The 57,479-nt window shown below is 35.7% G+C and overlaps 4 protein-coding genes and 1 long non-coding RNA gene across 8 annotated transcripts; 4 read left to right on the top strand and 1 right to left on the bottom strand.

Moving 5' to 3' along the window:
- Positions 1–9,873: 9,873 nt before the first annotated feature.
- On the top strand, positions 9,874–16,389 carry LOC113712427 (sister chromatid cohesion protein SCC4-like). Its single transcript, XM_027235852.2, has 5 exons — positions 9,874–10,212; positions 12,440–12,591; positions 12,732–12,873; positions 13,156–13,272; positions 14,537–16,389. Exons 1-5 carry the CDS (start codon positions 10,000–10,002, stop codon positions 16,079–16,081), a joined length of 2,169 nt encoding a protein of 722 aa, XP_027091653.1. The 5' UTR covers positions 9,874–9,999; the 3' UTR covers positions 16,082–16,389.
- Positions 16,390–18,365: 1,976 nt separating this feature from the next.
- Positions 18,366–28,331, top strand: LOC113712416 (ABC transporter B family member 25, mitochondrial). 2 transcript variants are annotated; one of them, XR_003453292.2, is made up of 20 exons: positions 18,366–18,985; positions 19,076–19,300; positions 19,429–19,615; positions 19,780–19,841; positions 20,251–20,294; positions 20,529–20,631; positions 20,809–20,916; positions 21,526–21,609; positions 21,714–21,774; positions 22,419–22,564; positions 22,650–22,766; positions 24,028–24,113; positions 24,603–24,691; positions 25,111–25,166; positions 26,233–26,313; positions 26,435–26,500; positions 26,588–26,646; positions 26,996–27,060; positions 27,412–27,547; positions 27,897–28,331. XR_003453292.2 is itself a non-coding variant. In XM_027235837.2 (20 exons), exons 1-20 carry the CDS (start codon positions 18,701–18,703, stop codon positions 28,038–28,040), a joined length of 2,238 nt encoding a protein of 745 aa, XP_027091638.1. In that variant the 5' UTR covers positions 18,377–18,700; the 3' UTR covers positions 28,041–28,331. The 2 variants fall into 2 exon arrangements, 1 of the variants encoding a protein (XP_027091638.1); XM_027235837.2 differs by having other exon boundaries at positions 18,377–18,985; positions 26,588–26,680.
- Positions 28,332–29,760: 1,429 nt separating this feature from the next.
- On the top strand, positions 29,761–32,132 carry LOC140012945 (uncharacterized). Its single transcript, XR_011819959.1, has 2 exons — positions 29,761–30,166; positions 30,481–32,132. It is a non-coding gene; the product is annotated as an uncharacterized lncRNA (long non-coding RNA).
- A 252-nt stretch (positions 32,133–32,384) lies between these two features.
- LOC113696029 (protein FAR-RED IMPAIRED RESPONSE 1-like) lies at positions 32,385–35,359 on the bottom strand. Its single transcript, XM_027215324.2, has 3 exons — positions 33,104–35,359; positions 32,876–32,956; positions 32,385–32,441 (listed from the first exon to the last, which is right to left on the bottom strand). The coding sequence occupies exons 1-3, from the start codon at positions 35,357–35,359 to the stop codon at positions 32,385–32,387; spliced, it is 2,394 nt and encodes a 797-aa protein (XP_027071125.2).
- A 15,180-nt stretch (positions 35,360–50,539) lies between these two features.
- Positions 50,540–57,027, top strand: LOC113712386 (uncharacterized). 3 transcript variants are annotated; one of them, XM_027235803.2, is made up of 7 exons: positions 50,542–51,274; positions 52,697–52,873; positions 53,120–53,245; positions 53,824–54,027; positions 55,208–55,372; positions 56,123–56,568; positions 56,882–57,027. In XM_027235803.2, the coding sequence occupies exons 1-6, from the start codon at positions 51,002–51,004 to the stop codon at positions 56,519–56,521; spliced, it is 1,344 nt and encodes a 447-aa protein (XP_027091604.1). In that variant the 5' UTR covers positions 50,542–51,001; the 3' UTR covers positions 56,522–56,568; positions 56,882–57,027. The 3 variants fall into 3 exon arrangements, with proteins under 3 accessions (XP_027091618.1, XP_027091604.1, XP_027091588.1); XM_027235817.2 differs by lacking the exon at positions 56,882–57,027 and having other exon boundaries at positions 50,540–51,274; positions 52,708–52,873; positions 56,123–56,874; XM_027235787.2 differs by lacking the exon at positions 56,882–57,027 and having other exon boundaries at positions 50,544–51,274; positions 56,123–56,874.
- The last annotated feature ends 452 nt before the right edge of the window (positions 57,028–57,479 follow it).

The raw sequence follows: 57,479 nt of genomic DNA, 5'->3' as shown, positions 1-57,479 counted from the left end.
TGTGACATACATCCAAGTGTATATGCATAAAAAAAGGGTTATTATCACTTTACCCCCTTAACGTTTGGTGCTACTATCAATTTTCCCCTTAACGTTATCTTTTAATCACTTTACCCCCAAAACTAACGGTCAAATTTAACGGAGTTTGTTAATTGAAATGAAAAGATATGTTTAACCTTTAAAATTATTATCACTTTATCCCCATAAAATTTAGTCTCATTATCAATTTGCCCCATAGACTTAATTTTTAGGCAATTTATTCTACTGTTAAACCAACTTAACATGTTAAAAAATAGAAGAAAATACCCTCCTCTTTGCATAATAAAAATAATAAAAAATTTAGAGTGACTTTTCTCCTTTTTAGTATCAAGAAAAAAAGTCAAAATATTAATTTCTTTTTTCTTGACAATCTTATTAATATTGAAAAAAAAAATAGAAAGATGGAGAAGAGGAGGGGGAGAGAGAGAGCTCAATTCTTTTTTAAAAAATTACAAATAAGAAATAATTAAATTATTTTATTATTTTAAAATTATTTCACTTTTCTGTTTACGACCAAATTCCAATTCTAATCCCGACAACCTTAAAGTAATACGATAATATTAGAATTTTCTTTATTTTCTTTTTTTGCAAAATCTAATTTTTTGTCTCTTTCTTTCCTATCTCTTTTTCTTTTTCTAGTATTAATAAGTGTGAAAAAAAGAAATTTGAGAAAATTCTTTTATTTTTATGTTTTCAATCTCTTAAAGTGAAAAAAAAGAATAACCATTCCAACTTTTTTATTTTTAATTATATATAAAAAAGGGTAAATATATTTAAAATTTTTTGACCATACTAGTTAGATTAATGATGAGATAAAATGCCTAAAAAATAATGTTAGGAACTAAAGTGATTGTAGTACTATAATGCAAATGAATAAAGTGATAATAACAATGTAGTAATGCTATAAAATAAAAGGGTATTTTTGTCCAAAATTGCTTAACATATTGAGTTGAATTACTTATGAGAATAAAGTGACTAAAAGATAATGTTATGAGGTAAACTGATAATAGTGATATAGTTTAAGGGGGTAAAGTGATAATAACTCTATATTATAAGAGCTTAGTCATTTGAATACATTACCAGGAATCGTCCTTCTATTTATGTATATATGAGTACAATAAAATGTCTATAAATTAATAACATTGGGACCATACAAAATTTATTAATTTAAAGAGATATTAATTAATTGATAAATAAATGATTTATAAATTTATCAAAGGTATTTACAATTCAAAAAAACACTAATTTAATCAACTAAAGTTCTATTATATTTTATAAAATATGAATTATTCTATTAATAAAAAGAGGCTAAAAGTTTGGAGAATATAAAGCAATCTATATCTATTTGATTTGCAAATATAATTTAATTCTATTAATATTTTCCATATATGTACGTAATTGATACAGTTTTTCTGAGATAAAAAAGATTTAGAAATACTACATGATAACATGATAAATATCTATTTCATTTTATTAAATGCATACAATGAATCAGATTAACAATATTATGTATATAAATGATAAGAAAGTCTTCTTATAATAAACAAACGTAAAGTCTTCCTACGTCTCTTATTCTTAAACAATGACTTTCCATCTAAAAATATTCATAAATCAACCATGATTGATCAAATTATAAATCGTATAGTAAAGAGCAACCTACAAGTATTCAAAAATAATTACAGCAATAGATTTAAAAAAAAATAACAATAGACTCATGTTTTAGAAAAAATATGACATCTAATTTTAGTGATTTATTAATTTATGAAATGAATGGGATCAAAAGATTATATAAAGTTTTAAAAAAATTATTATCTTATTAGTTTATCAAAATTATTAATATAGGTCATTAACCCAAGTTGGGACTGAGAAAAATTATTATTGAATAAATATTATTAATTTATCGAGTATTAATTTATAGAGGTTTTATTGTATTTGAGCTCACGTTACTTTATTGAACAAGCTGTCCAATGAGGATTCTAAGAAGTAGACATAAACTGCATCATTGCCGAGTCTATGTTAATATATATATATATATATATATATATATATATATATATATATATACTGATCCTCAATTAAGAGGTCCAACGTTAAAAAAGAGCGTTCTTTTTCCATTTTTTGAAATCAACAAGGATACTTTGCATTTTTTAGGGTAAAACTAGACAGCTGTAACAAAACAAGGAGGCAAACACTAAAAACACACGGTTTCACATGCAAATTAAGATCGAATAAGTGGTACCACTTTACATTCTTCGTTGACCAGAAAATAAAGACATAATAAAACATTGCTGCTGTGACATGTTTTCTTTTTACCCCCATAAATCTCCAAGTATAGTCTTTCATCTCATCCTTCTGTTCTAGCTATAGCTTATTATTGAGCAAGTATAGATGTCGGGAAGTAAGATGCTAAGAAGATGAAGAGATAAAGATTATTCCGCTACCAAGAAGGATAACAACAGATACTGACTACATAAATAACTAGGAAATCTTTACACAAAAAGACCCAATCTTAACTGCTTCTAAGAAGAGGGGGCGGGGGGAGGGGTGGGGCAAGGATGGAGGAAGGGAAGGAAAGTCTGATTATAATACATGAACAACGTGTAGATAAAATAATGTTGCCTTGAATTAGCCATGATTGGAAGCAGTCTAAATAGTCATCAACTAGACGGATAAATCAATGGATAAGAAGAGATGGGATTAATATCAAATCCAGATCCATTGTCTTTGATAAGGCATCAATCCCCTGTGTACATCTTACACCCACAAGTTATAGTGGATATAGCGGGAGGCTCCTCGTGACTGCAGAACAACAGTACAAGAGCAAATCTAATTACTCCATAACCATAACTCTAGTAAGTAATTAAGCAAGAGGAATCCATCACATAATCCACCATTCCTCTCAAGTAGAAGAGAGCCATTAAAATCACAACTATAATCTAAGGCTACCATACATGCAGCCTAGAAAAATTACTACTTCATTCTCAATAAAGAATACCAGAGAGAGAGAGAGGCTTTTCTTTTTGTTTACCTTGTAAATTTCCCATCTACAGCCTTCTATCATCCTGTAAACTGTAACACACTGATTCTGGAATACTTCCATTAGTGTAAATCTACTTAGTCAACTGTAACAAAAACAAGGATACAAACACTAAACACACACGGATGCACATGCACATTAAGATCAAATTAGTGCTACCACTTTACATTGTTAGCTGATAAAGGGAAGAAAAAGACTAATTGCTGTGGTAAGATGTTGGTTTGTTTGGATAGAGTATTATTTGAAATATTATTTAGAATAATTATTGTAGCACTTTGTATGATGTAATGTATGTGAGATAAAAAGGTGGTTAGATCGGTAAAAAAGTGAATTGGAAAATGTGTTTATGATGCAAGCGAAATATTATTTGAAATAATGAGGTATTCAAACACACCCTGAAAATTAAGCGCGTCATATGACTAATATTAATTAGTCAAAATTTCACTACTTATTTGTTATCTAAGCAAGAATAATATCATAGAGTAAGAACATAATATAAGTGCCATTTTTGTCTCGAGAAATATACTTGTATTGTTTTTGTTGATGGAATGATACCAAACTACCTGTAGGATATAGGCATCTTTCCAATAATAAAGCCTAGTTAACTTGGTGTTAATTTTGTATGTTTTCAAATTTACCCTAATCTCTATTATTCGGTAACCCTTATCTTTATTATCCATTAATCCTTATCTCTATTATCAATCTATATTATCCATTAAACATCTTTTGTCACTTTTGTCACTTTTATTTTTATCCTCACAAAAACTAAATTTTATCCTAACTATCCAATTATACATAATCAACATAATTTATGTTGCAACTACCAAGAGGTTTAAATATCCAAATTTTTTATTATAAAAAAGGTTGAATTACCAAGATAACTACCAATTGATGCAACTACCAAGGTAACAATCAATTCATTAAAAATTTTCATAAAAATTAATTTATTCTTAAACTGCGTACGCATGAGTGTGCCTTTGGCACCAGTGATAATAATACCATATAAGTGGATAATGTACTGAGTAGAGTCGTATGCATAAGCCACAGTCAAAAATGGACTGCCACTGGTATTGCCTCTTCCCAAATGGGAATTTAGGTACCGTGGGAAAAGCAAAGGCATGATGTTGATTCAAAATCCACAAATCAAGAACTGTTAGCTCAACAACACTATCAGACACAGACAGGCGAACTAGAAATTTTTTTAAACAGATGGGCATGAAGCAAAATTTGGATCAATGGTTCGACAACAGTAGACATTTGTCCAACTCTTTTTCTTTTTTTTTTTTTTTGGAGGGATCCAACTCTTTCAATCCCATGGTCGATAAAGTCGATCACTATGAAAATTGGCATACGTTACGGGTCTCGAACCTTAATTAGTTTAAAGCGACCGCCCAGATGTCAACCTCTCATGCTTATTCCTAAACTCTTCTACAAAATCCCAAAGAACTAGCCAATATTATTATTTGGTAGCTCTCGCATGAAAAATGTTTATTTGTACTCTCAATTTTATTAATCACACTTTCACTATCATTTTAATTATATAATTTTATTTATTATATTATATGATAAAACAAATTATTGGAGTGGAAAGAACACAAAATTGATAATATTTTCCCTCTCACATTACTGGTCAGTAATATATGATAATTTAAAAGGAAGAAAAGGTCATTTTCTCTAGTTCTCTACTGTTGGGCTGTAGTGTTAGGCGTTTGGACTGTTATTTTTAGAAGTTTTTGTAAAAAAATGTACTGTAACAATTCGATGATGTATGTGAAATAAAAATATGATTGAGAAACGTTTTCACGGAAAGCGAAAAATCACGATTTTTTGGTAAAATTCAGTAAAAATTTTTCTTTTTTATTTTTTTTATTTGGACTTTTCAGTTTTTGATACCACGTTAATGAGTAACTAACTTCCTGCAAGCGCAGCCAACCTTGTAACTCAGGCTGCCCTTTTGAGTTTTGACACGTTTAGCGCTTTGAGACGTTTCGACTTTTAACCACTTCCCAAGTGGAATAACTTCAGTTTGCCTAATGACTGGACCATACCTGATCTTGTCGTGACAATGAAGACAAGCATGCCCAATTCCACAGTGAGAAATTGAGAATTCACATAGTACTAAAAGGACATAAAGATGTGTTAGGACAGATGAACCCACAACCCAACGCAGGATGTTTACCAACTACACGGTAAAGGTTAATTAGTTCGACAATTTTCTTTCCCATCGATCAAGGGCACTCCCCATTTTCTTGAATGCTCTTTACTTAATTTACGTGTACAGCATTTTTATTAATGTGAAGTGGTTCTTGTAGTTTTAGTACTGCTGATTCGGTCGGCCAACAAATACCAAATTAATTGGACTTTCCTGGCCTTTTCAAACTACTGAGTAAAGCAAGGAGCATCGTAACCAGAATTGTGTGATTTCAGTGTTGGATGGGAATAGTAAATCGAATCACACTAATTCGTGCTCAAATACAGGACCTGGGCTGTACATATTCCGTTGTGGGTGGATTTTGGTGGTGACAACATACTTGTTTAAACCCAACCGAAAAAATAAAAGGTCAGTAGTTAGTTTGATCGCAATTGTATGCCCTGGTTATTAATTATTTTTATGTGAAAAATTTCCACTTCCTGTAAAGAATTTTGAAGAAGAGTTGTCATGCTTGGCTTGCTTGTTTCCGTCGGAAAATATTGTCGTTTTCCGTGATCACATTTCCCTATTACCTTTTTCCCTCACATATATCAAATCGCTACAGTAATTTTTCCATGAAAAATGACGGAAAATGCAATCCAAACACAACCTTAGGTTCCGTTTGATAAAACTGAATCTGAATTCTGAAGTCTGAATTCTGAAATCTGAATACTGAAACAATTAATTTACTGAATTTTAAGCACTGAAAAAAATATATGAATGTCTGAATTTTAATGCTAAACCTATTTATGCTGTTTGATAAATATTTATAACTGAATGCTTAATAAGTTTAATTTGACAATTTTGCCCTTATATCCTTTCATTCAAAAAAGAAATAAAATCTATGATTTAATTAGTTTAAAATTGTTAGGTATGAAAATGACAATATTTATTTTTAAATCAAATTAATATAAAAGATGAAATATATTATATGAGGAGTATGGAAAAGATGTGAAAGTCATTAAAAAGGGAGAAAAGAAAAACTAAAAATCGTTAGATAGAGAATATTATGTTGTTTAATTAGATAAGAATTTTGAACATAATTAACAAACAAGGGTAGATTTGGTAGATAAGATAAGGTAATTGAAATAATTCTATTGATTCTTATCAGAATTAAGCATTCAGTTAGGATTCTTGTGCTGAAAAAAATACACATAGGTTCAGCACTGCTTAACAAGTTCAGCAAATAGATTTTTATTTATCAAACACTGAAAACATCTGAATGTCTGAAAAAATTCAGATTCAGCACTTTTTTATGTTATCAAACAGACCCATAGTGAGGACAAAATTTCCTCTTGCCGTAAAGGATTGTCCACGCTCTCTTCTTTCCATTGCCGCTTGCTACCTATAGATTAGCTTTTCCGTCAGCACCGAATATCCCAGCTGAAAATGAACCGAAGACCAAAACAGTTGGGGGTGGGTGGTGTTGGATCAGGTCGGCCCGCGAGTTGGCGGGTCTGATTGACATTTAGGTACTCTGAACAGCAGCACCTTAACGCGAGCACGGTTCAAAAAATTAAATTGGTCAACCCTTTTAATTCTAACACCATTCGCTAGTTTCATGAATCACCCCAACTCGATCCGAGCAATCTGTTTGCTTAACTTTTTTTAAAAAAAATTTACTCTCTTACCTTGATAGCATGGTGGACCTTTTTTAATAATAGAATTTCTATAAGAATATAGAAAATTACAACACGTTCATAGCTTTTTGTACGTGGTGCTTATAGAAGATTTTTGGGTTTTTTTATGTACGAAAAAAATCATGAACAAAAACAAAACTATGACACTTTCATAAATAAATATCTTATTTTTGCATAATATTTATGATTCCGTTCTCGTAATACAAATTTATAGTTTTGGTTACTTTTCTTTTTTATTTACTTTATACCTCTAATTTATTTATTAAATTATAAACTATACATTAGACACATCCGACGAATCAACTGGGTCAACCTGTGTTTGAACTGATTTGGACCTATTTGCTTGGCGGGTTATTTGGGATTGACCTAGTTTTAACATGAACTTATGAACAGTAAATCATACCCGTTAATTTCATGTTAAATTTGAATCATATTTATAGACCGTATTGAGAATTGCCACCCTTACAAAATAGTAGAGGAGTATCTCATTCGGGGCATAAAGGTCATGAATGGAAAGATTGTTGAAGAAAATAAAGGGAATTTTTCTGTTAAGATGGGGGGAAATTTTCTCGCCCCGTCCTGTCCTATTTCTATCTCTGCAGACACTCGCTCCCGTTGCCACCCTTAGGTGATTGTCAACACTTTTATGGTGAATTTATTTACCACCAACTCCCATTAGAAATTAAGTAAATTTATAAACTTAAAATATCCTTTGCCCCAAAATATAATCCGAAATATAATGAAACAAGACCTCGTCCTAACGTTGCTGTGGCGTTCAAGTTCGGTCACCCAGTAAGCAGGACGCCAAAGTTGTAGCGTTCTCTTTTTCCCTCGAGGACTCCAAAGTCCAAACATGGATCCTGAATCTTGTGATCGATGACCAGAAACGCTTTTGAAAATGGAGGCATTAATTTTAGGACGATTCCCAGGATCGACTGCCACTACCCTTGAACGGCATCAATTTTTGGTCAAAAAAGAACTTCGATACACTTTACATCCCGGTGTAGGAAATAGGAATGAAATATCCCCCACCAGAATTTAGAAATAATAATAATAACGATAATGAATTAAGCACCCCAATCCTCAGTCCAACCTACTGACCTGCAAGTGTTTCTTAGCCTGCAACTTGTCTAATTATTGTGATTCTACACTTAAAGAAAAGGACTACTTTTAATATACATGCCCCAAGTTTCTAAATTTCAGATGCTTATGATCAAGACTAAAAGTCTACAAGTTACAATTGAAAAATGTTAAGCTCTGCAATTGATAGGGATTGTTGAGAGGGCCTATGTTTTGCTGAGACAAAGTGTCTCTGTTTTAATAGACATAGAAGAACAGGCTCGCAATTAATTGATGGATTAAAAGAAAAAATCATCATGTCTGCAGAAAAAGTTGTATGGTTGACCCAGCATTTCCTTCTCGCTTAAAATGGTACTACTAGGAAAATGTAACTGAAACTCGGACAAAAGTGTCATGACCTTGTTTGTTTACTTGCTGGCAATATAGTCAGTCAGTCGGTACTTCTATTTTTCTAGTTGTGCCAATTTATAACTATCAAACAAATTCATTTAACTAAATTTACTCATATCTGTCCATGAATAGATGAGTATATGTATTTTAAATTTTTGCATATGAATATAAATGGGTTATCTAATAATATCCATTTATTATTAGGTAATCCATCAAACCCAATTAACCCATTTAAAATTATTTTCCCCCAAACCTCCTCTCTCTTTTTTTTTCAAAGTTTTCATTTTGTCATGATGTTAACTATTTTTGTTTCATTATTATTATTATTATTATTTATTGATTTTATCTTATCATTTTATTTTCTTTTAGTTTGCTAACTTGCTCATTTTTCAATATTACCAATTTATGACAAGTTTTAGCTTCTTTTCTTACTTTTTCAAAATGAAAATTTAAATTTATACGTGAAAAATTGCTAGAGGTTCAAAAGTTTTGGATTAAGTTTTTATATTAACTTTTATAGTACTTAGTTCAAATTTTTATATTCTTATTGTTTAATTATTAAATAGTATGTAATTTTGAGACATAGAGTATAGATGGGAAAAAATTGATAATTAGGTTTATTGAACATTATAAGTAAATATTTAAAACTAATGATGGGGTGCAAAAGATGGTATAAATTGATAACTTAATTTGCAAAAATGAATTTACAAAAAGTTAAAATAAATGGGTAATTGGGTTACCCAATTCATTTTTTAACTTATCCATTTATACCCATCTAATTAAATGGGTATAAATGGGTTGACTCGCTTCGCTTATACCCATTACTCATTTTATCCAACCCGAACCCGTTCAAATCACCCGTTTTGACACCTCTATGCCAATTGAGAACATTGAAACTTGGATTTCGTGATATAAGCATGTTTTTGACTAAAACCATGATTTGCATGTAAAAATATATGCTACATTAATTTCAACCCCTCAATGAGCTAATGAATCACTTTTTTAATGGGAATAAAAGTTTGTAATTGCCTTTTCAAGTACCGTAAAAACTACAAGAATAAACTACGTAGAAAATTCCTATATTATTTCAATCATCAATGTTTGGTTTTTCAAGTCGTAAATTGGCTCATTTAATAATAGAAAGCGTCAAATCTCAATTCTTCAATCTATGTTCTCAATTAAAATTTACAGATTTCACTGCAAAATTTGATGGGTCTAAATTCTAATGGTGAAAATGGACTGAATGATTAAAATGCGACATTTTTTATTATTAAGGGTAGTTTACCCAAGCTACAATTTGCTTACATGAAACGACCCCGTATTCCTTTTTAGTGAGGAGAAAATTGATACTCTCATATTTTCCTTTTTTCTTTTTTTTTTCTTTTTCCGTAACGGGGCACTGGTTCAGTAAGACCGTGGACTCAGTCCTTCTCCTCCCGGGGGTCTAAACATGCTAGTATCCAATTGCGAATTCGCAGCCCAAAATTTAGTACTAATACCAGTTAGCCCAACTGGTAAGTGGAGTAAATTCTTTCTCCTACTGAAGAAACCTCTGAATCTGATGGAGTGAGGTCGGAGGGAACTGCAAGCTCAACTATTTGGGCGTCGGAAATTTGGAGAAGATGGAAGCAGTAGCTGAAGGGCTGTGGGGATTAGCGGATCAGCACGAGAACCAGGGCGAAATGGGCAAGGCCATTAAGTGCTTGGAAGCCATATGTCAAAGTCAGGTCTCCTTTCTCCCCATAGTCGAAGTGAAGACTCGCCTCCGCGTCGCCACTCTCCTTCTCAAGCATTCCAACAACGTCAACCACGCCAAAGCCCATCTCGAACGCGCTGTCTGTACTCATCATCCCTCTCTTCCTTGCTTTTTATTCATAGTATTCGGGTGTGTTTATTATTATTATTATTATTTTATTATTCCGTTTGAATTAGCTGTTTTGAGGGTGTTTTTGAAATATTTTACTATAACAATGTAAGTGAAATTTTTTTACTGTAGATGAGATTGTTTTTGGTATTTTTGTGGTTATTTTGTTGTGTTTTTGGTATTTTTGAGGTTGTTTTTGTTTGTGTATTATGTAACATTGTATATGAAAAACTTGTTTTTCAAAAAATGACCAATCCAAATGCAATCATGTTGTTAATTTATTTGATAGATGTGCGTTCATGAAACTTTTAGTCTTTAGGATTCGGAATTAGGGAGGAGCAAGAGTGTGGGAGAGGGTTAGATGCTTTTACGCTTTCTAAGCGGAGTTAATGTTAGCAAAGGCTGGTCTAAGAGGTAAAACGACCTTTTAGCTTAGGCAATATGCCAAGCTTCGACTATCAGTATCAGTAGTGCTATTTGGATCTCATTTTATGTTAGAATTGAAAAATGAGGATAGAATTGAGGATTAATTATTGGATCAATATTGTGAATGTTTTGTCGGGGCGAGAATGCCATGTAACTTATAATGGCATATAAGGGTTAACATCCTGGTGACATCTATTGACGATTGTCTGATGGTCGTTCGATTGAGAGAGTTATTTCTGAGTTTTGTTATATGGTGATTTGTCTAGTCTTTTACGAATGATTCCTACCATAAAAACTTGCTTGATGCATTTTATTCTCTCACTAGTTTTTTTTTGCTTCTGCTTTATGCAATCTCTCCCACACCACTCCTAACAAACCCCTGAAAATGGAAATGTTTGTCTCGTCATGAGGTATGGTTTGAGGATGCACAACGTGGATGTGTTGTGATTTTGGATGGATCAAAAAAGAAAATTCTAATCCTATTTGGATGGATCAAAAAAGAAAATTCTAATCAATATAGGATTTTAAGACAGCAAGATTGTAAAGTTTAAGAATAGGTCTTTCATGTTACGGTCCATATTAGGAAATTTTTGTATTAACTAGAATCGGTCAAATCTTGCAGATAAATACTCCTATTTTTCTGCTGGCCCACTTTACTTGATTTTAATTTTTTGGGTTGGGAATGGGTCAAAACTAGAGAAATGTATAGCATCGGTGTGTTAGCGTTAGTGGATAAATGATTTTTCGCATAATGGATGTTAGGAGAATGGGGAAGATGTGATCAACATAAAATTCTTTCTGCCTATAGGGGTGTACAATAACGCGGGGCCATTATGATGACTTATCATCCTAGTCCTATTATTAGAGCATCTAGATCGATTACAAAATGGATATTGTGCAAAATTAACAGGCATGTAGAAATTTAATTGTACAATGCTGCCACGACGTGGACATACTTAAGAAGCAAATCTGTAGAATGCATACGATGAAAGTGTTAATTGTACGTCTCCTTTTCTAATATGGATTGCGAATGATAGTCATATTGAGACATTAGTACCTTATGTTTATGCTGACTGCAAGTTGATGGCCACCCATTATAAGGCGAATCAGTTGCATCACCCAGCTCTATACTGCTTTTCATCCATTAGTCATGAAATGCTCAACATGCATTACTTGTCACTTCCAACGATGATATCCTTGTCAACTCTTGCGATGCTTTATCTGCTATATCAGAGTGATATTTTAGCCTTCGCCTCTTATTTTAGTTGCAGTTGCAAAAACCAAACAATATGTGTTTTCCAGACTTGTCTACCTAGTGTTCAATATTGATACTTTTGTTCTCTATTACTGGTATGGTCTTCTCATTTTCTCCCAAATGGCGTACTGGTATGGTCTAAGAAAAGTCAAATCTATGTGAATTTTTCTGAGATTAGTTGCCTTTTAGAAAAATCCATGCTTCCCAGGCCTTTGAAGTACTAATCTTGTTGTCTCTTGCAAATTAACAACTTGCTTTCAGAATTGTATTGAAGCTGAGTCTTATTGATTCATGACGTTTTCCTTATGAGATACTGACATACTTGTTTTAATTAGCAAAATAAAGAGAATGTGTCACGTATAGGTTTTCTTTTCCTTTTTAATTTATGTGCAGCATTACAACTGAGTTTTGATAATTGACGCTCTAGTATATGATATGGAGAATTACTTTAGATGTACCTTTATTTTGCTGTGAATGTATCATAACTGCTTTGACCAACACACTTTACTTGTTGCAGCAACTGCTTCTAAAGTCTATCCCTTCATGCTTTGAGCTCAAGTGTAGAGCCTTTAGCTTATTGAGCCAGTGCTACCATCTTGTAGGAGCCATTCCTTCTCAAAAACAGATATTAAACAAGGGGTTAGAACTCACTGCAACATCTGGAGATGGGTATGTGCTCTTTTTGGTCTTGTATTGCCCCATGAAGATTGGTATCAAGCTGAGCTCATAAGCTTTTCTTATTTCACTTCTTGTGCTGTGACTGTGATTTTGGACTTATTATACTAATGGGTGAATTACTTCTATAAAAGGTTTACCGGAAGATTATGGTTCTGCAACTTTAATTCTCAAATAGCAAATGCTTTAATTATTGAGGGAGACTACAAAGGTTCAATTACTGCTTTGGAGCATGGATACATCTGTGCAACCAAAATGTGTTATCAAGAGTTGCAGGTTAGTCTCAGTTAACATGTACATCTGTACTTCCAATCCGACTCATAGTCACTCTTGCTAATGAGATTTTGTCCAGCATTTTTTGGCAGAATAAAAGAAGGGTATTTTTTCCTTTTAATCTGTATACATGTCTAAGTTGCATCTTTCCTCTTTGTTTATATGGAAACAACCTGTTGAAACCTCTTGGCATCCCCAGCTAGTCTGATTTCTTTCTTTATTAGCTAATGAGAAATAATATTCCATTTTACATTTTTGATCTCCTAAATGCTGTTGGTGGATCAGATGTTTTTTGCTACATCAATCTTGCATGTGCACCTTATGCAATGGAGTGATGTAAGTTTGGTGGAGGGAGCTGTCAAGAGGTGCAATATGTTATGGGAATCTTTTTCACCTGAAAAAGTAAGAATGAATCAGACTCTCCTTGTTCTCCCATTTTTCTTGGATATCTATTAGTAAGTTGTGATTATTTGCTTTCAGGGGTCTTTTCTTCTAGTTGTGTCTTTTGTTATAGCTGATTGTTGGTGATACAGGATCATATAACGGATGATGCTGTGGGAGTAGTTCTCTTACACACTAAATACTGATATTAGCATTACGGATTGTTGTCCTAATTATGTAGATTTATAGCTTGATAAGTAATAAAATTTTTGGCATTTAGACTAGTATGGTTAAAAGATTTGAAAGGACGAGTAACAAGCAAGGAACTACCCTTTGGAGCATGACTACATAATGGATAGGATCAGAATATTTATCTTGTCTCAGAGCATGGGAAGCTCTGTAGTTGACTCTTAACATGTTTTTCTTATTCTTCATATGAATAGATTTAGTATGTCAAGCCTTAGATATTGAGAGTATGGTTCAAAGGTGTTCCTGGGATCACGTGCTTCATTGTCGTCCCTTCCGCTGAAAAATTCTTTTTTGTTTTCTCCATACACTTCAAAAACATGAAATGAAAAATTTTGTGAGCATAGTCATCCTTATTAACTAAATGCTTATAAGGAGGGGAAGTCACTGATACAGTACCAAACCAGTGCTTGTCATGGACCAAAGATATCGCTAGGATTAGCCAGCCCCAGATGAATTTTTTTGAATTCTACTCTGCTTGATTTTTGTTATGATCAAATGCTGGTGTAGTTGAGGAATCGTCAACTAAAATTTGTAACCAATCATGCTTAAACAAGTAGAAAGAAAATGAGATGTGTAGATTATTGCTACGACACCATGATGTGTGAACTTGTAGTTAGGGCTTGAATGGCTCCATGTATAGTGCAATTTTCCTGATTATTTTCCACATTTTTCATCACCCAAGTACCTGAGATATTTCCCTTTATTTAGCTGAAAATAGTTCAGGTGCATGGACAGAGAATGCTCCTGCTGTAGATATAAATTCCCAGTGATATGCATGAATCTGGCCGACTTTTTCTCGAGGCTTTCTTTTTCCTGTTTGTCTCTATCTTATGTTTTATAGATACATACCACAATCGCCACTACTATTTTTGTACACAGATGGTCCTGGTTTATGGATGTGTCCGTGTACATTTGTTTCTATGCAATCACACTAGAACGTTTATATGTGGTACATTTATTCTGTTGTTATCTTAAAGACTGCACATTCAATGTCAATTGATGTTGCAATTTTGTTTTTTCTGCTGGGGTTCAAAAGGGACAACAGTGCCTTGGTTTACTCTTTTATAATGAGATGTTGCACATATTCTATCTACTCCGAGTCTGTGACTACAAGAGTGCTGCTCAACATGTGGACAGAGTGGATGCTGCAATGAAGTCTGACTTAGAGCGGACGCAACATATTCGGGAAATAAAGAAAGAGATTGATTCAGTAAATCTAAGTCTTTCTCGGCCTGACTTAGGGTACAGGGACAGATCTGCACTTTCTGAGAAACTGAGACGCCTAGAAGAGCAGCTTAGTAGTTTTACTGGAGTGAGTTCAACTGGCAAAGAATCTATAGAACCGGCTTATTTTGGAAATGTTAAACGTGCATTTGGGGATAAACTTGAGTTGGCACCTCCTCCTATTGATGGGGAGTGGCTACCGAAGGGTGCTATATATGCATTAGTTGATCTCAGTGTCGTTGTTTTCAGCCGTCCTAAAGGACTTTTTAGAGAGTGTGGAAAGAGGATTCAGTCGGGAATACAAACTATTCAAGAGGAATTAAAGAAACTGGGGATAGATGATGTGGTGAAGGAAGTGGATCTTCAACACTCTGCTATTTGGATGGCTGGCGTCTACTTGATGCTTTTAATGCAGTTCCTGGAAAATAAAGTAGCAGTGGATCTTACGCGGTCGGAATTTGTGGAAGCACAAATGGCATTGGTAGAAATGAGAAATTGGTACCTTCGTTTTCCAACAATTTTACAGGCTTGTCAGAGTATTATTGAGATGCTTAGAGGACAGTACGCTCATGCCATGGGATGCTATAACGAAGCTGCCTTCCATTTTGTCGAGGCTTCAAAAATGACAGAGAGCAAATCAATGAAAGCAATGTACCAAATTTATGCTGCAGTCGCTTATATTTGCATAGATGATGCTGAATCCTCTTCAAATGCACTTGATTTGATTGGCCCAGTATATAGCATAATGGATTCCTTTGTTGGAGTGCGGGAGAAAACTAGTGTCCTTTTTGCTTATGGGCTTCTTTTGATGAGGCAGGATAATCTACAAGAAGCGAGACTTCGGCTGGCATCTGGCTTGCAGATAACACACAATTTTATAGGAAGTCTGCAACTTGTCTCACAATATCTGACTGCCTTGGGAAACTTGGCTCTAGCTCTTCGTGATGCTGGACAAGCTCGAGAGATCTTGAGATCCTCTCTCACACTGGCAAAGAAGCTCTATGATATTCCAACTCAGATCTGGGTACTATCAAACTTAACATCTTTATACCAGCAGTTAGGAGAGGAAGGCAATGAAATGGAGAATCAGGAGTATCAGAAAAGGAAAGTAGAGGACTTGCAAAGAAGAATTGGTGAAGCATGCATGTCTCCTCATCATTTTGAACTAATTGACAAGGTAAAACTTGAAGCTCATCAACTCAGCGAGCTTGACATCAAGCGCGTCACTGCTGGCCGTTCAATGACTGTTGATCTTGACATTCCAGAATCAGTTGGCCTATACACTCGAGCTCCGATGCCTGCATCCAATAGGCTCATGGATCTGGACTTTGGGAGGCTTGGCAGGCATAAAAATTAGTTCCCCACGGTTGCGCTTGTAAATTCGTTCTCTCGCTATTTGCACAAAAAGAAGACAATTGGAAACATGAAAGATTAGGATGACACAGAAAGTTTATGTCTAGGTTTTTCTGCGTCCTCCTACCCTCTGTAATTATGCAAGTATTTTTGTGTGTCATGATATTAGTTTTAGCTGTAAAGCTTTTCCGTCTGACCAGAGGAGAAAGTTCTCGCATAGCTGCGTATGTTTGGATTGTATTTTTTTGGATTTTTTGTAGAAAAATTATTGTAATGCTTTAATATATGTGAGATAAAAAGGTGATTAGAAAATGTGTTTAAGGAAAATGTAACAATTGTCATGTTAAAAAATTGCTTTCCAAGCAAGGGACATCTTGAAATTGTCATCTTACTTGAGTTTCTGTGAGCTGATCCAGCCATCTCTTCTGGATTCAGTTTTTCTGAAAATAAGAGCTTGCCACCACTTCTTAAATACGGGCAAGGTTCTCTTTTTTTTTTTTTTTTTTCTTTTGTCGGAGTGGGGACAATGTTTTCAGCCACCTAATGACGAGATTTACTGGCAACTTTTGACGGCATAAACATCAGTTTTTTTTTTTTTTTTTTTTTTAAAAAAGGGGTTGCCGCAAGGTTTTATGTTAGCAGGAAACTTGAACAATGGGTAATCCAAGAGAAACACTACTGGTTATTCATGTATGATGGATTCTGTATTTCGTTTGCGGGGTTAAAAGAGATGTGGAATGAAGAAACAGAGAAGTAAACCAAAAACGAACCCAACCGGTATGGATGGGGCGTAGCTTTACCGAGGAGGACCGTAGAACTTTAAAGAGCAGATGACTGATACGGTCCCTCAATTATTTTATTTAAAGCAAAATAGCCCCTAAACTTTTCTTTTTATCCAGTTTAGTCCCTTGACTATATTTATGTGTTCAACCTTTGTAATCCACTTGACAACCTCGTAATTAAAGCTCGCAGCTCCCTTATTTGTTGCGGCTGGCAAGAAGTTGGTTATTGTCGTTAGATTCGTGCAAAGAAGCTCCAAAATTTTTTGCTTCTGTATATGATTCAAATTCATTGATAATTTCTTGACAAATATATGCTTCTTTTTACATTATACTATATATATACATGGAGAGCCATGGGTTATGGTGTAAATTTTTTTTATAGATTTTTTTAACGGATGCTCAATGATTGGACATACATTAACACATCTAAAATTAACCTAATATATCATGTATATACACATACTAATAATTATTATATTTTTTTTTTTGCATTTATATACTTTTCTAATTTAATTTTATCTACCCTCCCTTGTATTTGTTTACTTTGTTTAATTAATCTTACATTTAAAAAAAATGACACTTAAAATATATTTTAACGAGTATCTAATGAGCACCAATTAGATCCTGTTTTATATGTCTAATTTTACTTATACAAAAACTTAATTTACGTTTCTAATTTAATCACAGAACTATCCATAAATCCATATTGACGACTATCACGAGTACAATTAAATTTCATCATATCTATCTACAAATGCATGTTGCCTGCTTAACTATCTATAAACATTATAACCATCAAGTTGTTTTGAAATTCTATTCTAAAAACTATTAAAAAATCTAAATGATTTTTTTTTTTGTTGATGAAATTTCTATACTAAAATTTTTTAGGTAACAAATGATTTGACCTAATATTGTGCACATTTCGAGTGTGTCCTCAACACTAATTTTAATAACCGTTATAGCTGGATCTCCTATTTTACCCCAGTATTCACCTGTCATTAGTGCCAAAAAAAAAAGGGGATAGCTCGGCTTTCATGGACCAAATTGGCCATGCAAATATAGTTGAAGGACTAAATCGGCTAAGAGTAGAGTTTAGGGACTATCTTGACTTTACAAAAATAGCTGAGGGACTCTTTTGGTAATTTGCTCAACTTTAAACGGTGCACTTGCCTTTTTCTTCTTCTTCTTTTTTTTTTTTGAATTTATCTTTATGCACGGCAATTTACCCAAAAGAAAAAAAAGGGGTCTCCGTTTGTTCGTGCCTTCTTCTCTGAAATTAGGAATAACTCGCTTAATTTACGGTAATCATGTGCCTATATGGTACAATGTATCTGGACACTACGACTTGGCGCCAATTTATGCGTAGTACTCCATTTGAGTTACCATCGTAGCGTAGGAGGACAAAAAGAAAAAGAACAATAAACATTGATAAATTTGTAGAAGAAGAAAGGCATTCACTTCTTCGGAAAGTGTTTTGTTTTAGCTTTATTAGTACGCTATTTTCTTTTTTTGGCAAACAAAAAAAAAACGCCTATTTTCTATCAAACAAGGTCCACATAATTTATTTTAAGTTTCTTCAAATTTCTCCTCGAGCCTGAAACCGAAAGCGGTGACTGGCTTCTCTCGTCTTTGGTTTCTCTTCCGTGTCAACTGTTTCTTGTCAGAAGACGCCAAAAAAAACCGACCCGCCATCTCCTCCAAAAGTATCTCACAAAGGACTTTTGTCGAACACATAAGGCTCAATCGAGCCCTTGCTTTCAGCCAATGCATTAACAAACTAGTATACAAGAAATAAGAAAAACAGCATCGATCTCAAAGAAAAAAAAAAAAGAAGAAGATAAATGCAAGGTACGATCGCTTCCCGGTGCTTTAGGGCTGGCGAGCTCTTATTCACTAGAGCACAGACCTTAATCAATTGCGGACCTTCACGTTATTCCTGCCAAAATGGAATTAGCTCTATTCGCATGGCAACTGGCTCAAGAATCCCCCGAAATAGCTTAATTTTCGCTAGGCAGTTGTCCGTAAAATTCAGTCCGTGGAACTCTTCCAGAACTTCCCCCTATTTTTTCAAGAACCTCAAAGGCTTTATAGCAGATGTCCCTGCAAAACCTTCCCCCCAGAGCCATGTAAGGTTTCTGATTCCCTCTGCTGCTTCTTCTAGTGAAATGTTGTACTGTTATTTATGTTAACTGGGATTGTTTTGTAATGGACAATAGGGGTCAATGCCAAATGGGTATGGAGCTGAGATGTTTTCGACGAAAAGTGGGGATGATGCCCAAGGGAAAAAGCCTACGTTGGCAAAGCAAGTGGGAGCGGTGTCAGCAGACCAAGTTCCGGATGCCAAAATCCTGCAGACTCTAGCAAAGTACCTATGGATGAAGGACAATTATGAATTCCAGCTGCGGGTCGTTGCCGCATTAGGTTTCTTGGTTGGTGCCAAGGTAAGGGGAAAAAGTGCACGATTCGTTAGATGTCAAGTAACAAAATTACAACCTGTTCTAAGCTTTATTTGTTTGGAGATCAAAGGTTGAGAATTTCTGTTTGTTGTGGCTTTTTTTCGCTTATTCAGGTGTTGAATGTTCAAGTACCATTCTTGTTCAAGTTTGCTGTTGACTGGTTAACGATAGCAACAGGCAATGCTGGTGCTCTTGCTGGGTTTAATGCTGCTAATTCAACTATGTTAGCACTTTTTGTGAGCCCTGCTGCTGTTTTGGTAGGCTATGGGATAGCACGAGCTGGGGCGTCTGCTTTCAACGGTACTTCACTATGATGTAATTGCTGATGCTTGTCTTCATACGTATTGATGAGAGTTTTGGATTGTCTTTTCTCTTTCATGAAAGATTAAACTTTTACCATAACGTGTTGTAAATATTGGAATTTGGGTTCTTAATTTTCTTTCTGGCATGTTCTTTTTCTCCAGAATTGCGAACTGCAGTTTTCTCTAAGGTGGCATTGCGAACCATTCGATCTGTTTCCAGGAGGGTAATAACTAATGACACTTCTTCTTCTTATTCCCCTCCCCCCAGCCCCAAAAAAAAACCCACAAAAACCTCCCAAAAAAATATTTTTTCCCTTTTGTGCTTTTCAGTGAGAGAGCTATGGATTTTTTTGTTAGTTAGTGCCACTTCTAAGGAATTCAGCAGCATTAATTGGAAATTTTTTCTTTTACTTCTAATCTACTTCTCTTCCTTGTTTTGCTACATTTCATTTGAGAAATGGATGTTGTAATCAGTCTTTTCAACTTCTAATTTCTCAGTAGGTCATAGTTGATCGTAGGATGTGATAAGTATATGTGCGCTTCTGATTGGCTGTATTTCAGTTGTTCTGCATGTGCAAGTATATAAGCTGCCTGTGTATGTTTGATTTTGACTTACGTTTTGCAACTTTACAGGTTTTCTCTCATTTACACGAACTTGATCTACAATATCACCTAAGGTATTTTCTTCAGAAGTGTTATTATTAACATCTTAATTGCATCTATTGCCGTGTATATAAATCTTTGAGATAATGCTGTCCTTCTCTGACTCAATCCTGTGTGCAAAAGATGACTGTTTTGATTTATTCCTTGGATTTAAGTTTACTCGCATATGCATTTTAGGATTTTTTAAATTTTTTTAAAAATAACATCAAATTCTGTTGATGTTTCTAAACTTGCTTTGCTTCACGCAGTCGAGAAACTGGTGCTCTCAATCGCATTATTGATCGGGGAAGCCGTGCAATTAATTTTATTCTTTCGTCTATGGTATTTAATTTGATACCGACTATATTAGAGGTATTGACTTCATGCATTTTGTTTCTTTAGTCCTATAGTCTTTAAATTTTAGCTACTTCTGTAAATAATTTATGTTGTGTTGCTTCAAGGTAGAATTCTCACTAGTGTGGGCATTAAATTGCTTTTGTTTCTCTCTTTCTGATTACTCCTTAAACACCTTTAACACGAAGCCTTCAGATTTCCATGGTATCAGGTATTCTTGCCTACAAATTCGGAGCTCCATTTGCATGTATCACTTCCCTCTCAGTAGCAACGTATGTTGCTTACACTTTGACCGTGACACAGGTATTCTCCAGTGAGTTGAGATTTGTAAATGCTGTTTCTTGAGTTAAATTTTCTTCTCAAACAAAGTTCTTTGTGGATACCACTGGATCTTTCTTCCAGGTTTCATAGTTTCTGTCAATCTGTTTGTCTTAAGCTAAGGTGCATCTCTACTTTCAGAGGGGCTTAATGTAGCCCTTCGATGAATTCATTATTCATCAACCATTAGTCTTTTCTGTATTCTATAGCTGCTACAAATTCACCCATGCAGGATGTTTGATGTTTCTTTGTTACTCCAACGTGATGAAACTGTTGAGATTTGTAAATGCTGTTTCTTGAGTTAAATTTTCTTCTCAAACAAAGTTCTTTGTGGATACCACTGGATCTTTCTTCCAGGTTTCATAGTTTCTGTCAATCTGTTTGTCTTAAGCTAAGGTGCATCTCTACTTTCAGAAGGGCTTAATGTAGCCCTTCGATGAATTCATTATTCATCAACCATTAGTCTTTTCTGTATTCTATAGCTGCTACAAATTCACCCATGCAGGATGTTTGATGTTTCTTTGTTACTCCAATGTGATGAACCTATCTAATCTTTCTTCTTCCTAAAGTGTACTTAAATTCTGTTTTTCCTAGTGGAGAACTAAGTTTAGGAAGGCAATGAATAAAGCTGATAATGATGCAAATACAAGAGCAATAGATTCTCTTATCAATTATGAGGTAATAGTCCAAAGATTTCTTTCTTATGTCTTGTTTTGACTGTAGAATTGATAATATATTTTTTTATCATGCATTTAACATCTCCTTTTGTCATTATCTTCCAGACAGTTAAATATTTCAATAATGAGGAATACGAGGCTGAAAAGTACGATGAATTTCTGAAAAGTAAGTTTTCTTTGAAGAAAGAACACTTAATTTTAGATTAATTTTTCACCCTAATTAGGATCAACTCTGTATGTCAAACTGAATATCATTCTATTGAAGTTAAATAGTTGAATAATATCTTGGAGGCTTGATCTCTTAGATAGAGGTCAACTAAATGGATACAGGTGCTAACGGGGACTTTTTAGTAGTTATTTTCTTCGTCTCTTTGGAAATTAAAATTGCATAACTACATTGTAGAGCCAAATGAGATCAATCTGGTAGCCCTTATTAGTGGCTTGATTGGACTGGTTACTGCTAAGATTGTTTGCTTGATTAGGGAGATTTTGTTTGATTTTTTCTGGTTGGTGGTTCCACATTTTTCCTGTTGCCTACAGACTATAAAACCTTTTCTGTTTTCCTTTTGGGTTGCCTTTTTTGTTCTAATCTGGTTGTTTATTTGGGGATTTTATTTTGGCTTTTTTTTTTTTGGGAGGGGGCGGGGGGAAGGGAGGTTGGTTTGGGAGAAATGGTAAGTTTAATTTTGCAGTGTGGCCTTCTTGAGAACTCTTTATACCTTAAGATCAATTGTTCCTTTTTACCCCGAGAATTTGTGAGTTCAAAATAGTAAATTCAGGAATCATGGTGATATTGGCACTTTCTTCCAGGATATGAAGATGCTGCTTTAAAAACGCAGAGGAGTCTAGCACTTCTCAACTTTGGCCAAAATGTGATATTCAGTGTAGCTCTTTCAGCTGCTATGGTATTGTGTTCACATGGAATTATGAATGGCCAGATGACTGTTGGAGATCTGGTAGAGTTTTTACCTGCAAGTTAGCTTGTTTAAATTCCTCACCTTCAGACTGATTTGACTATGCTAAGAAGTTGTTTTCCTAAAGGTCATGGTAAATGGGCTGCTGTTCCAGTTATCACTCCCTCTGAACTTCCTTGGCAGTGTATATCGTGAAACCATTCAGAGTCTGGTTGATATGAAGTCCATGTTTCAGTTGCTCGAGGTAGTTTTATTCTTTGCAATTTAGATCCATAGGTAGTTAAAGTTCTTGGTTGCATTCATGAAAATAAGCTGCTGGACTTTATAACGCCTTATTCTTGTGTCTGAGCAGCATTTCAGGTTGATTTGTTAGTATTTTTTGAAACTATGATATCAATTGGATATTAAACTTCCTTGAGCTCTCCCGTCCTCCCTATTGTCTATGCATATGCATATTGAGGAGGGGCTCTTTTCTGGTGGCACGCTCATATGGAAGCCTGAAGAAGCATGCATGCTGAAATATACTGACCCTACAGGTTGAGGTCTCTTAACCTCTACCTACCAAGCTTAACTTTGACACCAACTTAGAAAATTTCATTTAACCACCGGTGGAGGTGGGATGCAACAAGCAGGAGATGTTTGATATCTTCTTAATTTGATTTGTCACCGAGCCAAAAAAAAAAATATTTTAGGTCTCTCTTTCTCTCTCTCTCATTCATTTGGCCAGGTGTTATTGCACCTTCATGAAAGCCATAACTTGAAAGCATAGTCGAGGACATGAATAGAACTTTTAGTTACCTTTCTTTCTTTGAGGAGGGAATATTGACTCAGGGTTTGGGGTGCTTAAAATGGATAAAGACTATATCTTGTGTTAATTATATCTTCTTTTTTTCGCATAATTTTTGGAGAAAAGTACTTTTTAGTTATAGAAACAAAGATAATGTAGCAGTAGTTGATTTTTTTTTTTTTCTGTTTTTTGTTTTTAAGGGTCTGCTATATCTTTTCAAGGATTTTGGAAGGGGTACTAGTAGTTTGAGTTTGAAACAAACAAGAAATGTGATAGATGGTAACTGTAGAGGCTGCAAGGAACAGTTTTTGAGGATATTTTTAGGCATGAAATGGTGATGCGTAACAAAGGTTTAATAGCCAGATTTTTTGAATAGAGATCAGAAGAAAAAATTGTAGTCTCAGTTGTTAGTCAAGCATAAATAGCTCAAAATTTAGATAGTGAAGATTTAATGTTAAGTTCTTTCCTTTATTACTTTGGTTATAACTGAAATGAAGATAAAATTTTATATTGTTTCTTGGATTTCTATTTTCACGTTATGCATCTTTAGTCAAAAGCTTTGAAGGTGCATTTTTTATTCATGAAATATGCCTTGTCCTCGGAAGCATATGCTTTAACTTCTGCATAAGTTAGAAGTGCTCAATGTCAATGGTTTCATGATTTTGTTTCCTTTTGGTATTGTACATCAACAATATCTGTCCTCAAATGACATTCGTAGGAGAGAGCTGAGATTAGAGATGCAGATGATGCTAAACCATTGAAGTTACGAGGGGGGAGCATTCAATTTGACAAAGTTCATTTCAGGTTTTCTTCTACTCCTCAATTTAGATTTTGACTTCCCAAAAGCAGGCAATTGTTTTACAAACAAAACATCCATTTTTTAGAAGATAAATTGCAAAGCATAGGGGCTTGAAATTCTTTATTTTATGGTCATGAATCCCGGCATAATCCTTCAATGTTGAACGTAAAAAGTGTTTTTGACTAGACAAAAACTGGAAAGTAGAAGAAATAAGTCTCGGAGATTGTTGATACCTCGTGAACCACGATATGGTTTCAGATTCTGGATAGAATAGTATTGAACTATAAATCTTTTATTCAGCTTCCCCTATGTTATGATCTAACCTTCATGACTTTTGGGGAAAAGGTACCTATTAAATGATGCACTCCTGGTTGTCTTTTCCTATTTAGTTGGTGCTGGGTGTTGGTTTAGATTATTGCTTTAGCTCTTTTAGTCTTGCATTTGAAGAATGTTTTTGAAACATTGTTGGTGACTATTCATATTTCTGCTCTTAGTTATTTGCCAGAGAGAAAGATTCTCAATGGGGTATCTTTTTTTGTTCCAGCTGGAAAAAGTGTAGCTATTGTTGGAACCAGTGGTAGTGGTAAGGCTTTATATCTGTACTAATTATTCTAAGCTTGTTTTGGCAATATGGAACTTGATGGCCTCAAAGCAGTCTGTTTGCATGTGCTTAGTGTGTTTGCGATTCCTTCTTTTCCCCCCTTAATTTTAGAGGATCAATAATGGTCCCCATTTAACCCCTTGATGACTCGAACCCGTGACCTCTTGGTTACAAGTGAAGCGTCTTACCAACTAGGCTATGGTTCACTGTCAGTTTGTATGCAATTCTAAAATATCAAATCATGGAAAACAGTTGATAAACTTTAACAGCAGTTTATCTTTTGAGTGTTCAATCCAAGTTGTTGAAAAGAAAGATTGAAAATAGTATGGATTTTGAGTGTGATGCTTAATTTTGCCCGGCTTGAAGATAAATTTCTGATGTTTATAGTGTTGGATGGACAGGTAAATCAACTATTCTTAGACTGCTTTTCCGGTTTTTCAACACTGATTCTGGAAATGTAAGAACCTTTTGTCTTTCTTCCTTTCCTCGTGCTCTCGAAGTAGACACATTTTCAGAACTTAATGATATGTGCCTATGGAAAGTTTTTGTTTCAGCGGTTCTTTTATTCTTTTTGTTAATTTAATGCTTTACCAGGAATTATGGTATCTTTATGAGACAATTGGGAATAGAGTAATTTAAGAATGCTATTCTCCTTTACAATACAAATACTAACAAACATGAGACATAGGGGTACCAGTGTGGAAGTAGGTTCGCTGAGTACACTACAATCAAATGTAGTATTGCGTGTTTCATGTGACACTGATGTGTTTCTAATGTGTTATGCTTTTAAATACTTCCCATGGTAGATTTAGTCCTTTTGTGGCGTTGATATAGAGAAAGAAGTGCTTTGCTTGATTCGTTATACAGTTTTTTAGATCTTACCTTTGGCATGCATGATGATTGCATCCTTTTTGATTGGGCTATAAAAAATTCTGCATTTAACTTGAGTGTTAAACATATTTAAGAAAAAACGTAATCTTTCTTGCTACATTTTTTAATTGGTGACTTGGATTATTACTCCCCTCATCCCACAATGTTTGTCGCGCTTTGGGAATTGCAATTGTTATCAACAGTAGATAGAATTTGAAAGTTTTTGCTTTAGTTTCCCATTTCACCCTCTGGAAGAGCTATAAGCATTGTACTAGCATATAAAGAAGTGTGGAGTCTGATGTTTGTTTCAACTTCATATTTTCATTGCTAACTAGTACGTGTAATGAGGTCACTGAGTTGCTTTACTTTAGGCGGCTGTCATGCGCTACAGAAGTCGTTAGTTTGGTTTCCTTGTTAATAGCAGTGGACCCATGGAAAGACATGCATTGGACTTTTAAGGAGTGTCTGAGGGGTAAATGAAGAAATTGAATAGAAATATGTTAGCCAATTAAGGACAAACACTTAGGGACAGCCCAAAAAGGAATGTATGACAGTATCAATGGGACGGAGGGAGTACTTGATTAGGTGGTTATGTGTGTAAGTTTTCCTTGTAACTTTGACTTTATTGATTGAGTATTTTCTTTATTTGACAGATAAGAATAGATGGACAAGATATCCAGAAGGTAACATTAGAGAGTCTTCGGAAATCTATTGGTGTTGTTCCACAAGACACTGTAAGTTTGAAATAAAAGGAAGATCATTCTCTTTTCTTATTTGCTCTGAAACTTTGAGATTAAATTCTTAGGCATTTGGTTTCTAGAATACGTGACAGAAGCAATGCATGTTGTAATGCAGGTACTGTTCAATGATACAATATATCATAACATCCATTATGGTCATCTTTCAGCAACAGAAGAGGAGGTTTTTGATAAATTTATTGTCATGCATAATCTCGATTGGTACCTTGGATGACTTTTCCTTATTTTAAATTTTTATGGAATTTGTCAGGTTCATGATGCTGCTCGACGGGCAGCAATTCACGATACTATCATGAACTTTCCGCAAAGGTATTCAACTGTAGTTGGGGAACGTGGACTTAAAGTGAGTTTTATCTTGGAAAAAATTTATTCCTTTGAGGTGTTGTTTATGCTTGATGTTTATATCTCAATATGTTCAGTACTCTTTCTGTTGCTGTATCTTGGAAAAATGATTCTATATTTGGATTGAGAAGAATAGCGTCACAATTCATTAGATTTTTTTCCCTTTTTCGAATACCTGTAGCCTAGCTGGTAAACATTTGTCTTTCGAGCTAAGCGGCAATTACCAATCTCTATGGTGATGTAATCATGCAGTTTGCAGATTTCTATCTTAGTGATTCTTTGGGTCAACTGATGTTTGTCTTCCATTTTCGTGCAGCTTAGTGGTGGTGAAAAGCAGAGGGTGGCCCTAGCTCGTGCATTCCTAAAAGCACCTGCTGTTTTGTAAGTTCTCTTGCTTGTAGTCTGTTCTGCAAATATATGATGTCTGTTTTGCTCAATTTCCTTGGTTGAAAGAGTAGAGGATTAGCGAACCACCTATTGCAACCTTTAATGTGGAGAAGCAAATGATTTTGAAAGTTTTCCTTCAGGAAGAATATGACTAAACAAGTTGACGATAAGAAATTGAATTTCACTATTTTTTTTTTTGAATTTTAATGCAAATATATGTATCTCTCATACACCAGGATTACCCTTTTATGAAATAACATCCTTGCTATTCATGGAAAAGTGTTTTGTAGACCATCAGTCTTTGGTATTATTAACACATCATGATTTTTTTGTTTATGTTGCTAGGCTTTGCGATGAAGCTACAAGTGCCCTTGATAGCTCGACAGAAGCAGAAATTTTGAGTGCATTGAAGTCTCTTTCGAACAATCGGACTTCGATTTTTATTGCTCATAGACTGACGACAGCCATGCAGTGTGATGAGGTAAAATTTTTGGAGAGCAAACATCTTTTTTACACTTTTTTCCAGGACTTCATACCAACGTCATTTGCCTATATTGCCAGGCAGCAATTTGATAACTATATTTTAGTAGTTTAAGATCATGTTCTTGGTCCAGTGTTAATTGATACAAGTTTGTAGCAAATTTAACTTACCACAATTGCCCTTATCCAGAGTTACTGAAATCGAGGCAATGTCTGGTTTGATCTCTTGATACAGTTTATTCATGCACACCAGTTTTCTTTATTCTGTTGCTTTTGGTCCTTCCTTTGGCCTTTCACTGCTCTTTGTTCTTATCCTCACCTAACTTTGGATATTGTTCTGTATTTGTTAGATTATAGTCTTGGAGAATGGGAAGGTTGTAGAGCAAGGTCCACATGAAGTTCTCTTGTCGAGGCCTGGGAGATATGCGCAACTATGGACACAGCAGAATAGCACTGTCGATTCACTTGACACAGCAATCAAATTGGAGGCATGAAATTTGTTTTCTGTTTTGTTCTTGCACAGTGAAGACATGTTCGATAGTTGTGGTTCTCCCCTTTCAGGATGTATCTTCATCATTCACATATGTCATAGGTAGGAAGCTCTTACATATCCGTAGTCAGCTGCATTGGCTGCTATAAGCCACTGAAGATTCCAACTTTTAGTTTTTTTGGTTAAGTTTAGGTTTTCTCTTGTATTACGAGAATGTAACATTTTGACCAGACGCGCTCTAAAAATTTCTTGGTTGCTATAAACTCAATCTTATGGCATCAATAGTTTATGGCAATTGTGGGGCTGTTCTTATTTATCTTTCTTTTCTAATTCACTGGGTTTGACAGCTCCACAGATAAAAGCATTCTTTTGGGTTCTGTAGATAGTCAGCTCTAGGAGATTGTTGCTTGATGTGGACGTGCTTCTTCTTAAATACTGTAGTTGATACTAGTGACCCCTCTGTTAGGATGCAAATTCTGTTTTTTTTTTTTACTATTGAAAAGAGGGGATCAACCAGTTATAGAGTATAAATATATTTGCAAGTTTGACATGATAGGTTACTAATTGCACCATTCTCTAAAGACTTGCGAATTTGGAGCACAATTTTGGCTGGGAGACCTTAGTAACTGGGAATCACAATTTTGAGAGTAAGTTGAGAGTTGCTCTGTGCATTGTAGATTTGGTCCGCTTTCAAAGAGGAGGCGTGGGTTGTTAACTAAATGAGCCAATCTGGGCCGTCAGCGGCTTTGTACGTAACTGTAGCCATTCTTGACTAAAATGGGCTCAAATGTAACGCTCTTCTGTGGATCCAGGAAGTTTCAATATTCAGTTGGACTCCGACTTTGTCGTCTGTAGACAGCCTCTCACCTGCTCGTGGTCCTGCTTGTACTCACACTTACAGATAACTAGTATCAGTTGCGGACGCGACGGATCCATCACACATTTAGCAGCTGCAACTAAAATTTTTTATTTCACAGATGGAATTGGCTCCTTTGTTAGATTCGATGGATATGCGTTCAGTCAGGGTTTGGGCTCACACTTGGTTAGACCTGACTTTCAAATATTTATGGCCCAAATTATGGGTGTTTGGATCATTGGGTTTTTGACGATTGGGTCTACCCAAATTTGGACCACGCCCTTGTCACTTAAGCTTTGCATGAAAGGATTTATTGTGTGTTTTTGAGATGCCATTTTGTTGTTTTTTTTTTATAACAAAACACATTTCATTAACAGATTGCTGGAATTGTCAAGCAGATTGATATACATCGTTGCCCTAATGATAGATAAAACATGCACTAAAATTGTAGATCTGCAATTTAACAGATACAAAAGACCTGAGAAATTAATAACAGATCTAAAAGGTACCATTAATTTTAAAATAATCTCCTCATAGAATAAATCGCTACAGCCCACTCTGTGCATGTTGCAATCTTCAGATTTACTAATCAACAGTTATAAGTTCCAATAAAGATGATGAGATCTGTTGACATATATTCAAATTTGAAATAAATTTAGATCTGACAACCAAATTTAAAGTAAATTCAAATTCAAACAACAAAACAAGAGAAAATAACACAAAATCTCACTTGGAACTATTAGGAGAACAAAAATTCTCACTAGGAACTCTAAAGAAATAGAGATCTCTCACTAAAAAAATTTAAAAGAAACTTTATTAGGAAAATAACAAAACGAAACCCAGGCTCCCTCCCGAAAAGAAAGGAATTCAAAGAAAATTAGCAGTAGAGAAAAATTGGAGAAGAGGAGGAGTGTTCTTCACACCCTGTCTCACAACCCTGTCTCACACCCTATCCCACCCCTCCTAAACTTGCCAAGTGTCCTTTTATTAACCCAATCATGAAACAACTCAACTCGAACCATGTTTATTTAGTTAGCCGATTAATCTAGCTTGGGTGACTTAATCTCTATAACCAACATCAATTAAAATAAAAAACCCAAAAATCAAAATTAGAGATTAAACAAGGCACAAAAAAAATACCCCACAAGCTTCATCGCAACGCAGCCCTCCTCAAAAGCTTCATCGCAACGCAGCAGGGCTGTCCGAGTTCATCATCTTCACCATTCAGCTTTGACGAAATATTCACGGATGAAGCTTCGAATCTCTTCCCAAAGGTGAGTAACAACTTATTTCTTAAAAACCTTGGTGGGAAACCTTCGAAGCTCTTCGCAGGCCAATTTGATGTGATTTGCTAAGCTTAGGCACGTGATCTAGTTTTCAACTTCAAATTGGTCTGTTGATACACACCAATTGAATTAGTTTTGCTATATCCTCAATTGCAGGGAAGAAGTAAGAAATTGGTTATATTCTGTAACAGATAGGTGTCTCTGTTTTAGTGTTTTGGAACTTAGGTGTAGATGATTTTGGGAGGGTAACAAGTTTGCGTTTATCTTTTGCTGATTGAGTGAATTTTTCTTCTAATTTGCAGCTTCCACTCCGAATGTTTCATCTGTTAAATTGTTTGAAAATTCGGTATCTGCTGGACGAAGCACACCACCTGTTCGATCAAATGCCTAAGAGGAAGATGAATCAAACTGTAAGGATAGTGCCAATAAGGATAGTGCCGATGAGGAAATGCAGATAAGGATAGTGCCGATGATGAGATTTTTGGTGGTGACAAGAGAAAAGTGTATACAGGTCCAAATCCTCTTCACAACAGATAAGTAGCAGAAAAAAAAAAAGCTTGATTCACTCATTCAAGCTTTGCCATTTTTCCTTTTTGATTTTTCTCATTATCTTTGTTCTTTCATAGCATAATATCCTACTATTTCTTTTTTTTTTCCTCTCTTTTTTTTGAAATTTTCATTTGCCTTAAAAAAAAGAAGAATAACCAGTAAGGTTGTATATGGAAGTTAGTTTGACATTTTCTTTTTTCTTTTTCTTTTGGTGAGCAAATACTTAAATTGTTTGAAGGAAAATCTGTATAACCAAAATATTTGTTCAGGAAATACTTTTAGCTGATTATTCTGTCACTATTAATGCCATTAATGTGGTTGTTGATGTAATTAATATTACTCGTTGCTCTGCTTCCTTTCCATTTTTCTGGTGATTATTCCTTGCAGTTCTTCATTAATAGCATCACAGGGTGGAGAAAATTAATTCATTTCTTACATAAAACAATCAAGCAAAGAAGACAAAATAGCACGACTCCTCTGGGATATGTTTCACTATTCTGGGATATGTTTCACTATTCTTTGTTGGCTTTAATATAGTGCTGCTCACCTTGTGCCCCCTTAAGCTGTTGAGATGTTTTGCATCTTATGCATTTTCTTGGGTCCTATATACCGCACACACAAAAACATCTCCAAAAATCATAACATATGATAGGTGTTATAGACCTTGTAATACTACTACTATAGAAAGTAGTACATTGGCATTACCTCTCATTTGCCTTGGAGAACCTGCCTCTCTTGATTTATATTTTGTTTTTGGTCATCGAAATTTGGGCTTAGTGTACCAGCAGTAGACCTCTTCACTATAAGGTTCTGTGTAATGTAACTAAAGGACTTCTGGTAGCTTCACCACTACTGCAGCTGCGTATGTTAATCCACTAACTTGCCCTCTCGACTACCGTGATCTTTGCATTGCTTGATTTATTCCAGGTGATGGTAAAGATTGGCTAATGTTTTGCTTTCAGGGTATCATTATTATTAGAGATGAAGAACCAATTATATCACAAGTAAAAGATCTTGCCCCCAAGTTTCTTTGGGACATTGAAGTGCATCTTTTGGCAGATGATCAGACAAGACCAGCAACTCAGTTTTATTTTGCCGGAAGAAGGTTTGGGCCATTGTTTAAGTTGCAGAGCTTCGTGGCCGGTTGTTGTTCTTAAGTAACTACATACAGATCGATTCCTGTACTATAGAAAAAGTCAAACCAGACTTTTTTAGGTAAAAGTTATCGTCAGAATAGACTGTTTATTGATCATTAGTAGATTGATTTTGTAAATTCTTAGGTGCAGCTCTTTTTTCATGGCACCAGGAGGAAGGTACAGAAATCTCTGTTTTTTTCAACAGAATTGTAACTTTCGAATGAATTCTGTGGTTAGAAGCCTATGTAGCATCCAAACAATTTTTTTCATTGTTCATTCATGCAGCTTTTTCTTCTTGTTTGATGCTTTAAAGAGAATTTATTGCATATTAAAGACACTGGACCCGAGAACAAACAAATGAACCCATTGAGAAGACCTACGGCCCAAGATTTCATTCAGATGGGAATGATATGTATAAAAATCTATGATCCCTATTCTACAAGGGAACAGAAAGAAAAGAGTGGATAGATTCCGAGGTGTATAAATGTATAACTTCACACCATCCAAGTTTTTTGCACTGATCATTCATCTTTAGCAACTTGTTGATCACTATCATCATTATTTCCCAGTTCTTGTCCCTACAAAACTCATTGACGCTGGTGGTGTGCTATTGAACTTGAAGACATCAAATCATAGCCTTGGGTTAAGTTAGGGTCCAACGTCTGCCCAAAAAATAAGAAATAGAAGACCACCCTTCATTATAAAAATAGCTATAAACTTGTAAAAGTATAATACTAGAAAAAACTGCAATAAACTTATAAGTAAGCATACTATTTACTTACTTGCAATAATTGTGTCATGTTTGTGGGATTTCGCCTATTGTAGATGTCTTCTATTGAAATTCCAAATTCCTAATATAATTAAAAAGAGACGACCACAAATTAAAATTTTCATTGAAAAAACATATCGTTAATGTACTTTAGTCATCTAAAGAATAAATTATTCAAATAAAATTTAAAATAAATTACATATGCACTATGCTATACAAGACAAATATGACGAATAACTATACCTGCTGTGGCGGTAATTCTGGAGCAAAACCTTGAATTGTAGCAGAATCCATACTTGAATTAACAACATTATTTCCCAATTCCTACAATCATTTTTATCCAAATTATAAATAAGGATCCTAATACTATTTCTATACTCATCATTCATCATACAACCAAGGAACCCAAAAAAAAGTAATAGTCAAACAATCAAATAGCATTGTTCACATAAATTAAATAAATTGTCAAACCTGTAATCTTTTCGATGAAAACTTCTCCTTCACCTTGTACTTGCGTTTCTTAGTAGCCATTTCTAGTGCACTCCTTGGTCTCTTGCTCGACTTGTAGGTGACTTTTTCTTTCACTTTGATGCCTTTTATTTTATTATAGGCAATTTCAGATGGATTAGTGTCAACATCTTGATACACACTACAATGTTCTTCAATACGCACTTCTTTCATTTTCTTTTTCCCTTGACAACATGCATCCATTTGTTCTAACATTTTCCAAAATCCATCTTTAGCAATTTGATAAGCTTCATCACATTCAGAAGCTTTTGTCATCAGCTGCATATATAGATAGGATAATTCTTTGTAACGAAAACTTAATTTTGCCTTTAACTCCATTTCCGGGCTACTTTCACTGGAAACATGCACATTTCCTATTTTAGCTGCTTTTGTCCATCTCTTCAATATATATGCATCCGGAATTGTTACAATATTCAGAGTCATCAATATTTTTAGTGCATGTGAACACAAAAATCCAGCAAATTCAAATTTCTTACAACTACAACAAATTGAATTCGTGGATGAATCATAAGTTACAAGATGGTGGGAAGTCTTACCATGTGGTGTAACTCTGTAACTCATTTGATTTCCTAAGTCACCATCAACTTCCCATTTACAATCAATCCCTTTGCATAGCTCCTCCTTAAATTTTTCATACACTTCATGTGTATATACACTTGCTGCATGCTGTAAAATCCTACAAGGAAATGTCATTGCCGGTGTACTTTGATTGCCTTTAAAATCTGCTACAGATTCATTATAGCGACGATCATCTAACAGCCTTTGGAAGTGTTCAAAAAATTCAAGTAAGCCATGTTTATAACTTACATACTTCTTTATCACACTGTTCATGGACTCACTTCGTTGGGTTGTGGTCATATCAGCACAAAAGGTTTCTCTCCCATACACTAAAGCCCATTTCTCTTTTATATCAAACATTTTCTTCAACCACTTGTTGTCTTCCAGACCATACGTTTTTAGCATTTCACTCCATCCCTCAAAAAAATCATCCTCATTTTCATAGTCATATATGCAGTGACTAAAATCTGTCGAAAAATTTTGAAAATCTTTAAAGACATCAGCTAGATGTGTTGCTGCATTTTGATAGATATGCCATATACATAAGCGGTGATACGTTGTTGGCCATTGAGAAGCCAAAGCTGTTGCCATTCTTCCGTCCTGGTCTGTAAGAATAGTTCTTGGTATTTTTCCCATCATAGCCTTAGCAAATGTGTCAAACAGCCATTCAAATGTCAGAATTGTCTCGTCATATAATAAAGCAGCCCCAAAAACAGTAGTTTGTTTATGATGATTTACACCAACGAATAATGCAATTGGCCTCCCATCTTTGTGTTTTCTATAAGTTGTATCAAAACAAACCACATCACCAAAATGAGCAAAATCCGTTCTCATCTTTGCATCAGCCCAAAATATGTTAGTTATCAAGTCATCTTCATCTACTTGAATGGCGTAAAAAAAATTTGGATCCTCTAATTGCATGCCTTGTAAGTACTCTAAGACTCCTCCTGTGTCACCTTGCATCATTGGTATGGATCTTTTGGATCGTAAGTAATTTTTTAAATCATCTCGAATGAACCCAAGATTTTCTCGTCCACCAACTTGTTTCGACATCAGTTCAATCGATTGTTTTGGTGTAATTCCGCAACTTCGGGCCATATATATTTCAGCTTCGTGTGCCATTGTCAGATGTCTATGAGATCTGAATAAATGAGTTTTGCTTGGAGTTGATAGCTCATGATTATGTTCAGCAACAAATTGCACAACACGGTATTTTTCACCTTGTCTACAGCTAATTTTCATCCTTGCACTGCAATCACATCTTGTTTCTGGACGAGGACACTTAACAATCATATTGCGTTTGTCTTTTGGCTTTTTTCCTTCACGGGAGCAGCAAAAAACCCTGTCCAACATCAAATCACTATTTTTGTCTTTATGTCCCTTACTCAATCGAGTTCCAAAACCAGATGCTTTAGCATATTTTTGGTAAAAATTTTTGGCTGCTACTTCAGTATCGAATTCCATGTCAAGTTTCGGGACCAAGTCATCCGGTATAGCCAAAGGAAGAAAAATTTGATTTCGTCGATTGCCATCAGTAATACAAAGAGGTAAGGCATTATCATTTATCTCCTGCAAGTCAACATCTTCAAAGTCCAATTTGCGACATGATTGGACTTCATGAATTGGCAAATCATTCTCCATATTCCCCCAAAACCGAACAAATGACCTGTATCACATAGCCAACCGAATTTCACTAGAATAAAATAACCCATGCAAAAGTACTCGACCCATGAATGAAAAGTAGATATCCTCATAGGGAATGATCAAACAAAGAGCAGATAACTTACTGTATAAACACCCAAGCTAGAATATTAAAAAATAAATAATAAATAGAAAAAATGAAACCGTCTTTGAGTATAATGTGTAAACCAATCTAGACCAATCTGCCGTAAAACTTATAGCTTAAGTCGACCTCTATCCGGTGCCTTTCAACCTTGCTTTAATTTGCTGAAAAGCTTGAGGCCCAAAAAAAAAAAAATCTCTTCCATCACTCACCAATCTACACCACTCAATTCATATATAGTATTACCTTTTTCTTTGCCATAATGTTGGTCTCGAGAGCATTGCCCTTCATAATTATGATCTAAATCGTAATCATCAAATTGAAGTTGAAAGCTGGCTGCCTAATTCTTTTCAGGAAAAAAAAATATTGTCCATGAATTATACTACCAGGCACTAGCATATGTTTCTTTCATCAATTTCGATGCTGGGGATTTAAGTTTGAGTTCGACATAATGGACTTACCCGGACGGATATGATGAAGCTCTCTCTTAATATCGGAATTTGCCACGGATATGTTGCTGCTGCAACAGATCTATACGCAGTAGTATACAGCAGATTAATGAAGAGTACTTGTGGGGCTGCGTTGCGATGAAGCTTTTGAGGAGGGCTGCGTTGCGATGAAGCTTGTGGGGTATTTTTTTTGTGCCTTGTTTAATCTCTAATTTTGATTTTTGGGTTTTTTATTTTAATTGATGTTGGTTATAGAGATTAAGTCACCCAAGCTAGATTAATCGGTTAACTAAATAAACATGGTTCGAGTTGGGTTGTTTCATGATTGGGTTAATAAAAGGACACTTGGCAAGTTTAGGAGGGGTGGGATAGGGTGTGAGACAGGGTTGTGGTACAGAGGATCCGTTGCGGAGTAAGTTGAGAGTTGCTCTGTGCATTGTAGATTTGGTCCGCTTTCAAAGAGGAGGCGTGGGTTGTTAACTAAATGAGCCAATCTGGGCCGTCAGCGGCTTTGTACGTAACTGTAGCCATTCTTGACTAAAATGGGCTCAAATGTAACGCTCTTCTGTGGATCCAGGAAGTTTCAATATTCAGTTGGACTCCGACTTTGTCGTCTGTAGACAGCCTCTCACCTGCTCGTGGTCCTGCTTGTACTCACACTTACAGATAACTAGTATCAGTTGCGGACGCGACGGATCCATCACACATTTAGCAGCTGCAACTAAAATTTTTTATTTCACAGATGGAATTGGCTCCTTTGTTAGATTCGATGGATATGCGTTCAGTCAGGGTTTGGGCTCACACTTGGTTAGACCTGACTTTCAAATATTTATGGCCCAAATTATGGGTGTTTGGATCATTGGGTTTTTGACGATTGGGTCTACCCAAATTTGGACCACGCCCTTGTCACTTAAGCTTTGCATGAAAGGATTTATTGTGTGTTTTTGAGATGCCATTTTGTTGTTTTTTTTTTATAACAAAACACATTTCATTAACAGATTGCTGGAATTGTCAAGCAGATTGATATACATCGTTGCCCTAATGATAGATAAAACATGCACTAAAATTGTAGATCTGCAATTTAACAGATACAAAAGACCTGAGAAATTAATAACAGATCTAAAAGGTACCATTAATTTTAAAATAATCTCCTCATAGAATAAATCGCTACAGCCCACTCTGTGCATGTTGCAATCTTCAGATTTACTAATCAACAGTTATAAGTTCCAATAAAGATGATGAGATCTGTTGACATATATTCAAATTTGAAATAAATTTAGATCTGACAACCAAATTTAAAGTAAATTCAAATTCAAACAACAAAACAAGAGAAAATAACACAAAATCTCACTTGGAACTATTAGGAGAACAAAAATTCTCACTAGGAACTCTAAAGAAATAGAGATCTCTCACTAAAAAAATTTAAAAGAAACTTTATTAGGAAAATAACAAAACGAAACCCAGGCTCCCTCCCGAAAAGAAAGGAATTCAAAGAAAATTAGCAGTAGAGAAAAATTGGAGAAGAGGAGGAGTGTTCTTCAGTGACTATGGATCATCACTTAGTTTAGACGTAGGGTTAGCTAGAGGTAATCCCAACCATTTAGGTATGTAATAGAGGTGGCAAAACGGGTGATTTGGGCGGGTTTGGGTTGGGTAAAATGGGTAATGGGTATAAGTGAGTCAACCCATTTATATCCATTTAATTAGATGGGTATAAATGGGTAAGTCAAAAAATGAGTTGGGTAACCCAATTATCCATTTATAACCCATTTATTCTAATTTTTTACAAGCTCATATAAATTCATTTTGTAAACTAAATTATCAATTTATACCATTTTACACCCATCATTAATTTTAAATATTTACTTATTATGCCAAATAAGTTTAATTATCAATTTTTTTTCCTTCCGCATGCCATGTTGCAAAATTACATATTATTTAATAATTGAACAATGAGAATCTAAAAATTTGGACTAAATAATAACAAAAAAATTTAATCCAAAACTTTGAACCCCTAGTATTTTTTCGTTTATAAATTTAAAATTTCATTTGAAAAGGTAAGAAAGGAATCTAAAATTTGTCATAAATTGATGATGCTAAAAAATGATCAAATTAATAAATTACAAGGAAATAAAGCGATAAGATAAAACCAACAAATAAATATAATAAATAAAACAAAAATACTTAACATCAAAAATAGTTAAAAATCCTTATGAAGACTAGCAATCACTTCATTTAGCATACAAATAAAGACAAATTTTCAATAAATACGAATAACAAGCGACTTAAAAAAACTGAAAATTTTCTCTCAAAAAAACAACTTAAAAGAAAGAGGTTTAGAAGTATCTTACCAAATAGAGAAGAAACTGAAACTCAAAACCGGTAAATATACGGAGCTTCGTAAGAGAATTGCGCAACTAAAATTTCGTCGCATTTGTTTCACCAGCTGATCATGATTTCAAAGTCTCAAGTTCTCCTCTCTCTTATTAGCTCTCTGCTTCCTTCTTTTCAAAAATTTCCCTCGTTTCTTGCTTACGCTGCCGACTCACGAGTCACGACCGATTCTTCTAGAGCGAGGATTTCACTTGGTTTTTATTTTTCTAGAGCAGGAATGTCAGTTAAATGGGTTAAATGGGTTAGATGGGTTACCCAATTAAACCCATTTATTAAATGGGTTTAATTGGGTAACCCATTTATATCCATATATAAAAATTTAATGTACCCATATCCAATTATTAATGGGCGGGTATGAGTAAAATTAATTAAATGGTTTTATTTGACACCTCTAGTATGTAACAACGCTGAAAGGTGTGAGATGCCATTTTGTTAGTAATTGAGTATAAGCTGATAGATAGATATACTAAATCATTTAAGTGACGATTAATGGAACATTTTCCTTTGGGCATATTCCTCACAAACCCGTTTTAACTTATTCAAATTATGTATTTATTTTTTAACTTTTTACTGTAGTGGTAAGATTTGAGAAACAAAGAGAAATTTGAAATCAAGATCTTTAATTCCATCCATCCGAACTTTAGTAGAACCTCGTTTCTCCTGACATGCTTAAGCTATTAACCATCGTGCAAAAATTGTTGCGCCTTAGTATTTGATTTGATTAAGGGATTAAATGATATCGGAATATTAGACACGAGAGAAAACCGGGCACAAAAAATTTCTCATTAGATTTTTGATGGCCAAGGAAAAATCCAGAAGGCTCTGAAGACAGCCCACCTCAGCCTCAGGACCTCCAAGAGAAATAAAGGAAGGAAAAAATGGCACAGCCTAGGGCGTTAAGCCACATGCAATAATATGCCAATCATAACGAAAAACAAAACCTTCTTCTTGTTCAAAACACACCCATTTGGTTACTTGCGAAAAGTCTTTTTGAGGGTTAGAGAGTTCCAACACAGACATTTTGGCGCTAACCTAAAGTACGAGAATAAGCATATACACCTATACAGGACTCTCTTTATGTTTCTGCACCGAATCTATACCCTTTCCAGGTTCTTAGAATAAATCGAAAGACAAAACATTGATATGCCCACATGAAATCCCCCCTCTCCAAATGCAAAAGTCTACAGAATATAGAAACTCTCTATAGCTAAACTGCTAAACCAAATGGGGAGTTCATCTTCTTGCATTTGTGATCCGTCTTCAACCGTCAACAAGCAAGTTCCGGTCATCAAAGAAGACGGTGAATTGCTCAGATTCAAACAAGGCATCCGAGTAAAAGACATTCTGTTAGCAAACCCCTACAGCAAAGTCATCAGATGCTCTTCAGACAAAACTGTACTCCCAGAATCCTTCCAGCTAAGCTGCAATCAGCTTTACTTTTTATTGCCTCGTGGGCTAGCCTTGGATGATGAAACCTACGACAGCCTCCTTAAATTAGCAGCATCAAGAAACCCCAAATCTTCAATTGTTTGCAGCGGAAGAAATGATAAGAATCTGCCCAAGGAAAATGGCACAAAAACCGGCCTGGCGGGGAATAAGGACATCACAACCAAGGATAAGGATGATTCAAGGTACCCTATGTCACGGTGGAAGCCGGCCTTGCAAACCATACCGGAGGCAAATTCGTCCTCAACCCTGCATTCCTGAGTGGAACACAATCAAGTGGTACCGTAATGTAAATTAGCTCATTGTGAATTTTATGGTGATCGACGAGACTGATGTACAAAAGGGTATCAAGGAAATGCAATCTCGTGTTTTTTTTTTTTTTTTTTGACTCTTGCTGCGCCTTAATATATATATATATATATATATATATATATATATATATATATATATATATATATATATATATATTACATTTTTAATGATTTTTTGCTAACAGATATAGGGTTATTTGCTCTTCAACTTTCTGCACCAATATTATGTGAGGAAAGTATATTATGGCTGAGTTACTGAAGCATGTCAGGTATACGAAGAATTAATCAGAAAAAGAAAATTGATGCATAATTCAACCATATGCGTGCCTACGGCCGGCTTGAATTTGCTTGAATATGGCGAAAAAGGTTTAAACTAATGTAGCGATCAAGTAGAAGGCCGAAAATTTATCAAGTCAATCACGTAGTATATTTAATAAGTGCAAGAAGGTTATGAATGCCCAAAGCCACGTACATAATCCATTTATTACACAGTTCCTCACCATGAAATTTTTCCTTCATATTTTTCTATTTTTGATTCGATTGAAAAAACAAACAGAAGGATATTTCAACCTTACGTAGACGAAAACGATATCCATTGAAAAACAACAATCAAGCAAATGCAGCAGAGCCGAGTGGCTGGTTGTTAGGCATAATAAAATGAGTTGAACCAATGGCAGAAATGCCGAAAACTCCCGAGTTCATCTCCCACTGGCATACAATGCTAGTCGCTTTTAAATGTGCCTTCTAAGCACAGCGTCCAAAATTAGTTTAGCAAAGTAAAAAGAGTATTCGTGCAAGCACCAGCAAAAGAAGAAGATCTCATCCTTGAAAGAAACAAGTAATCAAATCTGATCAGGAGCTTGTTTTGCAGGAAAAAGTGATTAAAATGCAATAAAACCTGTACTTTGTATTCTGGGACAGCACAATGAAGTAGCCTTTTTAATACTACTAGTCCTACTCAACTCCACTTTGCTTCATCAGAATCTTTAGAGACAACAGTAGTTGGTAGAATATATAACTTTATACAAGAGCACAACCAGTAGTAAAAGCCATTTTTAGGCACCTTATTTAATGGGTTGGGAGGTCAAGAAAAGAAGTGCAAGAAGCCAACCCAAAAAAAAAAAGAAAAGGAGAGAGAGAGAGAGAGAGAGAGAGAGGAGGCTTGGGGGGGGGGGGGACTGAGTCCATGGTGGCCTGCTCTGCAGCTTAGCTAGGGTTAAGGCCGTACTGTTGAAACACATAACGAGGTAGGCTGATAAGAAACCGCCCCGTTAATTGGATGGAGAGGCGGCAGAGAATCATGCTGTTTACCCCACCCGACCTCCACTTTCTCAGAATGCATCATCTTAACCTTACCTACTGTTGCCGTTTGAGTGTTATTTCCCATAAAAAAACTATTGCAGAACAAACACTTGATACATTTTCCCATATGTAGACATTCAGTGGAGACTAAATTAAGGAGTCCAGGAGAGATTCATCACTTCCCAGAAAGTGGCGATATTCAACAAACTCTAATAGGTTCCTACATTAAAATTTAAGATTAGATACAAGTTCCAATGCCAAAACCCATTAGACCAAAAACCGGGTCTTTTTTTCAAGTGGGCACGAAAGTATTTATTCCTGCAAACAACCCACCGGCCTGAAAACTGAATAGTGGAACTAAAAAACCAACAGGTCCAACACCGGGTTTATACTGCTCGCACAAGTACGCTAATATACCTTTGTACTCCAGAGAGCAAAATCTTTTCGACCTCTTACAACCAGTTTTTAGCTGAAATCTTTCACTGGAGAGGAATGAATGAATGCGCTGATAGCTCAAATTAAAAATGGGACAAATGTAGCGCAAGATCAAACTAAAAGGGCTAGCTTGCCAGGACGAGACCAAACAAAGTACTACTACCAAAAACCATTTTTGAACAAACAACAACAACGAAGCAGGACATACCTGAGAAGAAGAAAACACTGAAAGTAACTGGAAATCAGGTATGTACACTGGCTTCTTTAAAGAAAAAAGCTTCATTTACAATATCTGAAATCTCACAACATTAGGCACAATACAAGGAATTTCTCTAAATTGTTTAACTACATTTTGAGGAACTTTCTAGAATTATTGTTATTACCATCGTATTTAGAGTACAGACTGACTGAAATTTGAGGGATCTTGAAGGCCTTAACCCTAGCTTGCAAAATACAATCCAGGTTCCCAAGCAGAACTAGTTTGTGAACTGTAAATTCAGACATACAGAAACTGTTAATGCTATTAGGTATGTCAAATTTCAGATAGAATTCTTGTCATTGAAGCTCCTCTCTCAGCCAAAACTCAAGACACCTGAAAGCGTGTACGTCCACTCAATTTTACACTGCTTACCTTTTGATGATGCCTGAGTATGTAAATATCAAAGTCATGCAGAAATCATGTAAAAAGAAAGGGAAAATTGGATTGTGGCACCAAAAGCTCTCCTGAATTGTCCCTCTGACAAAATTCTATGGCAGCTTAAGTTAGTAAGCCCTTTCAAGTCAAATTAGAAATTTAGATTGTGAGAGCACATTTTGGGTTTTGATCCTCGCCGACTTGAAATACAATGTGAATGTCACAAGAGGATAGTGGATGATGCATCTTCTGAGCATATATATGTTGAAAGCCAAAAAAATCCTACTAAAAAGTCTAGAGAATCATTGTGACATAGAAAGATCTAGTTTGTAAGGAAGTGGGAAATAGTTGAATTGTGCACTCTGGAATTAACTACAACCATACAAATTAAGAGCACCAGTGTGAGTCCAAAAATCATCTGAAGTAGCTATATAGTGAATGATAACATACCTGCAATTTGATCGAATCATTTGCAATGTACTTCCGGCGATGATTGATAGAAGAATAGGAGAATCCTCTTCCAACACAGAATTTCGAATAAAGCTATGGCTAACACAATAGAAGAAATCAATGAAAGGGAGCTCCCTTCAGTCCAAGCACAGAGAAGAGAAGGATGTGGTTTACCTCCCGCATCATTCACACATTCACAGTAGCACAATCCCATGATCCTTTCTATTGTGTTTGAATGAATGAGTCGGCAGCTAATTCAATCCCTCCGCCCACCCATGAGTGGACTGAAGAGAGCTCCCTCATATAATTTTTGGCAATGCAGCCAGCAATCACAACGGCCAAAGGCTGTTGGGAACAAGGATAACTCCAATAGCAAAAATCCCAGCATACAAGTCATCAATATAGATTATCACACAATAGCTGCTTTTGATGCACTAGATAATGTTATTACCATGAACTCAAGGAAATGATAGCTTAACTATCAAGGTAGAATTATGCTCTAGCCAAACGGCAGATTTTGTGGTCCTCTAATCTAGCTCCCGGTTGTCACAGTCTTTATAACTTTTACAAGTATTTTCTGTAACTTTAACTTGATGGAAGAACGACTCTCTATGTGTTTCTTAGTGCCCACTATAATCTAAAGCACAATCTGGTTTCTTTGCTTCCCCCTTCCCCCTTCCCCCTCTTATACGCTAATGATTCTTACCTCTGGGGCAGGAGAAATTGGCATTGGATAGCCAATGGACTATGATCGTGTTAAATGCTTGATAATTGGATTTTAGCATTAATATCACTGATACAGATTCTTTACGGGTAACGGCCTTGGAAACTAATGATCTCATTAGACATGGTAGGATCATAGACAACAAGTAAGCTATCTGAAAGAGAAGACTTTACTGAAGAAACTGAAAAATATAGAAATGGCATAATCAAAATGCATTCTCTTCTTCTGAAATAGGAATTAGATAAGAAATTCAAGGGCAGGCAGTCTAGATCTATTTAGTGCCAGATGAAGGGCATTAAGCAGTTACTAGTAGTACCTTTTAACGTTGATTGCTTCGTAGGAGAGACGGCAAACAACTTAAAATCAAATTAGTAAATCTAAATCAGACTTTTCTTTTTTAATTTATAATAAAATTATTGCTGATCTAAGAGTATAGACATTGCATTCTCCAAGATGGATGCATCATCTGCAGTAAACCCCAACCCTAGACTCAGGAAGACCATATATGTATACATCCTCTAACCAGTGAGTGAGCACAGAATGTCAAGGGAAGAGGTCAAGCGAGAGAGAATAAAAACAATATAAAGAGATAACTAAAATGACCACATGCAGAAAAGATGGGCATAAGACCAAAAAACGATATAGTTAGACATCAAACTCACGTAGATCATGCAGAGAAAGACATATTTTCTGTAAACAGGAGATGTGCCCCCTCGCACCTGAGACTAAGAGTGAAAAAGGAAAAAAGGAAGGTAGAGAAGTACATTATCTAGAAACAAATCGGCAAATCTGCCCAGATTTTGGAACACTAGGAAGGAGAAATTCCCTTATAACCAAATCAAGAAAAAAGTAGAAAGTGAGCTGACTTATATGGTTTCACATGATCAATGACCTAAGATGCACAAAACATTAATAAACATACCTTCTTGAAGGCGAGTTAGAGCCCACTGCTGAATGCATCAACCCCATTTTCAAACCCTATTCATGCAAGTTGCATCTTGAAAGAGAAACAAGTTATAGAACTCTGGGAACAAGAAGGGAAAAAGAGAAGAAAAGCAAAAACGAAGGGAAGTTTACTAGTACTATTTTGAAAGGTGGGAAAGTAAAAATTGGAAAGAGCAGAGATCACGGAAGACGAGCTCCGTTAGAGAGGAAGGGATGTGTCGCTCTCCTCATGAGAGTCAGAGAAAAGGAGTGAGTGATAGAGCAAGATAGAAGATCTCAGCAAATCTGGCAAAAAGAGCAGAAATAAAGAGGTGGGGTGTTTGCTACTACTGCTACCATTGCCCTTTTCCTTTATTTTCTCAGGAGATTTTCAAGTGGGCTGAGGTGTTTTGTAGTAATCAATGGCAAATACATATACAGATACGGCATGAAAGATGATCTTAACTCAAGGGATGGCTCGTATTTATACAGATGTGGATAAAGTGCTGTGCCTCTCTACGTGCTCCCCTCTCCATGGTCTACTTTTATAGGAAATGAAAAGAACATTTGGTGGGGTTTTCTTTGACCATTACTCTTTTCAAGTCTTACAACAGTCTCTCTCTCTCTCTCTCGCGTCAGTGCTTTCATAGACGATATCTATCTGGACTACTCTTTTCCTTGCCCTCCCTCATCCCAACAATTCAGAAGTATAATAGGGTTTGTCCTGTGTTTTGAACCTGGGGTCAGGAGAAGGCGACAGGTCATAGCTCAAATTACATAAATGTCCAGCTTTCTTTTCACATTGATTGCTTTGGTAAATCTCCAAGCCCCCACTGAATTCGGCATGTACCGAAAACCCAAGAATTCCAACTTCCAGTTTAATGAAAAATAAGTACTGGCGCACAACTAGCAATTTTTACTTGGTGCATTAGTCTTTTCGTCTGTTTCACGTATTGCAAGAGATTCCTATGCCATATTCGCTCCTAGACCTCACTGGCTAAACTAAAACGCAGAAGATTGTCTTTTATTTTCTTTTTGCTTTTTTTTTTTTCAGGAATAGTTAAATTGAGGTTCAAATGCCAACGGTGATAAGTGATAGGAGTGACGAAACAAAACGACTCATTAAACGGCAAAAACAGTAAAGTTGCATATAATGCTTTAGAATATTAAGGGCTAAAATTGATGTAACTAATGAAAACAGCTTGTCTTCATTGACGATATTAACGTAAGCATACAATTTAATCAAATCCACACAAGAAAATAGCGTGAGGAAAATGACATTAATTATCAATTTGCAGAGATAAGCTGGTTCTTTAAAATGAATTTGACTTGTCTGCTGATAGCTAGGTGTTGACTCTAGTAACACTAGTGAGTGTATTTGGATTGTAAATTTATTTTAAATAATATTTCACTTGTATCGTAAACACATTTTCACTTGAATCAAATACACATAAGCTAGTAGAGTACGTTTCTGTCTTCTGTTCTAGGTGATGGGTATGTTCTGCTCAATGACAGAATAGCTATGTTCATGATTAGCTTCTAGGTCATGGATAACAAACTAGGTGGATTAAAAATTAGAAAAAAAAACACTCATAGGCCCTAATTACACTAGGTACAACACCCTGGTGGCAACTGGGGTGAGAGCCAATGAAACTGTGGTCTAATAATGAGAATAGCTACAGTTGAGGCTCACTCTTTAATGGGTGTCCGAGTCCGACTGATTAGAGAGAGATTGCAAATGACTGAAAATAGGGGCTGCTCTCATCATGTCCATAAGTATTTTACTGATAAATTGCGCAGCAGTTTCATTCTGTACTTCCTTATATTGTAGTGTAATTCCGCCTCTTTCACAGTTTCATTCACTAGTTTAGTGGAAAGCTATTGCTCGGTGCCAACTGCCAAAATGAAAATAAATAACAACTGAGGCTCCACAAACAAGTTTTGGGTTCCAATTGGGAGTTGTTTATAGTACTGTATTAATGTAAATTTGTAATAGACTTTTCTCTATTCTTTGTGGCCATTTACGGGTCAATTCTTGTGCTTGTGATCTCGTCATTTTCCAATAAAATTTATTGGTGGTGAGAAATTAAAGGCCCTTGTTTCACATCCACAACTACTTCTGCTTGTAAAGTATATGAATCTCACCGATTTGTGAGATGGTTCATAGATGGACTGAGTCCATATCAGAGATATATGACTGCTTTTTTCCTCCACTCACATGGAAGGTATACAGCCCCAAACAATGCTGTTGTTGTCACTGAGAAACTCCAATGGTACAGAACTACAATAACTGGCTTGTCTGCATTTTCCTTAGCAATTAGATGGTTGAAGGAAACACATTCATTTGACTCATTAAATTGATTAGGAAAAAAATTAAAATCAGTGAAAAATTTGTTGTCATTCTCTTCAGGTACTATCCTGCAGAATATACTTCTATATGTATCTATCTGTATTAATTAATATTCAAGTTCATTGAACATAGCTAGTTCAAATTGGATTAGACAGCGTAAAATGAGCATGGGTTTTGTCGGAACCATAAGAAGACAAGCGTGGATAAACATGGATAGAGGGTATTTTGGATCAAATCATATGGCTACACATCACGGAGTTACAGAGAAAACCAACATTTTATGTTACAGAGAAAACCAACACATCACGGTGTTACAGAGAAAACTTTCGACCAACATTTTATGGCTAACCTCATATTCTTCATTATCCTTTCCCCTCTCTGACTCCCAAGTGGCTTGCATGCACCAAGATTTATGCTCATTTCTATTTTGGAAGTTTTTCTCGAGCATATTTGATTTGATTGCAACAACTCCGAGCCGATGGATACATGTACAGATATCAACACAGCCCTGTAAATAGTAACATCTCAGCTTAGTTTTTTTTTTTTTTCTTTTCATCTAAGGCTTAGTTTATCATTCCTGATGACCTATACAGCCTTTCATGCTACCACCGTAGGGATTTCTCCATGTTGGTTTGTCTGGGAATATTAGACCATCTCCGCAGCCAATCCAGCATTTACAAATCCCTATCGAGATTGCATATTATTGCTATGTGATTCATGAATCTGGCAATCGCTGGAAAAAAAAAGTGTAGGAGATAATAACACTGTGATCTATTTTGCAACGTGATGTACATGAAATAAAAGAGTGGATAAAAATATATAAAAAAACAAGTTTATAATGCAAGCAAAAAAAAATTTACATATAAGTTCATACCCAAACAATAAAATATTTTTGTAATTTTTCTATTATGGTCACTCAAACCAATCAAAAAACTTTCTTTTCATTTTTTTTTTATTGAAATCAATACACAACTGATATATTGCAAGAGAGTACGATTACAATTGCATGGGGTAAAGATATATAAGGATGGCATAAAGTTCATAAATTACATATGACTAATCTTTTCTATACTAACAATGTATATCACTGTTAACGTTGCATGAATGACAATTATGCAGAATTTGAATTTAAAATTCAATTTTTGCACATATATATCATGGATTTAATAGTAATATTGTATATAAGATTTACTTAATTACGTATTGCAATTATTGTGGTCCAGTTAGGCGAAAGCAAATCTCACGACCAATTTTGTGGGGTTAATTAGTCCATTTGTATATAGATATATATATATTTTTTTTATCAATATGCAATATCTATACTACTTTTATTCTTATGCTAACTTATCTAAGAAAGAGCCTAACTGGATCAAGGAGAATCGACACGGACTAAATCAACATTGGAACAGACCAGTGCATCACACGCCCGTTTAAATTTAGAGAAATCAAATATTAGTGACAAGTGATGAAAAGTAAGCAGTGAGCCATTGATCTTCTATAGACACTTGAAATGTTTCTGGAATGGGCAAGGGACAGTGGTTGTAGTACATAGGTATATACTTGAGCTACAAAGAATTAGTTTTTAAGTGCTTAAAGCAGCAATCCAAGTCTTTGTCTAACGACAAGAAGATCTTAAGAGCATCACCGCGAGAAAGGCCTGGCTGTTTGACGCGGATGAGTATCAAATGAAAGAGACGCGATCTACTTTCAAAATAATCCGCGAGTGATAGACGATCAACTGTCAAACGAGATTCGAAATAAGAACCTTAAAACACTTATGGGCACACACCAGAATTCGGTAAAAATAGTTGATTAATAAGGAGGACAGTCTGTAATGGCTGTTACGTGTTTTTGCCATAGTTTGAAGTCCTGATGTTTGTATCACCACACACCAGCTGTGTTGAGGTAACAGTGATTGAATAATATGTCTGTACCACTTGAAATTAATATTAATAGTATGGTAGTCAATTTTCAGCCAGTACTCGTCCGTTGCAATTTGTTTACATTTCCATACTCCCTTTCCCAACGATGGCTTAAAAATTCCATCCTATTAAGGACGATGAAAGAAAGTAATTCATTCCGCAATTTACTATTTTAGACGAGAGTTATTGTTTCCATAATCATGATAATTATATATGTGTTACTGAAATATCAGTGTTGTTCTTGGCTAGGGGTGTAAACAAATTTAGTTGCTGCTGTTCTTGGTTAAGGGTGTAAATGAATCTAATTAAACTGAACATTTTAGTGTTCAAATTTGTTTGATTATTCTAACGAGTTTGAAATTTTGTTCAAGTTTGGCATTTTTATTTGCCAAACTGATCTGGATCGAACTGTTTTCGACCGTTATTGGAGAATCAAGTTCGAACGAACTCTTATCAATTTAAATTTAATTCGAGTATCAAGTAACTTGGTTGCATCTTTCAGCCGTATTCTTAGTTAAACCAAAATTAATATGTGTATAAGCTTCTATTAAGCAAAATAAACCAAAATTGAGTTGCATATGGACCAAGTGGGAATCGCAATAGAATTCTAAAAGAAGGCCTGCTTAAAAGAAGGCGTGGACCACGCAAAACCCATAAAATCATTGCCCCAGATCGCAATCCAACAAATGGCCCACATGTCTGACAATGGAGGCCCAAGATCTTCAAGAAACTCCGCCGAAACTTTTGACAGAGCACAAAATCACAAAATTGCATGCTTTGCTCTCGCTCATGTTTTGGAGTAATTTTATTCTGGTCCTTTTGCAACATGTTCCAATGTGATTCCTTGGCTCTCCAATTTGACGCTTTTTTTTTTTTTTTTTTGGGGTCAAAACCCTATTTCTCTCAATAACTGGCAAATTTGTTATATCATCATCTGCCTACTTTCCCCCCATCCTTACCCTTTGGTCAAAATATCATTTCTATTAATTGTGAATATAAACTTTGCATCAAATCAAGGCTTAATTTTAGAAGCTTGTCCTAACTACTGTGTAATCCATAGTGGGAAGCCATGTTTGTTTGGATACCTCAATTATTTCAAATAATATTTCGCTTGCATCATAGACACATTTTCCAACCCACCTTTTTATATTTCCAACCACCTTTTTATCTCACATACATCACATCATAAAAAGTGCTACAGTAATTATTCCAAATAATATTTCAAATAATACACTATCCAAACACTCCCGCAGCGCGCTTCCATAGAACATCATCGTGTTTTAAGTTTATTGCAAATGTAGCAATGCTAGTTTCTATTCAACTTTCTTCCTCAATACAGAAGTGAAAACAACAATTCCATATTAATCCAAAGAAAGCAAGAGATGAAATGAACGAAAATTAAAATCTACAGAACAAGAGATAATTAAACGTTGAATAGAACTCATTACAGATTAATGCATTAAGCGTTCAAGTAAACGTTGAATGGGATTTTGTGTTAATAATCTGGCTCCATATGTACAAAGCATCGTAAAGATAAATACATTGAAGTATAAAAAGTTTGGCTCAATAGAAGTTTGATTCAAATAGACTAGAAAAATCAAATCGAGTTTCATGCAATAATGTCCAACTTGATTCGACTCCTTTAAACTTAAATTCCTTCTAAGAATATGGGTTGAAACTCAAAATAGAAGTGGGCAGATAAATGGTACCTGCAACAAAAGAGACTCCGTTGAGATTAGTATTAAAATTAGCGGACGCAAAGTTAATTTTTGCCACCCCGCAAAAAAAAAGAAAAAGAAAAGAAAAAGTGGGGAATGGGAGAAGCATGCCCATTTCATAATTGAAGGAATCGGATCTGGGCTGGTGCGGAATCAGCCGATGCCGAGGTTCAGTTAAACAATACAGCAGGTGGTTTCCCCTTGGCGCTTTTTTCTCTTTCTCTATCTCTCCTTTTTTTTTTTTTTTCGGCCCCCTTTTTGTCCCAGCCAAAAGAGGAAGAAGCAAACAAGGCGAGGTTGTTAGGTACTTTTAAAGAGGGAAAAGGATGTCGAATTCCATTTCTCTCCCGGCATTCAATTCCGATTGACTAGAAAAGTTTAGCTGGATCAAGGATTAGCGTTGGCGGTTCTGGAGTTCTGAGGAGAAGTCCAAAATAATTGATGGCGTATAGGAGGAGGCAGCAATTAGGTAAGGCTTCCACTTTCAAAGAAGAAATTGGGAGTCCGTATAATCCAGCGCCTCCTCCTCCGCTGCAGCTACCGGACGATGTTGACGGCGACGGCGGCACTTCATCGCCTTCCGCATCCTCTCTCGCTGCTAAAGCAATCAGAGCCTCTTCTGCTCATCGCGACTCGTCTCTCTCGTCCGCCTTCTCCTCTCCTCGCGACTCCAATCCCCTTCGATCCTCGTCTTCTTCCTCTTCCTCGCCCAAGGTTCCAGCTTTTCCAATTATCTTATCCTTTATATATTTAAGTACTTATATGCTCTATTGACTTGATTTCAGCATAGCTGTTTTCAGATTTGAAGTTGTTTTTTCCTGACCTTTTGTAGATTTCCGTCGAATTGAGCTGTCACAGTTGAATAGGAATGGGTTTTGTTTTAGAAAAGTTTGACAATTTGGAACTCTTTCTTAGAAATGTTGGACTTGAATCAGAAATATGTTGTCATAGCTGAATAGGAATGGGTTCTTTAAGAAAAGGTTAAAAAGGTGACAATTTGGAACCATTTCTTAGAAATGCTGTACTTGAATCAGAAATATGTTTATAAAGTGCAACTTGGTTCCTTTCCTACTAGCACATAAGTGTGGATTCTTGTGATGTGACAGGAGTAAGCATATTGGCTGGGTTGTAATAATCTCGTTTCTTAAATGTGTAAAAGGAGATGCAACTGCAACGGGTACATTTCTGTCTGAAAAGCTTCAGGGGAATTTTATCATTCTAACTTAGAAGAGGGAATGTGAGTGAGTTGTAAGCTGGGGATTATCACCCTCTGGGAAGCCCAAAGGGACTGAGTGATGGTATTTCGTGCATGTGAATTATAAATTAGTCCTCAATTGGATGTTTTAGACATGAAGCAGTAAGAGTGCGTGATGGTCTATCAGATGCGGTTGCAGGCATGATGTCTTATCCATCTCCAAAGTTTGAGCTGCCTTCTTTTAAAGACACTTTATTGGCTGGGGTTGCCTGTTAAAAGTGCAAAGATGAGGGATCAAAGGTGTAATGTTTCCAAACTAAAAGCATTTAAGCAGTTGTGCATCCAACTAAAAAAGAAGTCAATAGCTGAAAAATACATGCATGCCTCTTCCTGGGACATGCCAAATGGACAAGAAGTTAGTTGATGGATTCTTACATTTGTGCTTCTGGAAAAGACCCAATACCAGTATACGAGGTTTTGGAATCATTTGGATCACTTTGTGGATAGGAAATTTCTGTAGTTTAATAAGTGAATTAATATGTTAGTGAATACTTCTGCTTTAAACTTGATGTGTTGCATGATTTTATGCATTGGAACAGTTTGCAGAATATGCGAAGGAGGAGGCTCTTGGGACAACTTATGTTAGTAAATGTATCTCTGGTTTAAACAAGGACATTTATGAGTTTTGGCATTATCATGTGACTCATGAGATTTTCAGGAAGACACTTGCCTTCTGATAATCAGCACAATTGAAACTGAATGAGTTTCATTTTTCCTTTTTTTTTTGGTAGTGCATTATTTTTATTATTTTTTTTAAAGCTTCCTAGCATGTAGGAAGCTTCCTATTATTTCTTTTCCGTAGTGGAGTATTATCTATTTTTTAGCTCTTAATTCCTGTTGTGTGCTTTTTACTCCACTTAATGTTTACTGGTTACATGTAGGGGTTTTCCAGCTATGAGTATACGTCAATGAAAAGCTTGAATGAACCTAAACAAGGATTTTGGGGTGTACTTGCTAGAAAAGCTAAAGCCATTATAGATGATGATAATGCATCCCAACAGCATGAAACACCAGGAAGGACAACACCGCAGATGTCTGGTAGAGCAACTAGAGGCCAGGTGAACTTTAAAAATGATCACTGTGTCTGAACTGGTCAAGAATTTCAAAAGCCATTTACACTCATTTGGGAACAACCCTTATGATTCTCCTTTTATATGGTGTTAACATGTTTTGCCATAATATTCCAAAATTATTCATATGAACTGTCTTTGTATAGCATATCATTTGCTTTTTTCTTTGTAAAGAACCTTTAGGGTAGCCCTTAATGTTCTGTTATTTTATGTTGTCCCTTCACCTGTTTGCAGTATGATGGGACATACTCGTCATATGAAAGCCGTCCGAAGAAAGACAGCCCTACTTTACAAAAGGGACTAGGTGCTCTGGCTTCTTCGCTTAATTACATTGGCGGGACGATTGGAAATGCATTAGAAGTAGGTTTCTCTATTTTTCTGCACAAATGCTTTGGTTTTGAACAATTGTAATTCTTCTGTATGCAGTGTGATTCCTCATGCCAATTCGGGGATGAATTTAATGTTAGAGTTTGGACAATTGTTTATGTAGTTGTATCTCCTTATAAGCAGCATCAGAAGGTTGCCTAAAAGTCTTGACCTGACTATGCTATGATGTTGCATAATATGAGTTGCTTTCAAAGTTTTGCTTCTGTATATTCTTTGATTTTTCTTTAAAAAACTGCTGAAGGTTCCGTATGTGAACATCATTTGAATACTAATATGGCATTTGATGAGGGCTTATGTGCTCGATCCTTCTAAAGTGTAATGTAACAAGTAAGACCTTTTGTTGATCCTTAAAAAAAAAATTGAAGATAAGATGTTTTACTCTGTATAGTTTGATCTAGCACCTCTACAATTTTGAAAAGCCGTGTGCAAATATCTTCCAGGGGACAACTGTTTTGGTAGTCATCCTAGACTTGCACGCAATGTTTGTCTACGTTCTGACATATATGTTCATTCTTTGTCGTGTTCCACAACTAAATCCCCTTCTTTTGCAGGAGGGTCTTGCAGTTGTGGAGAATCGCACTGCAGACATCATTCAAGAAACACGCAAGCTGCAAATTAGGAAAAAAGGAAGTGGTTCTATACCTGAGAACCAGACTTCGAATACTGGTAGTTTTCGGCAACAACCATTGGGCCAGACCCATGTGCAACCCCGGACACATGCAGAATTGGAAATCCAATTGAAAGCATCTCGCGACGTAAGGTGCCAACTCTGTGACGCTGGTTGTATAAGCTCTAATTATTGTGTCAAGGGGGGGGTGTCTATTGTTATTTAGACTTGTTTATTACTTTGAAGTTGTTCCATGTGTCTCTGTCATAGTGCATTTAAAAATTTCATGAATTTATAAAAATAAATCACCATATCTTGTTTAGCAGTTTTTCTGCTCACCTTCCTTTTTGATTGCTTCTTTCATATGCTATAAGTTGATCTTCTGAGAAGATTCTACCATTTGACAGTAGGCTTTTTGGCTCTATTAGCCAAGGTATAATTGTCCCCCCCGCCCCCCACCCTCTTCCCCCCAAAACCTAGTTCAACATCTGTTCTGGTTGGTGTACTTATGTATCTTGATCTTTCTAAAATCAACCACATGAATTTTTTTTGGGGGGTGGGGGAATACTAAAATAATGTGGAAAGGATTAGCAGTTAATTCAACTTTATGTTCTATGATATGGCTTTCCTCTTCTTTATGAGGTATTGTGGAAGCCAAACGGAAAGGTTTTTGCTTGTAAAATTGTAAATGCTTAGATCCCTATTTCCTAGATGATAGTTTCAAAAGTCATGGATGCCATAGATTGATCTAAACTCAATTTTCTTCTATTGCTTGTCTAAACTAGGTTTTGTCACCCTTGACACACTAAAATCTGATATCTAGAAGCAAATTGAGCATTTTCTTGGTTTTTGGTTCTTTATGGCCGGTTTATCCTTTACATTCAGTTTTCTTTCTTGTTTTTCAGTTCCTTTATGGTACTTGTAATTGTTCATTTACTTTCAATTTTCTCATGCCCAATTGGTCCTTGAGCTTTAGAATAATCTGTTTTTCTGCTTGTTTGCCTTGACCTTCCTTATGTTTAATACTGCTAAGACTTGAATAAGAGTAAGAATTTGCTTTAATTATCTCCTTTCTCCATTGATCTTCAGGCTCTTCTGGACATCCCTCAGGATCTTCCTCCTGTTTTGTAACATATTTGTCTTTTTAATGAAGCTTACATGTCCCCCAAAAAATAAAACTAGGAATCTAAACAAGAAAGAAAGGTGATTTGATAATAGCTCATTTATAAAAAAATTCTTGTATATTTAGATGAAATTTTCTAATTTCAATTCTAAGTTGTTGTTAACAGTTGCAAGGTGCATTACATTCTCATTGCGTCAAAACACAGGTTGCAATGGCAATGGCTGCAAAGGCAAAACTTCTTTTACGGGAACTGAAGACTGTCAAAGCAGACCTAGCTTTTGCTAAAGAGCGCTGTGCTCAGCTGGAAGAAGAAAATAGAATTCTCAGAGAAAGTCGTGAAAAAGGAGACAACCCAGAAGATGATGATTTGGTAAACTCTCATGCTGTGTCTCTACACCAGCCCCCTTCCCCCCCCCCCCCCCCCCCCCCCCCCCCCCCCCCCCCCCCCCCAACACCAAGAAAAAAAAAACTAAAGGAAACGTTTGAACTTTCATTTCTATATATTGCATTTTTTTTGCCTCTAAAGTCCAAAAAATAGGGATTTTTTCAGACAAAGTACTATACTTTTGCACATCATACCTTCATTACACATTCATTCTTGGTCTGGCTGCTGGTCTAGTGAGCCTTCCTAGCTGCCTAGAGTGCAGCCTGCCAGTGCTCCATACAGGGGAAATGAAAGCAGAATTCGTTCGGATCCTCCCATATGTTCAATCTTTTTGTTGTGGTTTCCCCAGATATCTTTGTCATTAATGCAACCTGCATTTTACTCATGGGAAGGAGGCAGGCAGAGCATCATGGAGTTAGCAAGTCTTTTGCCTCAGTACATCACATTTAGTTTTTTTTTATGGCAATTAGGTTATCTGATGTCCCAGAAATCAAAGTTCTCTCTCCCCTCCTTCCACCAACATGAAAAGAAAGAAGAATTTAAATGCCACCCTCAAAGTCTTTTGCAGATGTTGTTTGGTTGGTTCCGGGGGAGGAGGAGTTTCCTTTCTATTTATTATGTTAATTAATAGTAATAGTTTTTGCTGCTTCTGTAAACAAAAACAAATAGAAAACATTATTTGAATTGATATTGTTCCAACATTTTATTAGCTCTAATAGTAACATTTGATAACAGATACGGCTTCAACTTGAGACACTTTTAGCTGAGAAAGCTCGCCTGGCTCAAGAGAATTCTGTTTTTGCACGGGAGAACCGTTTTCTGAGGGAGATTGTCGAATACCACCAGCTTACCATGCAGGATGTTGTGTACCTTGATGAAGGGACTGAGGAGGTCACTGAAGTTTACCCTGTTAAGGTGCCTTCGACCTCTAATCTCCTATCGCTTGGAACAACGCCACCTTCATTACCACTGTCTCTGGCATCTCCATTTGCTTCTCATGATGCAACTCCATTAGTGACTCGTGATATTGCGGTGCATCCAGTTCCATCCTCGGAGCCCAAAGACGTCTTCCAATCTGTCACCCCACTTAGTTCCTATATCCCTATGCCAAATGAAGATCTGGGGAGACACTAATTTATTTGCTTGGATGGACTTTGTCTGATTTTTCTCCTTCAACAGAGGTTTGTATCGGCATAATATTAATTGATTCTTTTCCTACTTGCATATTTTTGGGCATTGTATCCCCATTATTGGCAATTGCAGGATTTAGTTGACAGCGTTTTGTGCTTCGTCTGTTGTCAAATATTAGAAAACCTAGGGAAAGGGGTGGGCCTCAAGCTTGTAACTGGTTTTAGAAGTAAGCTTGTAATTGTCTGTATGAAATTTCTCACTCACTCAGTGCGTGTATACCGTGAAGCTGCTGGTGGTTGGTCATTATCCTTGCAATTGGCTTGGCTTATAGTGCTACTATTGATTTTTTATTTGCATTTGCAGTGTGTTGAGTTGATCATTTTGTCTTAAGCAAGCTGTTCATGACCTTACAAGAGAGATTCCCGTTTCCTGCATCTTTGAAATTTTTATATAGCTCCGATCAATGTGGCAGCACGACTTTCAGGGGTTACTGCATCAATTTGAACTTTTGTATTCAGTTGCATGTTTAACTTTCTGTTGCACTGGGATAGTAGTATTCCCCTATTCGGTGTTGTCGTAACGTGTACACGCTGCTACTTCAGCATTATGACCATAAGGGTGGCTTGGCTCTAGAATTTTGCGAAGCTGATGAAGCAGAAGGTTAACAGCTAGACCTAGCATGCGGTTGCTGAGAATTTAGAACCCCGCTAAACAGAAGGCTGCCCATTCTTCTAAGGTGAGGCGCACTCGTGAAAGAACAGCGAAGACTGACGTAGAAAGGAAAAGGCCAAATGCAGAAGGGAAATCTAGCTGCCCATGAAAGATACAGAAGAAATGCTTTATCTGCGAGCAATCAAGAGGTCACGATTAAGCGTCTAACTAAGAGCAGTATTCCATTTTTTTTTCTCCCTTTATATTGTTTAAGGGTATAATCGCAATGTAGTCACATGTTAGATACATG

This window comes from Coffea arabica, chromosome 1e, assembly GCF_036785885.1.
Source record: "Coffea arabica cultivar ET-39 chromosome 1e, Coffea Arabica ET-39 HiFi, whole genome shotgun sequence".
Classification (NCBI taxonomy): Eukaryota; Viridiplantae; Streptophyta; class Magnoliopsida; order Gentianales; family Rubiaceae; genus Coffea; species Coffea arabica.
The sequence above is the reverse complement of the archived record's forward strand: the minus strand, read 5'-3'. Positions and strand labels throughout refer to the sequence as shown.

Excerpts from the sequence above, each read along its gene's own strand:
- LOC113712427 (XM_027235852.2), top strand. The coding sequence starts at position 10,000 with ATGGAAGCAGTAGCTGAAGGGCTGTGGGGATTAGCGGATCAGCACGAG. Across the intron at positions 12,592-12,731 it reads ACTGCAACATCTGGAGATGG|GTTTACCGGAAGATTATGGT; the intron begins GTATGTGCTCTT and ends CTTCTATAAAAG. Across the intron at positions 12,874-13,155 it reads TGTGTTATCAAGAGTTGCAG|ATGTTTTTTGCTACATCAAT; the intron begins GTTAGTCTCAGT and ends TTGGTGGATCAG.
- LOC113712416 (XM_027235837.2), top strand. The coding sequence starts at position 18,701 with ATGCAAGGTACGATCGCTTCCCGGTGCTTTAGGGCTGGCGAGCTCTTA. Across the intron at positions 19,842-20,250 it reads TTCGATCTGTTTCCAGGAGG|GTTTTCTCTCATTTACACGA; the intron begins GTAATAACTAAT and ends GCAACTTTACAG. Across the intron at positions 26,314-26,434 it reads GTGTTGTTCCACAAGACACT|GTACTGTTCAATGATACAAT; the intron begins GTAAGTTTGAAA and ends GTTGTAATGCAG.
- LOC113696029 (XM_027215324.2), bottom strand. The coding sequence starts at position 35,359 with ATGGAGAATGATTTGCCAATTCATGAAGTCCAATCATGTCGCAAATTG. Across the intron at positions 32,957-33,103 it reads TTTCATCGAAAAGATTACAG|GAATTGGGAAATAATGTTGT; the intron begins GTTTGACAATTT and ends AAATGATTGTAG. Across the intron at positions 32,442-32,875 it reads CAGAATTACCGCCACAGCAG|GGACAAGAACTGGGAAATAA; the intron begins GTATAGTTATTC and ends TGAGTTTTGTAG.
- LOC113712386 (XM_027235803.2), top strand. The coding sequence starts at position 51,002 with ATGGCGTATAGGAGGAGGCAGCAATTAGGTAAGGCTTCCACTTTCAAA. Across the intron at positions 52,874-53,119 it reads GTAGAGCAACTAGAGGCCAG|TATGATGGGACATACTCGTC; the intron begins GTGAACTTTAAA and ends ACCTGTTTGCAG. Across the intron at positions 53,246-53,823 it reads CGATTGGAAATGCATTAGAA|GAGGGTCTTGCAGTTGTGGA; the intron begins GTAGGTTTCTCT and ends CTTCTTTTGCAG.